Source organism: Struthio camelus, chromosome 13 (genome assembly GCF_040807025.1).
Source record: "Struthio camelus isolate bStrCam1 chromosome 13, bStrCam1.hap1, whole genome shotgun sequence".
Lineage (NCBI taxonomy): Eukaryota > Metazoa > Chordata > Aves > Struthioniformes > Struthionidae > Struthio > Struthio camelus.
Window position 1 is genome coordinate 8974637 of NC_090954.1, and position 72089 is coordinate 9046725.

At 43.8% G+C, this 72089-nt stretch overlaps 1 protein-coding gene across 2 annotated transcripts; it reads left to right on the top strand.

Annotated features, from left to right (window-relative positions):
• The first annotated feature begins 436 nt into the window (after window positions 1-436).
• Window positions 437-39639, top strand: NSG2 (neuronal vesicle trafficking associated 2). 2 transcript variants are annotated; one of them, XM_068959790.1, is made up of 5 exons: window positions 437-714; window positions 1168-1318; window positions 15545-15664; window positions 35940-36050; window positions 37610-39639. In XM_068959790.1, exons 2-5 carry the CDS (start codon window positions 1190-1192, stop codon window positions 37799-37801), a joined length of 552 nt encoding a protein of 183 aa, XP_068815891.1. In that variant the 5' UTR covers window positions 437-714; window positions 1168-1189; the 3' UTR covers window positions 37802-39639. The 2 variants fall into 2 exon arrangements, with proteins under 2 accessions (XP_068815891.1, XP_068815892.1); XM_068959791.1 differs by having other exon boundaries at window positions 502-714; window positions 1053-1318.
• Window positions 39640-72089: the final 32450 nt, after the last annotated feature.

The window sequence follows — 72089 nt, forward strand, 5'->3', positions numbered from 1 at the left end:
CTCCAGTGCAGCTGGACTAGCACCGGTGCAATATGTTCCTGCAGTGTCACAGCTGTCTGTGGCCCCGTGCAGCTGCACTGGTGCAGGTGCAGTATGTCCCTGCAGCGTCACAGCTGGCGCATGGCCCTATCTGGCCCGTGGCCCTGTGCAGGTGCAATATGTCCCTGCAGCGTCACAGCTAGTGTGTGGCCCTGCCCGGCCTGTGGCCCCGTGCAGCTGCCCTGGTGCCGGTGCAGCACGCTCCCGCGGCTTCCCGCGCGCCCCCGCCCCAGCGCAGCCCCGCCCCGGGCATCGCCTCCAGCCGGGCGCCCTCTCCGGCCCTTCCCGCGGGCGCGCGCCGCCGCTCGCGCTCGCGCTCCCGCCGCGCGGCCTGCAGGTGGCGCCGCGGCGCCGCGGCGGCGGCGGGGGGCGGCGGGGGCGCGCGGGGCGCGGGGCCGGAGCGGGCGGGCGCGCGCGCGCGCGGCGGGCGGCGGGCGGGAGCTGCTGCCGGCGCCCGCCCTCAGTCGCGCTGCGCGGAGCGAGCCGAGCGCCAGGGCGAAGCGCTGTCCCTTCAGCACCGCCCCGGCCTCCGCGGACACGGCCATAATAAGAGTAATAATAAAATTAAACCTAATAAAGAAAAATATATATTCATATATATAAAAGTCTCCCCTGCTCCGTGCCGCCCCGCCGCAGCGCCCGGCCGAGCCGCCGCCACTGACCGCGTGGTTTGCAGTAAGTAGGGGCGTTGGGGGCGGCGAGGGGACCCGCAAAAGGGGGGGCTCCCCCAAAATAGGGGCTGCCGGGGAGGGTTCCCCTAACGCCGGGGGTCTGCACGGAGTCGGGGGCCAGACGCACCGCAGCGCCCGCGGAGCCGCGTCGGGGGATACCCCGGTGCCGATTAATATTTGCGTCGGTGACGGTGGCCCCGCTCCGTAGCACGGTGTGTGCGGGGGGGAGAGGCTGCGCCCGGGCTCCCGGCGGGGCGTTGTAGGGGCTGTCTGAGGGTGTTCGCGCACGGCGCAGCAAAGCGTGTGCGAAGTTGCTCCCGATGCGGCACGCTTTGTCTCTAGAAACCCAGCCGTGAAAGCCCCAGTAACCGCCGTGCCGAGTCAACCCGAGCGACGTGAGGCAGAAATCCTCGTCTTCCCGCTGCCCTTGTGACACTGGTCGTCTTGCTGGTTTCAGGTCTGGACAGCAAGGTCCAAGAATGGTGAAGCTGGGGAGTAATTTGAACGACAAGAACAACAAACAACCATCGAGTGAAGATGGTTTTCAGACAGTTCCTCTGATCACCCCTTTGGAAGTAAATCACCTGCAGTTCCCGGCGCCGGAAAAGGTAAAACCGACATCAGATCACACTCATGCATGATTATGCACACATGCACCCCCCGCCCCTGCTTTTCACTGCCCGGCCGACTTGCTGCTCTCTGATAACGTGAACTGTGGCACGGCGGTTACCCAATGCATAAAAAGGGTTTACCTTTCTTAGTGTGTTTACTTGCTTTAACATAGCAAAGCAGCACACAACTGTCCTCTCAACCCTTTCCTCCCCCCTCAAAAAACCCAATACTCCTTCATAAGTATAGCAGGAAAAAGCTTAGTGTGCTTCTCTTATAAATGCTGGAGAAACTGAGGATAAGTTTGTAATGCATTATTATCGGTCAGATTAATTGCTGGCATTCAGAGTAATGTGATAACTCTACTGAAACAAGCAGCTATTTTAATTATCTCGATTGAGGTTTGTTTTCTTCTCCGTGGCTGTGCAAAGCTTATTTGGCTATTCCTGATGGTGACTTCTCAGAGAAGAGCGACCGCATTCTCCCATGCGATGGGAGGTGATGGAGCAATCCGTGGATTCATCCCCCATTGGCTTTGGGGAGGGGACAGCTTTCTCCCCTACCCAGTCAACACTCCCAGAACTGATTGCAGCACAAAACGTTCAGAAATGTGCATCAGTGATTGGCTGAGGTTTGGTGGCTGGAGCTTTTTAGATGCAATATGTACTATGAAATCTTTTGTCTATAGCTGTGCAGTGACGGTGCATATCAATATAACCTGGTGAGGACATGATGAGATCGTAAAATCTGTATGCCCCAGCAGTCCTTACAAAAACAAAGCCTATCTGCAGTGTAGTTCCCAGATACCACAGAGATGGAGCCAACTCACTTGAAAGTACAGACAGAATGATTACATCTCGCAGGATAATGGAATAATAATAAAATTTACACTGATGATTATTGAATGTATATCCTGTTTTTTACTGCAGGACAAAATGAAGTTTCTCTAAATACATTAGAAGAACATGATGATGGTTGTGATAAAACTCTCTAGATAGATAGACAAACTATGTTTATTTTACAACACAGCTCAGTCGACTGCCTTGCCCTTCTGGGAGCCAGAGCTATACCACAGGAGCTAGATCCATTTTCCATGTGTGCCATGGCAATCAGGAGCAACTTCGAAGCATTCAGGAGAGTTACACTTCTGTGAATTGTTGTAAGTGAGAGGATAAACTGGCCCTTATCTATAACTCTGATACATAAGATTAAGGAAAAATAACTCAGGCAAAGCAAGATGATTTATTAAAGAGCTCTGGGAGGCTCAAAGAAAATTATAGATGTGTAAAAGTAACTCATTTGATAATGGTACCAATAGCTTATTGAGATGGAGCTCATACACTCAGCATCACAGGATGTGAAATTTAAATGACTCATGTATCAGGTGAGACATGGAAAGCCTAACAAAAATCCTTTCAAACTAATAAAGTGATAGTGAGTGTTTTCATGACCGCCATGTTCCAATTGCCTGTTGGTGAACGCATGTTGGAGTGTGAGTCTGTGCTGATTTTTGTGTTTAAACATGCCTACATCAATAATGCCCATGTTGTTGAAGTACATTACCTTCATTAGCTTACATTACTGTCAGTGCATCTGCTGACATCAGTGTTTTTCTTTGCTGAAAGAGTGAGGTGTTTCTCCAGGAGCGATAAGCATGATTCAGAACTCATTCGAGTCGGTCATGTTGATGCCTATAGGCTTTGCTTCATCTCCTAAGCATAGTATGCCTAGAGTTGGTGGTGACGAAAAACCTGTTACAAAAAGAGAGGTCATTTATTATAAGACCAAAAGAATGCACATTTTTTTTCCTTTACTCTTTGTAGAACAAATTCTGTTGCGATGAAGTTCACCCTAGGTCAGTGGGCCTGCATAAAGAGTTGTTAACAATGAGTTGAGCCTCACGTAAAGAGCTTAGGTAAAGGTTAAGTGACGGGGGCAGTTTCGTCTTTGTGCTTAGTAGAGCAAAGCTAGTGACTTCAGTGAGACTGTGAGCCTGAGGAACAGCAGACATGGATTTCAAGTCTTCCAGGCTCTATTTTTGTTTGGATTTCCTCTGAAAGCAGGAGGCAGGATTAAAAAAAAAACTAAAAGCAATTTGAGTTTCTGTCTGTATAGAGGGTATTCCTAAAACCTGCCAGCTGTTGATTGTAGCTTCTGAGAGTGAGCACACACGCCAGCCTGCTTTCTGGTGTCTCTTGCATGGGATGCTGCACAAATCACTAGGTGTGCTCGTGGGGGCTCTGTGAAACGGCTCAGAAGGGCTTTGCTCTCCTGTTTTCTTCAGTGTAAATCCATTGCTGCTTGCTTGTAACCACAAGGAGGCAATGTCCCAGGCCTCCGTGCTCCTGTGACTGCAGATCAGCTGCTGTGCATCACATCTCGTTTCCACTGCAATAAAGAGCTGATGTGCCTTGTCCTTTAAATGAGGTCTAGGGAAAAAAAAATCTATAAAAATGTAAATAAATATATGTGTGTATATATCTCTATATGTCTCTCTCTATATCTATATGTATCTTCCCTTGTGAAATACTCACTTTTCTGGGGTTATTCTGACCAATGGAAGGTATCTTCATTTGATATATGGGGTGGTCTTAACCTGGATCTAACCTTGGGTCTAGGAGCCATCCAAGGTGCATCAAAACTGCAGAAAGGAGGTCCGACTGCTGCTTGGGTCTGTGTACTTGCTGTAACTTCAGTCTATCTATCTGGTACGTTAGCAGTAAAGGAGCTCTGTGTTTGGCTAGCGATTCGAGTGTATGCTAGATCTGTGCTGCTGCAACCGAGCTGCTATTGTTACCCATGTGCAATAATTCCTCCGGTGTACGTATGCCACACAGCAAAGGTTTGCAGGCTATGTTAATTTATAGGAACTTTTGTTTTTTCCAGCTGAGCCTCAGACACCTGTGTGCAAGTCAAAGACAAATAAATCTGCTGTTTGTAGCATACTTACATTTGCAGGTCCTTTAAAGTAACCCACAAAGCCCATGGAATCTACAGCTTGAGAACTGCTTTTCGGTTTGTTTTTTTAGGGCTTTAAATACCTATTTTTTCTTCATTTTAAGGAGTATATCTATATCTGGATCACTCAGAGAATAGCTCTGAGTGATTATCAGCATCAATTTGTACAGATGTTTCACTACAGCTTGATCTCTTTCAAAGTGTTTTCTGTGTCTGGCCCTGCTTTCAAAGCACGGATACAAAGAAAGACTGTCAAAATGAGGTTTTTTGCTCATGTGATATGGTATGTAATTCATGAAGACCATCTTTGTTCAGATACCTCCTTGATTATAAGAAATAGAAATTATAAGAAATCACTGTGGAGGGAGGAACCCCCCAACACATATTTTTTTAAAGCTAAACATAAACTTACTGGACGTCCTTTTTGGGGATGCTTCCCTAACAGACTTGGTCTTTGAAGTGCTGAGAGCTTGACAGCTCCCTCTGACTTCCACCTTGATGCTGCTGAAAAAATCCAGGCACTTGTTTGCATGCTAAGGCAGGAATTCAGGAGGCTTGAATTTGGAATTCGGCAACTGCTTTTTTTTTTTTTTTTAAATTCTTGGCCACTAGTCTAACTAGTTCTTTTCCCATCAAAATGGGGTATCTCCTACAAAGGTTCATGTTACTCCTGCAGCATCAACATTTTGGTCACTCTGTCAGCAGTTATATAGCTGCAAGGGAAGAAATGTACCCAGTATGGTAATTTCTCCCCTAGGGTCCTAAGCCTGCTGTGTATTTTGACTATCTTCAAGCATTTCCTTGGCTCCCCTCTTCTCCTCTTGGTGGGGGGGGGGGGGCATTTACAGAAGGCAAAGATACTCTTAAATCATTTGTGTGTGGCCTTTTTGCTGAAATCTACCCATGTAAGAGGAATAATAGCTATCACCACTGACAAGCCCTTGACCTTGCTTTTTATATCTCTATATTCCATTTCTTCTGTATTCAGAAAATGGAAAAAGGGGTCTCTTTCTTTTAGGGGCAGAAGGAAAAAGGCTAGCTGTTCGCTTGTTTTCCTAGGCATAGACAAAGTGCTTTGGACATAATCGTTAGGTGTCTGTGCAGTGATAATGCTAAAAGACATGCAGCTCTTCACAGACCATACTTTTACACTGAAATTGTAAATGAGACCAAGAATGGGGACCCCTTGGTGTCATAGGCTGGCTTCAGCATAGTCCAGCAGGAAATGCCTCTGTTCTCACAGTAAAAATCCTAATTTTACAGAACACAAAAGTGCATGGAAGCCATTGTCAGGGCTGAAAAAAACATCCGGCGTGTCTTTTGTGGGGAAAGCTGCAGAAGGCTTATCATGTGGTCCATTGTTCTTTATTTTGAATGCATCTGGAGGCTTGAGAAATAATTTGTCTGGTGACAAATTCCTGCCTCCTAACGCGAGAAGGAAAGAAAAGATAGATGTAACTGCTCTCTTCAAACGCTTTTCCCACCCCATGCTCCGGACTCTTGTCCTGTCTGGCTGCAACCCACTCTGAGCGGCCTGGGCCAATCTTTTATACAGAGTAATCAAGAGTTCCTGAAAATCCAGGGTGGGGGGGGTCCCTTGTGTTCGGAGCCTGTCCCTATGGGTTTCACAGAAAATAATGTTTTGTCCTAGCCAGCTGAGCTGGTGTAATTAATAGTAGGCTGAATGAGTGCTTTTGTACCTCGGGGACCACTTGCAGCTCTCTCCTGAAATACTGATGTCAGTCTGCCCTCTGCAATGCATAGCAGCACGCAGCAGCGCTAGCGAGCCCAAACGTGCAGTCGGCGCAGTGTGGAGCTGGTTTCGGGGTGCTGCTACGGGTGGGGAGGCCGGGGCAGCTCAGCCGCGTCCGCCGCCCCCCGCAAGCGGTTCCTGATCTGGCGCAGGTGCTGGCGTCCCTGTTCCTGCTCACCCTGTTGCGAGCTTTGGGGTTCAGTGTGAAGGGGTAAACGGCAAAGAGATGGGGCAGGGAATAGTAATTGTGGCAGCTGAAGGAGGGAAGAGTAAAAGGGAAGAGGCTGAAGCAAAAGGAAAGAAAGTATGAGTAAAAGGAGGGAAAAAAAGAGAGCATAGAAAACATGAAGGAACAGACAGGCTGTCCTTCCTTTTCTTGTCCTTCCCGTGCTTGGGAAATTCTGCCTAATCCCCACAAGTACCAAAGTCTGAGCCTGCCTCTCCTGTGACATTTGTCCTCCTTCTGCACCGTGCAAATCCGTTTGTCCTCTACATGTATGTTTGAATGTAAACACTGCCTCTGCTCATTAAGCTGTAATAAATATTTGCAGCAGCTCTCATTCTGGCAGTGCAGAGTTTCGGGGGGAGCCTTTCTGGTTTTGTTTGCACATGAGTTTGTCCCAGATGGCTCTACCTGAGGTTTGTGACAGCTCATGTTCTTGTTCTGCTGTAATCGCTGTCCTGCCAGTCGTCCCCTGGCACGCTGAGTACTTTGGCTTGCTTTCGATCCATTCACTGCAGGACTATGCTGCAATCCAAACGTGTGTTTGCAGCCTTCGCAGATGCCTGGGTAGCATTAAACTGCCTCATTTGCCTACAGATAACGTGTTGCTACGGTATTGTGGGCTGCAGCTCCTGAGTGTGGAAACTCTCAGGATTTGTGTAGCCAGTGTAGAAATTTTTCTCCTTAATTTCACTGCTATCTTTGTCTGAATTAGGTGGCTTAAAGCTAGCTCATGCCTCCCTGAGGTGAGCTCCATTGCCTCTCTTAAACCTGATTGTGGCTTCACTGCAATTCCTAAATCTGTATTCTGCGGAAGCAGCAGAAATGGGCACAGACAAGAAAGAGTGTGTTAGAGTATGGATATTTGGCCAAGCCTGTTGCAATCTGTTCTTTATTCTAACATGAAAACTGCAGGTGGAAGCTATCATTTCAGCAAGACTGTGGATTAAACCTCACCAGTTTCTTACCCGTCTATGCAATGAGACTGGACAAGATTCCTGACTACTGTAAATCAGTGTGGTTTAGATGAAATCAATGGAGCTCTGCTAATTTACCCTGACCAATTTACTATTGCTACTGCTGCGTGATTGATTCTTTTGTCTGCTTTGCGATATTCTTCCCTTACTGAACCTACTGAAGTCAATTTTTGTCATCCCTACGCAGTCTCCCATGGATTCCTGCTGGTTATGGTCACCTGGTGATTTGTAGGGAGACTAAGCTGAATAATTTTGCAAGCTCTTTTTGCACTTGCAAGCAATGTTTTTCCCCTCTCAGCTGCTTTCAGCTCCCAATGCAGCCTTTGCTTTCTGTACTCCCTTTCATCTGTGATGCCAGGGCTGATTACATTTGCTGTCTTTGTCCTTTCGTGATGTTCCTCGTGCCTGGAATATCCTCCTGGCACTGATTCAGGAGACCACTCTTTCTCTACCACTATCTGTGAAACTCATTTGTAGCAACAACATCCATTAGATGATTTGATCAGTTGGTATCCTTTGGATTTTTTTTTTTCTTCTGCTGCTTGGTATTTCAGGCATTTCATACAGTCAAGTAGTGACTAAGATGTCATGGGGACCATTACACACATCCCAGATACCAATCATTATTAATGTCTAGGAAGTCTGCATGCTGAGATGCATTCATCCAGTAGATACGGGAGCACAGCTGCAATTGCCTTAGGATGGGAGATAGTTGTAATTATTCGGGAAAGTTTTTAAAGACCTAATTGTTCAAAAATTTGGTAATCTGCAGGATGGTGATTTCCAGGTAGTCTCAGATTACTGGTCCTTCTAGTCCTGTTTCCAGCAGTAGCTGGTGCAGCACAGTCAGAAGGAGATGCTGCAGCAGGTATGGAACAGCTCTTGTCTGTGAATGTTTCATCTTGAGCCTGCATAGCAAGAGATTGTTTTAAGCCCTAAAACATGATTCTTTTTTTCAGCTCATTTTATGTACTCTTTTACTGCTAAGTATTATAACTTTGGTTACTGTTGGCAATATGCACATCTCATTTGCCCTTCGAAGCTGGCTGCGTGCAAGGCTTACAACCCATAGATAACTGGAGAATTTTGTGGGGGGGCAGGTGGGGAATTTTACCTATCCTTTGGCTTATGGCTTGTAAGCATAGACACCAACTCAGTCACAGCGGATTTAGTGACAAGACTGGGGGGGTGACAATTTTGCTATCATCAGTAACCTGGACAGTGGGCTACAGTTGGGACTTAGTCTAAGGACTTTTTTGGATACTGATGCCTAGTTGGGTTATCAAGACAGAGGAAACCACAGTGTCAGTGCCAGTGCCAGTGATTGGTTTATATTTTATTCTCTCTTTGCAAGGAATAAAGAAAGGAGTGTCTTTGGAAGCTGAGAGTGCCATTTTTATTTAAGTGAGCATGACTAACCCATATGGAAACTGATGGGTGTGCTACAACCATTTGGTGGGACTAGGAAGGCCAGCTTTGAACCTGGAAGAAACCTTTCTCCATGGTAGAGAAGCATATATTTTTTTCTCTTCTGTCAATCCAAAAGCCTCTGTGAGTGAGAGGCTCTTCATTATTAATAATCCTGGGAAGTTGTATTTTAAATTTTTATGGTCTGCACTTTGCAGCACCTGAACCACAATATATTACATGCACCATGGCAGTGAAGTGGGAATTACAGCAGGGCTGCATGTCCTTTTCCAAATGAATAATTTAAAATTTTCACAATGCCAGTTACGTTAAATATTATTACTCATTTCTTCAGGGAAAACCACAGAGCTCAAACGCAAATATAAAGTGGCAATAAATGATGTTACAATTAGCCAGACCGAGACAAGACTCAGAAATCATATCAGTTCATTTTCTGAAACACTTACTTCATCCTACTGCAGGAAAATCCTTTACAAGGTTCCGTGCTTAATGTGATATTTTTCCATTTGTCACATTTCACATCTGTGCTGCTCCTTCCCTCTGAGAGCAAATGCTTTTAATATAGTCCACTTGATTAGAAGCTTGCTTTTTCTTTCAGCATCCAAAATATCTAGATTTCTCAACACTCTCCTACTGTTTACTTTCCCAAGGTTGTTGATGATGGATTTCCTGCTGGTGTATACGGCCTCTGATCTGTTGTTTCTCACTTAAGCATACCTGTAATTTTCCAAGGCGTCATTACAGAAAAGGTGCCTGGTCCTGCATTCATTAAAGACCAGGAAGGGTTTCCTATTGATGCCAGTATTGTCATCAGCATTAAGCCTAGTATAATAAGCACATTTAGGTTTAGAACTTGATAAATGTGTTGGTAAACAGCATAGCTGGACAAAATCTTTCTTGTGTAGGTCAGTATGACAGATACGGCTTGTGTCCTATCACGTTTCTGTTTCTATAACTTTTGCAGTCCATTCTCTGTGGATCACCACTGAACTCTCACAGAAGAAGCCTTTAATGTGTGATTGGAATGAAGAATCAGAAAATGCGAGCAAGTGAACAGAAAGTTTAAACCTTTCAACACAAGGAAAGCGGGCTTACGTGTGCTAACCTGGAACGATTGAGGACAGCAGTTCTGCAGAGAGCTGCCACTTCCCACAGCAAATCTGATTCCTCCCCCCAGCCACACCGCATGCTCTAGTAGCCCCTAACTCCAAGAACGCTGTATTTCTGTGGAGAACGTGCTGCAGCTGCTATTACTGCCTTAGGTGCAGAGCTGAGAGGAAAAAATGAGAAAACATGGTGCACTATGAGTAGCAGTGAGCTCGGTCTCGCTTCCTCTCTTTCAAATTGCTGATGTGACTCAGGACATTACTAACCCTTATTAATGCCCCCCCCCCACCTTTTCTTCCTTTCCCCTCCCCTAGTCCCTCATCTATACTACAGGATGCTGGGTACGTGCTGGTTTGTTGTTGTCTTGCCAAAGAGCGCCACACGTGCCCCAAGCAATGGTATTATAACAGGCTGTGGGAAGGTGGTTGAGGCAAGGCTTAAGGTCTGCTCTGGCAAAGCACTTAAACGCACACTTAACTTCAAATATCTGACTAATCCTGCTGATGTTAGTAGGACTACTTACATGCTTAAGTGCTTTGATGTGGAATTTAATGAGTTCAAATGCTAGATAAGCTTAATTTTGGAGGAAGCTGTAAGGACTAGAAGTGTAGATTCTAGTAATATATCTTTTTGCTGGTCAGTGGAAGCCCTTTCCTCTCTTTAACAATTTTTGTATTCTTACAGTTTGTCTGCAAACTTTTTCTAGGAAGCAACTTTCAAGGAACAATTTTGCTTCAGATGTAAAGTGAAGAAAACCCTAAGTACTTTAGTGTTGTCCTATTTATTGCATCTGTCATAAACAACAGTCTCCCTGCGGTTGACAGGTAGGGAGTCTCTAGGAAACTGTGTGAAAACTTTAACAGCAGTTACAGCAGCAACATACATTTGCGGGGAGATTCCCCCTGAGCTGTTATTCATCTAGACTCTGTCCACCGAGTGGGCTTTAAAGGGCTGCAGACCGGCTGGCCTGAGCTGCCAGGGCAGCTGGTCTCTCTGGACAACACTATGCGTGAAGTGAGGCACAGGCGTAAGCCAGTGTAGGGTCAGGGCTGAGGTAAAGAAACAATAAGGCTGGCAAGTGTCCAAACATTTTTCAAAGGTATTCATGCAGCAATCACAAAGGCTCAGCTAATCCAGAAAAAGTTGGTGGGATAGTTCTTACTCTTTAATATTCAGTTGCTGGTGTGCAGCTTGCTTCATGAGATGAATAAGAACGGATTCTCTGCCCACAAAGTTTACAGCTGATCTGCACAAAAGCATGTTGACCTGCAAGTGCCAGACTCCTCCCGCCATGAGGCCTATCAGTTGAATCAAGTCTTAGGGAGTGTGCAGGAGGAGGTGAGGGCTCAAGGAGGCATCTGCTGAAAGGTCACGGGGAATGGACAGAACGGTACTGTTTCAGTAGGGATGGGGAGGGGGCCAGCTCTTCTATTTTGAAGAGTATTCAAGGGGCTACTTGCTTACTTAAGCACTTGTTTGGTTGTTTGCATTTATTTTCTGTATGCATGAGGCCAAAAAATACTAGAGGTATTGCAGTACTGCAAATTATGGAATTTACCTCCTTACAGCATTCCATTTCCACCATAACCACGTTGCAGAGAAGAAAATGAGGAGATGGGCATTTCTTTCACTTCAGTTTGCTTTTAATTTAAACCCACATAGGACCCCACTTCTTATACTCCCTTTCACCAGTCTCAGTGAAGAATAACTCTACCAAAGTCAGCAAGGCTGCGGTTTATAGTAAACGCCAGTAGCTCTCCAAGGATACCTGTCTTGGTGTGAGACGAATATACCTTGTTTGCATTCAAACAGTGGGATCCTGGTCTCTGATGGTGCCACTCTAGGGGTAGCCAGTGATAAATGAACTCTGATCAGTGCACTGACCGTGGAGTCAGTGGGGTTTTTATTACTGCACGGTCCAAAGCAATGTAGTTATAATTTCTGGTAGACTGTACTGCCAGGAATTATTTCTCAGTGACAAAATGGAAAGAAAAGGTGAAAAGGGGGTGATAGGAGGGTCCCACCCTAACAGCCTAAATCAGAAAACTGGCAAATGAAAACAGAACAATCAAAAAACAAAAGAACAAACAAAACTAATAATGCTAAAAAATATAGGGAAGAATTCTTCAGAATATTAGTTATTCCTTTAATCGTTCCTTTCCTAAGTTTGCACTCTGGATAATGCTGTGTGCTTTTACTAGCTCTCATTTAAACTTGCTGCAGAGACACTCACACCTGACGGAGGCATGGGAGGCTGCCAGCATCGGGGAGTGCTCCACTGAAATTGTATGTGTGTAGGTTGTCGTCTGACAGAGTTACTTCTGTTCTGGACACTGCTGAAGGAGGCCTCACTGGGATGGCCTCCCTAGCGCAGAAGGCACAAGCAGTTTACCAAATGCAGCTCAACTTCCAAAAGCCTTGGCAGATGGAGAAGAGGTGAACATTTCTGCAGCTCCATCCTCAGGCTTATTTATTTAAACAGTAGGTGACTGGGCAAGAGGTAGCTATTTTCTTCTAAATGTGCACCCAGTGCCCTCGGCAAAGTTGCGTTGTTATCATTGCTGCCACAGTACTGAATGTTACCCCCACTCTCCAAGCTTTCAGTTTTCTGTTTGCCCTCTGTCTTTTCATTCCTGTGTTCCTTTTTAAAGAGGAGACCTTTCTGACCGCTATGTCTTTCTTCTGCTGAGTAATTCCACCAGGTGTCTGACAAAGATACTTCTGGAGACCAGATATTTAGCTTTTTCGTTGCCAAATGAAATTTAGCAAAGGATACTTCTTGGCTACTGTACTAAAGCTTTTTGACACTACTGCAAATTTCTCTGTAAAACAGTAACCAGTAGGATAGCTATGGCTCCATGCATGCACAATTTCACTGCTGACACAGTCAGCAAATTGCGTTTCAAGTAGTTTCTGTGTTTGCTGGGGACCGAGGCTATTTATTTATTCACAGACATGATAAACATTGGTACCTTGTGAAGGGCTGCATGGGTTTATTTCCAGTTTCACACTGTACCCTTCTCTGTAGATAGCACAAGTCAAACTTTTCTACTTATTGGATATATGGTTGAATGTAAGAGTAAAAAATATCAGTAAGAAAACTAGGATCAATGACAAAGAGTGGAGGAAAAAATGTAAATTAAATATAGGAACAAGTAAGGCTTTTAATTCCTCCCCCCATCATGGTCCTTCATTAAAACCTAATGTCAGAGCATGTGGGAAAGCCTTCTTATGTATATTTAAAGAGTTTATCTACAACTAAGATCTGTATTAAACAGGAAGCAAGGATCTGGGAGAATTCAAAAAGATTAACTAAAAATAAATCAGACATTGCAGAGAGGGAGAGTGAACGCTGTGGCATGGCTTCAGCAGTGGTTTCTGCAATTAGATGGAGAAAGGTTCACAGCAGGAGTCTGCAGAGGAGAGCTGGGTACTGTGGCTGGTAGGTTTAAAAACAGAACATGAGTGCAGTTTCTGAACACTGGTTACCGGGTGTTAATGGCTGACACTGTAGGTTACTGTCCTGGGTTTACAAAAGGCCAGCAAGGAGATCGGAAAGCTCGGGTTCGACTGTGTACAGTCCTGAGTGCATTCGGCTCCTTTTGAGGCAGAAAATGAAGTTACTACTTGTTCATAAGTCAGAGCTAACTTGGGCCATTTTCTCCCGGCTGGAGGGAGAGCTTTGCCTTATGGATCCACAGCATGTTGGGCTGCGCTTCAGAGAATAGCAAGGATAGGTTTATCCCAAACCCGCTGAATCAACCTTGTCCCCATGCGCTGTATCCCAACATCTGTGCTGTGTCATCAGAAATCCTGAGTTCCAAAATGCTAATATAAGTATATTTGGGTGTCTATTTCTCCTCTCTCTTTCCCGAGCCATAACGTTGCAAGTGCTAATGTACTAAATAGTATGGAGGGGGATTTGCTGAAGGATGTAAATATTCATAGGTCTTCAATGATTTACGTTATAATCCAGAAAATTGACTTATAACTCCATGCTGATTTTCTTTCACTCTGATTTTCATATGCATTTAGTGTAGGATGATTAAATACCTGGAGCTCTCTTCGGTCCAAACCAGACTTTGTTTTCTTGATTTGGAAGTGTGTTCTTCAAAAGCTGGCAGCTCAACCTTGTACACCACTTCATAATCTTTTTCTACAATACTTCAAGACTTTACATATCTAAATAAGAGCTTTAGGATCACTCCTGTCACTCCCATATCAACCATACCCCACAGTAAGAGTATTTAACTTTCCCCTTCAAGGAAAGGGGACTTCACTATCAAGACTGACAACTGCATGGTCTTGCATGAGTGGGAGGCCAAAAAGCAGAAGAGTTGGCCTTAGAGTTGAGAGCTTCAATGCTCATTCTAGTCTCTTGTGCTTAACCTATCTAAACCTTACAGCCACACTAAATCACTATATGCCTTGTGAAACTTGGTCCTATTTCAGAAATCCTATTCAGGTACTGCTATGGTGTTCCCAGGGCTCTACGTATGGCTGAGAGCAGGAGTGGTCCAGGCCTCCCAGTCTGGACGGGTCTTCCATTCACTTTGATGTCCTTCAACAAATGCTTAAGTGTTTGCCAAACAAAGCCTATATTACCAGCCTCTAAATTTCTTGTAATGTGAAAAAGACAGAGGGCCTGTCTGCCTAGCTGTCACCCCTAGGTATGTGAGTGTAGCAGGGCTGGTAAGGGCATGAGCGAAAACGCGCAAGAGCAGTGGTAGCGCGCACTCACAACCACAACCCAGGCACTCTAGGGACTAGCTCCAGCTCTTGGCCAGCGTTGAATGTGGGGCCGTTTTGTCTTCTCTGGCATTTCCCAGCTAGATTAAGACAGTGCAGCTATGGTGGCATGCTCTCACGCTGTTATTTTGCTGTGTAGACTCAGGCATCTGACGTCTTTTAGGACTCTGAAGTTTCATGGAACAGCTATGATCTCCTCTGAAGAGTTTTTAGTCCAGCTGGCATTAGGTGTTACAGTTTTTTTGGTTGTGGTGGGTGGATTTTACCCAAAATATGTAAGCTAGTTCTGGGTTACAAATTAATTGAATGTAGATCGAAGATGCAGGTTTGGTAATTTGACTATAACCTCTTAAAAGCCACTTGCAGTTTCTTCTGATGGAATAAGCCGCTTTTCTTTTTTTTCTTTTTTTCTTTTTTCTTTTTTCTTTTTTTTTTAAATTTTTTCTCTCTTTTCTCTCTCCTCTTTTCTCTCTCCTCTTTTCTCTCTCCTCTCTTTTTCTTTTTTTTCTTTAATAAAATTAACAGGAACTGGATTAGTCTGCAATTGAAACAGATCTTCTGCAGAAAAGTCAAGGCAATAGTATGAGATTAATATTGATAATTTAGAGCCTGAATAAATGAGAGAACAAATGGCCTCAATTTACAGTGACTTCAGTGGAATTTCTTAGGACTGGACTTTTAATAAGTGAAGCTCTTTTTAAGGATTGACTGATAGTCTGCATGTTCTGCACATAGAATATGATATAAAAATTATATGCCTGATCCTAAACAAAAGTATCTGTTAAACGTTTTGTTGTCAGCTATTTGAAGACTCAATGATGTGATTAAACACACTATACTAGGTCTGTATACCTGCCTGTCTATTGATCTGTCTCTTTTAGCTCCCAAGAGTATCATGAATTTATATTAATTTATGGTTATAAGATAGTTGCATAGGTTCAGGGAAAGGTTAATATAGAAAAGCAGGGGCTTAGATAACAAAAACGTGCGTGCTTTGTGCAGAAACCTTAGAAGTGTTGATGTTTTCCAGGTAATTGTGAAAACAAGAACAGAATATCAGCCTGATCAGAAGAACAAAGGAAAACTCAGAGTGCCCAAAATTGCTGAATTCACAGTCAGTTTCACTGATGGTGTAACAGAAAGGCTAAAGGTAAGATATGGTTATTCTAGTACCTTATAATGCAAGTACCATTCATTTTAGGATAACTGAATCAAAGTGACAGTAAAGACATAACAAATTTAACTCTCCACCCATCACTAGGGTCAAAGAGAGGTTATCTGCATGAGTGTAAAGCTTTTTCTCTTCAGGCAGACATGAAAATACTCTCACAACTAGACCTACATTAGGATATGGTTGTCTTCTCTCAGGAGAAGTTGTGAAAATGTTTTCCAGCCCAAACTGAAAGTGAAAAAGGTTTGAATGTGAAATTTTTTTTTGTCTCAAATCATTTGTATTCATGAAAAAAATCAGTACAGATTGATGGAAACAATTTGTTTCAACATTTAAGAACTCTTTTGGTCTGTAGGAAACCAACACTTTTAATATTTAAAATGTTTTACTATTGTACAGTTTTAATATTACAGATGAAAAGTCATTTCAAACTAGATAACAGAAGAGATATGAGAGATACATGAGAGCATATCCTGTACTGCAGCAGTTTTAGTTGAAAGGAGGTAGAACTTTCTGAAGAAAAATGTTTCCTTTGACAATTTTCCACAAGTTGTACTCAAACGTGGGGAGCAACTCGTGAATTATTGAGTGTACCCAGTTCCTGCCTACTGCAACAAATTAGAATGGCTCAGTTCCTCCTAAAATCAGACTCCAAGCATGTAGCAGCTAGCATTTCCTCCTGAAGACATGATCCTCTTCCTGAACCACAGAGCATGTGAACGATAAAAAATGTAAGATTTGTTTTCACATTCCCAAAGTCAAAGAAAATATCACTAATTTAAATAAAAAGTGTAGACGGATTCAATAGGGAAAAAGACTTTTAAGAGGTTGAATCTAGTGCCTGGAAAATAGTCCTGACCCTTGAATAGCTAGGATTGGGCTTGTAAATTTTGCAGAAGAGTATATGATATTTTCTTGGAAATTCAGCAGGAATTAACTCAAGGAACTGAATAGTGTCTTATTCTGTCCAGTTATTCTTATTTTTGCTTAGAAACTAGAAGAAACAGTTTTCTTCTAAATTAATAGAAAATAATTATAATAAACATTTCTATCACTTTCAAAACTGTAACATGATCCAGGAAAAAGTATTAACATTCATCTTTGATAAACTTCAAGATGAGACTTGTTCAGCTTATTGAAAGGAGAAATTTTAAGCTACTGTCTTCTGAAGCACTACACAATGGCACTGTTTTCTGTTTTTCCAGAAATTCACTGACATATATTTAACTAGGGTAATTCTGTTGCTTCAATCCAGGCTATTTAAATCCATGATTTATTTTAACATGTGAATAAATGTTTATAGCTTCTGTTTTTTTTTTTTTTTCCAGCAGGCATAACATGTTTCAATGTAAAGTACTTACTGGGGCTTCTCACGCTGTTCATTTTGACTGAATTCTTCATTGATCTGTTCTTCATAGATCTTATAAGAACTGTTGCATAGTTCTTATTTGCAACCAATAGTAAAGCTCCATAGGTACCACTAGTAAGGGAAATGCTGATTTAGCCACAGCTAGGAAACCACACTCTTGGAAACTACAACAGGCACTTTGCAATGTGAACAACATATAAATCGGACCCAGACATGATATACCGGAGAAATAGCAGTAAAATCTATAGTTTCCTGGAAGTGATATTTTGGGCCAGTGACCCTTAATAAATGGCGTTATTGTTGATATTGTAAGTAACAGTGCATCACTGGGTGTTCAAAATTTAATGCTGCAGCCCTGAACAGTGATAACATCAGCGCAAGACCAAGCTTTAATCCCATTCAAGGATCTGGCCCTGTTATTTAAAAAAGCAGCCAAGAACACCTCATCCTTACCCACTGTGCACATTGGAGGCCCATTAGTTAAAAGTGTCGCTCATGCACTGCAATAGGTAAATCTCATTTCATCTACTTCTGCTATGGAGTATCTTATTTTTTCCAACTGCTCAACCCCCCAGCTTGCTTTTGCATTCAAACTCCTCTTTTTGAAGTATCCTTTTTTTTTCCCTCTCCCCTTCATCTTTTTGGTTTAGCTCTTCTGTTGCTTGCACTCGTGGAGGCCAAGGGCAGCCGGCGCAGGGAAGCAGGGGGCCCTAGCGGCGCTCCCAGCACGGACACCCGTCACGTGTTCCCCTTCGCAGCACGGTGGAGGTTGCTGTGGGAGCTGTGTCTCTTCCTGTGCAGCCTGGCGGCATGACAGTTTCATTTTTTAAAGCTATTTCCTTTCCCTAAAGTCCATATGATTTTCATTCTCTGCTCTTCAATGCCAACTTATTAATCACTCAGCCTCTTGCCTAATGCCGGATAAGACTCTAAGCCTCTCCCTGCCTGCTTTTCATAAGGCTTCCATGTATCGTATTAAGTTTGTAGTATTATTTCCTGACCAAAATGAGCTGAGATAATAGGTAATATTTCATTACCTTTTGTACTCTCTTTTTTTTATTGCACCACATTTTTACGCTGGTGCGTATTTTTAGTGACGTTATTAAAAATACTGCCCTCTGGTTATAAACAGGCCTATTATCTGGTACTGATGAAATTATTTTACATTAGTTTTTTGTAAGAGCAAATCATAGTAAATGCTTAACTTTTATTATCTCAATTTGGCTATACCTTTAAAAACTTTTTTTTTTCTTTAAAAGACAGTATAAATGAGATCATCATATTTTCTGTTGCTGGCTGGTTGCTTTGTATAGCTTTCCAGTAAGTGGTGCATTGGAAATATCATCCACATGCTCTTGCTAATGCACTGATTAAAATTAAAGTATTCATATATACTTCAGCAGCTTGTTGGTAGTTGTACAGTGGAAGAAGCAAGTGAGTCATCTCATTGATTTCTGCAAGATAAATGATGAACGCCAAAGGTCCGTCCAAATGTAGGTGCACTGATATGTGTCTCAGTGTCTTGTACCTGAATGCTGGGGAAGGAGACAGGACAATAAGAGCGTATGAAGAAGTAGCCAAGAGTGTGCTATTGCACTGCTTGGAGTCTCAGAGAGTCTTAGAGAACATGCAGTAGGTTGTCTTGTATTTTATTTTTCATCAAAAAGCTGAAATTATCCTCAATTCAGACAAACAGAGCGAAGTGAATCTCCATCGTTAATTAGTTTGTGTAGGGAAAAATGCTGCTGGTACTGCATATTTATGACTGTGCTCCCCACTTACCAATAAGCTCTTCGGAGTGGTTTTTCACATTCCTATATCAATCTGGGAAGCACTTTTCTTTCCTCTCACTTTCTGGTCATTTGCTTTGGGAATGTTCTCAGGGGAGAAGGATTTTTTCTCACTAAATTCTTGTTTTTTTCTGAATCACGTAGCTGCATTATAAAGAATAGCGGAAATCTTTTCTCTGGGGGAAATTTTGGGACCTTATGAACGTGGCAGTCAAATCCATGGATGCCCTTTATTTTGCCTTTTGGGTGTCTTTTATTGAAGAGGCTAATAAATTTTCCACTTTCTAGCATGACCATGCCAAAGCCAGAATCTAACCTTATGCATGCATATTTTTCATCCATCCAGAACAGTACAGATCTGAGCTCTTTAATTATCGTAAAGAAGAGACTGTCCCTAGGCAATGGTTCTTATTTCACACTACTTCTTCCGGGAATTTTAGATAGCTTCTGCAACATGTCACATCCCCTAATAGATGAGATTATGATTCTCTATAGCTCAGCACACAGTGTCCTGGAAGTCTGATCAATTAGGCTTATTCTTCAGCTGGATGAGTCACCCCATATATACTTTATAACAAATGTTTAAATAGTTGTGTGTGGATGGGTTACAAGAAGATGATGTTAAAACAGCATTATGGTTGAGCCGTCCATACATAAGAAATTTCTTTCATCGCTTTACTCCTCCACGGAGAAGCAATGACAACACTTTTCTAAGCTGATTGGCAGTGATTATAGACCTTGTCCCTTCCAAACTGTTTATGCCTTTGGAGAGTGTGCCTCTAGGAAGTTTTTAAACCTCAAAGACCTCATTTTGTATCAATAATGTATACCAAGGTCTATCAGTTTGGAAGTGAACGGTGTCTGGTGTTTGCTTTCCATTTTGCTTGTTTTCAAAGTAGTGCATTTGACCATGCTTTGTCATCCAGTGGTGATACATCGGTGTAGTAGAAAGCGTGTGCAAATGTGATGGATGACTCCATCCAGCTATGCTGTTCCTTTCTGGAACAGCAGATCTAAGCCCATATATTTGAGGCAGGGCTTACTGTTTCTTTTGCCGATGATAGCCTATGTTATAGCTTTTGAGAACAATCTCTGATATGTAAGTATCATCATTCCTATGAGTTTCTACCTTTAGTTCTTTCCATCAGCGCTGAAATGAGATCAAATACTCTTTTGCTTTTCTTGCAGGTTATCCATTGACTCAAAAGTCTTATTACTTCTATAGGACAAGGTTTCCAGTGACTCCTTTTGTCTCTTTTCCTTGCAATGTATTCAACTAGTCCAGATAACATAGAAGCCAGCCAGAAGCTTTTATGAGGTGAAGAGTGGGCTTGAAGGCAAGCTTAAGCCTTCTACCCGCTTTCTTGACTGCGACTTAGCTGGAGCTTGGGTTCAAGACATCAGCACCCTGCATGAGAAGAAACAAGCAGGAGAACAGGACAATAGCTGCTGATGGATTTTGTGCTTGACCCAGTCAGACTTCATGAACAGGAGTGTAGGTAGTCCTGTGCTAGTCCTGGGTTTGCCCAGATTTTTCCATTTCCCTTAGACTCCACTGGAGCCTGGGCTGGAGAGGCCTTTTAGCACAGGCTTCGTTAGAGTTTGTAACATGGGAAGTGAGGCTGAATCTACATGTAGCTGCCAGTCAGTTACTCGTTTTGCGCAAGTTGCACTCTTTATTACACTGTGAGTTCACTGCACGTCCAGTTTGACCACTGTTATCACTAAATGCTCTAAGAACTATTCGTTACTGCCCTTTCAGGGATACAGTGATTTAATGAAACAGCTGTCTGATAGTTACCTCCCACAGTTACCTGACCTCGCCAGTCTTTCACAGTTCTTTCCTTTTCATGGATTATTTTCTTAAGAAAGCTAAAGCTACCAGTCTCTTGGAGTTGCAATAATTAAACCATGTACATGTCTGTAGCAGAACAAGTTGGGAGTGGGTGCATGGGCAAGAAATTGAGACGTTTAAGAAGACATTTTCTCGTGAGCGATTTATCTAGCTGGAAAAATCAGTTGTAAGTATTGATCACTGCTTCACTGAACAAGACTGGGAACTTCACTCTTTTTGCTGTAACGTGGCAAGATTCATTTTCAGAGTCACTGGCTGTGTAATCCATTCCTGTTGAGTATGCAATGACAAAAGATTTCTTATCACTAGATCAACCCTCCCTCCTCTCCCTCCACCCCCAAAACTGCTCTAATATATGCAGTTCCAGTATCCAGTGGATGTAATGATTCAACGCACTTTTCATCAGGTTCTTAAAATGTAGTGGAACCCGTTCAAATGTCTCTGTTATCGAAATACTCATACTGAAACAATTAATTTCCTCTGACCTAATGCGAAAGACATAGAACAAACTCTGTCTCCAGCCACACCCTACAAAACAGACTGTGATGCAATAATTGTTCATTATCAAAAACAAGCTTGTATCTGAAATATTTGGCTCCTAATTAGGAAAGACACTTTTCTTTTTTTCTTTTTTTTTTTTTTCCCCGCTGGGTCAGGGCCAGGGCCTAATTTCCTGTTTATAGCAGCTTTTCTGAAATGGAAGATGTTTTACTTGTTTGCACCAGTAGAATTTGACCCATCAAATCCCCACGGCCTTTAGCTAGATCTTGCAGTGGGAGGATCCTCATGTGACAGGCATCAGCCTTTGGAGAGAAGGGAAGGTCCTCGGCTTGTATGCCTGTGGAAGAAAATGGGAAGTTTTACTGTTCAGCAGAGGCAGATCTTGATCACTGTTGTGTCTGTAGGTAAGATCTGCTGACACATAAGCAGAAGTATCTTGCACACTGTGGTGCAGAGAATTGCTGCGTGGCCTCTAGAGACATGCTGCCAAATGACTGCACCTTGAGCATAGCTTGGAGAAATACCTAATTTCCCTGAATGCATAAATTTATCTACCTGTCCATCCTGCCCTCATTTTTAAGGGGCACCTCACCAGCACAGCTGGGCGGGTGGTCACTCTGCTGCACCCCCCCAGGCTATGGCATTCCCATATTTCTGTGCCCCCCTAACACTTTTCCCTCGCTCCCTTCCATGCTGTGGTTCCCACAAGCTTTTCTATAGGATGTTCTGCTTTCACCTGTAGGGTATTGCTTTATGCTGATAGCTCCCCCTCTGACCTGTGAAGGAATGAATGCCTAGAAGATGATCTGGGGCATTTCACTGTGCTCGTTCAATAGATAAATAAAATTAGAGGATCCTTTAATTGTTAGGTTACCACAGGGCAGGAGTAACTCGTAGAGAAGGGGTCCTCTGAGTGTGAGCAGAACAATTTTCCTTACCGCTTTTTAATACTAACAATAACAATGTTACCCTGGCAACTGCCACATCACATCAGTTATCTCCAAGATGCAGAGTGGCTGCTGAAAGATCCCATTACACTGACTAATGCGAGTGGTGCTCGAGGGAGGGAACACGCTCTAATACACAGAGATTCTTCTCACTTTGCTGATAATTGCTAATGTGGCTGAGATGTTGTTTCCAGGCTGCACGCTGCACAACACGCTGATGGGCTGTGTCATCCAGCAAAGCAAAGGGAAAAGTGGAGGAAAATTGGAAAGGTGGCAGGCACGAGGGAGCACAGAAGCAGTGGCAGTAGTGTTCAGGCGTCTTTGTGTCCCTCCTGGCACCAGCACAGGGCAGGTGTAGAAGTTTCCTATTGGGTCATGCATTCAAAGAAGGTCTTGGGTACATTTCAGTACAAGGATGTCGCTTAGTCTCCAGGGATTGATTTGGATGCTTATTCCCTCCTTTTGGGAGTATTCAACTATCATTAGGAAATCTCCTTTCCTAGTGATCTCGGATTCCCTTATACTCTATCTGTGGTGCCTCAGGCAGTTGCATTATTCTGTCCTTCTGGTATATTCCTATGGGAGGGATGTCAGGCAGCCCTCACTGCACCTGAGTCTTCTCCAGGGAGTGATCAAGTGGCTTGTCTCTGGAGCTCAAGCTGTGGGTCATCTTTGGAGGTTGGTAGTAAGATTTATTTTCCACTGCAGTGTGGAGGGTCATGGTGCCTTCACCCAGACGAATCCAGCACCTTGCCTTCCCTGGCCTCTGGTCTACTTGCATCTGGCGCAAACTAGTGCCTGCATGGATTCAGGCTGCTCTTACTCCTGTTGTGCTGTGTATGGAAGGAAATGAGAAATGTTGCTCATCATCCTTCTGCTGGAGCTCAGCAATCACTCTTCTTCTCTTCCTTTTGTGGCAGTAATGGGAACAGCAGAGGATAGGTCATATGTGTCCCAGTCAGTCTCATAGCTTGCAAAGAGATAGATTGATGGTGCCATTTGTGCACATCAGTGACAATTCTGAGCTGGAAGGTGAGCTGAGCATGGATTTGTGGCTCAGCCACTGAAAAAGAGAGAGTTCCGACAGCCTCCCTAGATATGGTGCAATAAACTCTGCCAGCTTTCCATTCCCCTATCTGTGTAAAAGTCTAAGGTTTTTCTGATAGTTTCCAGCTAATACCTGGTTCTCTGGCACAGATTAGGTCCAAAGGTCAAGCCACAAAGACTTTCCATGCCTAAAATATGCAAAAGGCAAGTACATTTTGATTTAATTTGGATGCTATGTAGACTGCATTGGGGATCACCTAGCGAAGAAAAGGAAAAAAAATATAGCTTTTATATTAAATGGATCATTCTTAAAGTATATTCACGTTTTATATCCTTTTCATACATGCAAACACACGCAGATACACTCTCTCTCTCTTTTGCCAAACCGAACAAAATAGCTCAAATGTATTTTATTTTTGTCACCTGTGTGCACTGACATAATAATCAACCAAAGAAATTTGTCCAGGGACTGTTTTTTTATTTTAATTGATTTTTAGAAGGAAGAATGTTAATTGTCATGCAGAAAATTCAAGTCATAGAGACTATTCACATGAGTAAGGGTTTGTGGGGTAAACTTGCTAAATCTGAATTCTCTAAACCACGATATACTGGAGAAGGAAAGGCATTATAGACCAGAAACCTCAACTGACCCTTTGCTGTATTGTCACAATTGGAACCAAGAGCTTGGATAACATTTTCATAAGGGACTGGATGGAGATACCCTGTACACTAATTAATTAGAAAATATAATTGCAATTTCCATTTAGTTTGATTGATTTCTTACACTCTATCTTTGTCTTCAATAACACAATATCGTTAAGTTTCCTTCTGATATCCCTGTTCTCCCCTTCCCCAATAAACCCTGTTTGCCGGGTAATTTTCTTGTCAGCATTTGAGGTCAGTGAAATGTGCTTAAAGCTAGTTTGGATAACATAGCAAAAGGGACCTAATGGGATGGAGGGGGAAGAGATTTCAGCAGATTGAAGCCAAGGCAAAGTTTATCGACTGTTGTGAAGTGCATTTTGAGTGTTGCAGCCAAACCACAGAATGCTAAAAAAAGATATCAGGGAAGTGAAGTGCTTCACTTTTTTTTCCTTTCTTGCTTTTTTCTTTTTCTCCCTCCTCCCTGTAATGTTTAATTTCTCTATTTATAAAGCAGCACAGGCTGTTGATTGAGTGTTAAACAGACCTGAGCTCCCTCCTGTTGATACTTGCAGACGTGTTAAGCCTGTTGGGCCAGATTGACAGCTAATGGAACTGGCCTCATGCCTTTGAAGGCATCATAATCAGCAAGATTATTCATTTTAGTCACTTGTTTTAAAAATAGTAGCTTTTTAAAGTCATTTGCAGGAATAAAACTTCACGTTTCTAATTTAAAATGGAAAGGCTTTGAATTCATAGGTTACCCAGAACACTGCGCTGGCTAAATCCCAATGTGTCCTTATGTGAAGCACCCACATAATAACTATAGTCTTTTTAGGAGAAATGGTTATACTGGACCATGAATACTGCCATATTATTAGCTTCATTTCCTAACCCATGATGGCAGGCATGGAGGTTGAAATACATGTGAATATGTTGACCTTCTTGAAGGATCAAACTTCCAATTGATTTTTTTTTTCTTTTTTTAAGCTGTGGGTGCATGGAGCAAAGGTGTTTTAATATGTGCAAGCTTGACCTTAGATTTCACTTTATCTAAAAAGTCCGTGGGACTGGGAAGAGGTCAGGGAAAAGTTATCTCGTATCCTGACATATAAACAGCTTAATCATTCTGGGCATCTTCTGATGTGATGGATGATGAGGAATATGGTAGTGTCACATGTAAAATTGCAATGTAAAAAAGTAATTGGAGGGGCAGATAAACAGGAAAATATGCCTGCAGAGACATCATTTTGTGCATTAAGCCGGTACATCAATACTTGAGTCTGAAGGTTTTGCTTCAAAAATTGCCCTGCATACGAAAGAAGTTAACTTTATAATGCCTCAGCATTTCCTTCGAACCGATCAGATCCTCAGCTGTGAGTTGGAAGCTGTGCTTAGGTGGCTTTGCACACATGGGTCATCAGAAGGCCAAGCTTTAGGAGACTTAGGTGCTTACAGTTTTGGATGGATCTTGCTGGAGGGTCTGTGACTGTCAGTGGAGAGCAAATGGTGGAGCTGGGTCTGAGTGTCTTGTGGCAGGTCTCACAGGAAGCTGGTGGTGAAACAAAGAACATGACCTGCATTCCCCAAGTCTGTTGGCCATGTGCTTATCACTGGACCCATTCTTACCAGAAGTTTCTAATACTTTGCCAGTCTTAGGGAAATAGGAAAAAGGAAGATTTTGCATGTAAGAAACTTTTCACAGGTTGAGTTCTGGCAGGTAAAGGGTAGGCAAAGAGACATTTTATTGGACTTTATCTCTTATTCCCATCTATGCATTTAAAAAGGGTTCTTGATAAGCTGAGGCATCCATTGAAATGTCCCATGTGCAATGAACGGAGGAAATGTCACAGCCAAGACGTTGCACAATGTAGTTAGAAACTGCAGCATATCATTGATGAAGGGTTAGCTGTGGAGGTGATATGTCTGTCCACCACAATCCCACTATTTGAAAAACCATCTCAAATTAGTGATCTGGAAGGAAGTCTCTTCCAACATGCTGTACTTAGGTTTTCCAAAAGCTTGTTCCTGAAATGGTGCGCCAGGTGTAATTGGGACCATGGTTTTGGGAAGAAAAGCACTGTTACAAATAGTATTCCAGAGTCGCTCCACTTCTTGTTTGTTTGTTTCTTTCTTTCTGTCTTTTCTTTTTAAGGCAATAGAGTCACAGAAATGAGGAGGGAGGACTTGTGGTGGTTGAAAAACGAAAAAAAAAATCCTTGTAGGAGGAGAGGAAAAAATCCTTTTAATCACCTATATGCTCTGCCAAAAAAAGCAGTGTATTTGTTTGGTGTTTCTAGAAGCGATACTATAGCATCTCAATACACCAGCTTACGCTGAGCATAAGGGACTGTCCTGGACCTTGCTATAAGAAGGGGTTTATACTTTAACAGTCAGAGCTCAAAAGTGGAGTTTGTTTGTGCTTGTGCAGCTTGCTCCTGAGGAAGCAAGTCATCCAGTCTTCTGCACAGATGACATAGTTTAAATAATCAGCTTCTGCATGTCACATGTAACATGGCACATATTTGAAAACGTTTGTTGTTAGCAGGCCAAAAACGGCTGTTTGGTCTGTCCTCCAGTGAACTTTTATGAAGGTACTAGAGAAAAGATTTCTTACAGCACTAAATGCCAGAAAAGAAGAGAAAACAAAGCAAAACAAACAGAGCTTTTTATTTATCTAAGTGGAAATTCTCTAATGTTCAACAGTCAAAGCACTCTCATTGGAAGTAGCATTTTCGAACTTCCATAAGGAATGGAGGTTTGTAAACTGAGCCATGAATTTTCCATTCCAGGGTTTTGACTTGGCACAGAAAGACGTCATGCAGACCGCAGCTGGCACCAGGCACAGTTAAAAAGATCTGAGGCTATTAGTGCCTAAGCAGCCACTAGAAATTATATTACATGATGGAGACTGGCTAATATAATTGAGCCAGCTAGTTATTGTGCACATAATTTAATTATTTGACAAATTGCTTAGAAACGTGGTGTTCTTGTTCCACGCTCCTGCTGCACTCACAGCACTACACTCACAGTGTTACAAGGCACAGAGCAGAGGAATTGCTGGTGGGTACCTAGTCATTTCAGCAGATAGGTACTTCTTTTTAGATTTGTGAATGTGGGGAAGCGGTGGAGCGGCATATTCACAGAAGGATAAGAGCCAAAGGGGACATGGCTGACACAATAAACTGGCTCAAAGATATCTCATGCTGCTTCACATGGGTACCTTTGGGACTTTAGGGGACTGGGAGAGAACAACCCTCTATTTTTCATGTCTCTACCCTGCAAGTCCTTTGGACTTTGATTCCTGAGCTATGTGAGCTGAAGGGATCCCATGAAATAGTGGAGCAGGTGAGACGTTTCCCCACTCCAAGACTATACCCTCCTCATGGACGCTATTAAGTGCTCTTAGAAGCCAAGAAGAGAATTGGGGCCAAATTGTTTTATAGTTATGAATTTGAAGATAAGAGCAAAAAAATCCTTAAGCCTCGTGTAATAAGCCATGTAGCACAGAGGAGTATTTTCCATAGCTCTGAAGACTTAGGTTCGTGACTGAGGACATTCCCCTCTTACAAAGCTTCTCTTATAGGCTGCTTAAGAATCTGGAAACCATCTGAATATAGCTGCGCTGTAATGATGAAAGACAAATCCTACATCTTCCTGAAGCTAATACGAAAACTCGAGTATGCCACTATTTTTCAGCTAGCCTGATCCTCCCTTACAAAATTAAACAGGTTAAATTGTTTTCAAAAATAAGCCAAACCGGCTACTTATTACAGAAAGACGACTCTAAATCAGGAGTGAAATGCCGTTTTCTAGGAAGTACAGCCAGATCAGTTTTTACCAGCAGAGCAGATCAGGCTATATAAGAGGGCAGTGCAGCACGCACTTTCTTTGGGTGAGTCTGAGCAGTGGGGCAGCTATGCTCAAGAGTATATTTCTGAGTCCTTTTCCCCCAATCAGTCCCAGTGACCTGCCAACCTATGGCTCCCTCTCTGCCTACATGCCTAAGTTTTCTTACATTAGCAACCCCGATGCATATGCAACACTAATTCAGATGGTGGGGTGGTTCACACTTGGATTTCATCCTGACATATGGGTGGGAGGCAGCCAGGATATACAGGAGGATCTGGGAAGTGCTCCTGAGTCTTTCAGTTTAGCTGTAGCTGTCATGTCCAGATTTGATATTGTCAATTTTAACATCTAATTGTCAGCTTGAAGAAGTTATGGGATGAATGGAATCCTCTTGAACTTGTAGTGAGCTGCTGCCCTTACAGCTGAAACCTTTCTACTGAGCAGCAGGACCTCTGGGACTGGCCGTGTAGCAAATTGATTAATGATTTTGTGTTTTTTCTTCTTGTATGCAAGTTAACAGCATTGTCAATGGATTGATAGGTTTCCAAGTGGAATGATATTAGCCTAAACTATGGAAAAAGCCTGTCATTCATTGGTGTCATACCCTCCTGTGAAAATAATCTTAATGGAAATTCTGTGACTTTTGTTTAATACTGAATTTTCCCTCATTCAGAGTCTTTCTTCTTCTATGAAGGGAAAATAAAAAACAACAGAATTTCTTATGGCTGAATACTCTATAAAAGGTCACAAAATTTCCCAGTACCTAGCAATGTTGAATGTATCTTGGAAAACCAAACCTTACATCTGTGGTAGCTTTGTCTCCTGACAAACTGGAATGCAGAGAGAGCATCAGAATATAGTGCAGGAATGGGCAGAGGCATCTGGCTTCTGAGATCCCTTATTCCCACCACAGCTGCTAAGATTAGGAAAACTGTGCAGAATTTTCTGGGGACTTTTCCATGGTAAATGATCTTTACCCAGGAATCAAACTCTGATCTCCTTCATGGTAGCGCACAACTCTGTATGCTCTGAGCACGTTAAGTCTTCTCTAGGTGCTGCTTGTTGGGGGCTAATTCTTCTGTAGACAGCAGTGTTTTCCCTGACTGCAACACCTTCCTGGCTGTACTCATATCTTGAGCATGTATGAGCATATATATTGAGTGCTCTGAGCAGTGGAAAAGGTGTCCAGAGTCAAACACTTGTTCGCCAGGGTTAGAAAAAGAGCTTGCTTGATAGATATATAAGAAATCCCTGCACAAGAAGAGTTGTATGAATGTAGGAAGGATTTTCTGCACTATTTTCTTCAGATGGATTGATGGAGATCACGTTACCTGTGTTATGAGAATTGCCCCACTTACTTAGGCAGCAAATGGGTGGTTTTAGACTCATGGGAACCTGGGGCCTGTGCCTGGTCCACAAATAGCAAGCGGTTCTGGCTGAGCCCCCCAGCTGGACAGACTGCAGCTGTTCCCCCAAAGACAGGGCAGCAATCTTCCAAGCGAATTTTAGAGAGCAGATAATAAGGCTACTGCCTGATTTTGAGCAGTGATGGCACTGAGTTTTAGCATTGGAGTGCTAGGATTATGGTGCCATGTCAGACTAACTGGCCATCTCAGCTGGAAACCCATTTTACTGACCCAGCGCCAAATGTGTCAGAGGAGTATGCGCCAAAGCCCAGAACGGACATTTCATACCCCTGTAAAGCCACCCGGGCGTACGGGAGGTGCCTAATTACCACTGATTTCAGTGTCCTAAAGGGCACCCAGACACCTGCTTGCCTTTGTGGATCTGGGTCTAAATGACTGGTCTATGCCTTCAAATAGGAGAACTCACTGGAGGAAGGCAAGGGTTGCCCCTTTTATTTTATTGAATCCTAGTTTAAGCCATGTAGAGGCTCTTCATATGAGTGTCTACTGCTTTTAGAATCTTACTGAGCTCCTTCTGCTAACAGTATTGTATAGTGTAAATTTGCTAGATTAATTGTGTTTAATTTCATAGTTTAATTGTGTTTGCGGTTAGGAAAAAATCCCTTGCTTCTTTAAAAGGTGTTGTTTCACAGTTTTGTCAGACATCATCTTCTGTGTTCTGCTGCGAGTTAGCTTGCATTTGAGTGCCCATGTTATTTTTCCTATCTGATTTTTTTTTTACCATTTTTATGCTGAGTCCTCACAGTATGCTCCACCATCAGCAGAGCCGGTGAACAAAACATAAAAGTGGAATGACAAGCCCTGACACCAGAGCCATGATTATAAGTTATGTTCCTCCCGCTGGTAATGCAAGTAATATGTGGCTTAAGTTGAAAAAAACCACACCCCCACAACTCACCAACATGGGCTGGATGCAGAATGCTAATGGAGAGCAGTCTGCATCCAGTTCCCACTGGGGAAAAAAAATATTTGTCAACTCAGTTCAAACAGTGCATAAATTTGAGGGAAATGCCATCTGCTGACAGACTCTTCCCCCACCTACACTGCTTGAAAAATGTTCCTTATGAGTATCTGCTCTGTGCAGTAGTATTCCTACCAAACTCAGTTCAGGATCTGCTTTTCTCATCTTCCTTTTTTTCCAGGTATTTCCAGAGAGTTGAGATTACCCAGGGCTCTTAGGCACTCAACTACCTCATTGATTTGTGTGACAGTCCGTACCAGCCCAAAGGCCAGTGTGTGTCAGCATTCATTGCAGACTCAATAGCTCAGCAGGTTGTCAGTACTGTTGTCAGATCCCCATGTGCAAGTCAAAGCCCATAAGGCTCAATTTTCAGAGGGACCAGGCACTCCCAGGTCCTGCTGACTTCCATGGGGAGTAGAGGGTGCACGTCCTCTCTGAAAACTAAGGTCAAGACACAGAAAAATCTTGCCAGGGAAAACATAAGGAATAAAAATGTGAAACGTTGAAATGGAAGTGGCTGTTAAAGGAGCGCCCTGCTGTTTGGATGTGGCGTTGTTCTGTTGTTTGCTTTTAAATAAGATTTCTCACTGTACCTAGAGAGGGACAAAGGCAATTTTTGACAGAGAAAAAAAAAAAATCACGGGCAGCCATTTGACTCAAACACAGTTAGAAGGCTGTTTGGACAGATACTACATGAAAGTCAGGTTAACAGGAACACAATTGCAATTAGATATCATCTCGCTGGAGGAAAACCTAAGGGTATCTTATGTCCTGTTGCTTTATGAGGATATGTCTGTTTTTATCCTTGCTATTGGGAAAATGCAGCATGCACTTCATCTATGGGAAAGGTGGGGAGGAACCAAGCCAGGTGTGCTGTTGTTGATGGGAAGCTGACATAATCTTTCATTGATGTAAAGAACCTTAGATCAAACCTTTTTCCGTGTTTTGTGGTAGTAGGGGAATTTTTAGTATGGTAGCAATATTCTCTTTTCTTCATTCCGGCAGACGCCCCCTTTTATGTGAAACTCTGGGCACTATATACGGCCTTGGGGATGGGGAGGGCAAAAAAAACCCCTTCATTTACCCAGTAGAGCAGTCACACATGACAGATTCATGCCTGCAGCACTCCTAGATTTTATCTGCTCAGTAAATTTTATTTCCCCTCTGTGAATGTTTATATTGCTTAGAGACTGCCAAGGTTCATGTTATTCATAAAAAAAAGTGGAGGTTTATTAGGTATTGCAGCTCTGTGATTCTTTGGTGTTTGAATGTTAATGAAGCTTTGTATTCTCTAGAATAGCTAGACAGGTGGATCTTAGCTCTGGCTTGGCAAAATAGCCGGGGGTGGATTTTTCTTCCCTTTCCTCTGGGTTTTTAACATCTTACATGACATTTCATCCTAGAGCAATTTCACACTATGTATCATCATGTGTAATATTGTGTCACGCTGTAATAGTGCAAGTGCATGAAACGGCAGGAGGGAGGTGAGAATGGGCTCAATTACACCCAGGAGGGAGGAGAAGGCTCAGGAGAGGGACCTGCTCCTGGGAGGTAATGAAATGGGTGTCAGCACTTTTGCTGGAGCAGAGCACCGGAGCAGAGCAGCAGAGCAGAGGGGAATTTATTATCTTTAGGGACTTGGTGGGCAGACGAGAAAAGGAACCAGTCCTGCCCCTTTACTAATGGTCGTTTCCATAGGTGGTGCATGTACATGGGATTTAACAATACAAGGGAAATTCATTCTAGCCCCAAACAGCTCAGTTCTTTCTTTCTTAAAGGATAAAGGGAGAACTTGACCACTTCAGCTAGCTCAGAGTGAGAAGAGTTGAAGGCGACTTTGGTGGCCATCTTACGGAAGGCAGACAAGGAAATCATTCAGGGTGAGAGAGATATCTATCCCTCAGTCCAGGGGCTATTATCCTTTCATGTTCTCTTCTCTAGGCACAGTCGGCCCTGAGGGAGCCCTCTGGGGTGGAGGAAACTGATGCAGAAGGGAGAAAAGAAAAAAATAGATGCTAGGGAAGCAGGAGTAATGTGTGCAGCGGGTGTGTGTGCCTGCATGTGGGTGGCTTTAGCCAGCCCTGGTGAGGAAGGTTGTATTTACTAAAAATGGCTAGGGGACAAGCAGCTTCTTGGTTTACAGAAACAAGAGGCGCTTTCTGTCTGAGTGTCATTCTATGCATTCCCGGATAGTATTCAGTGTAATTTCAGTGCCATTTGTTTCTCCCTTTTCCCTAAGGCCTGGTTTGTTCCTTCAGGTTAATCCAAGTGAGATTTCTTCATTCACCGTACATTGTAATAAAGGCAGAACAGCCATACCAGAAAGCTGAGTGGTTCTTGTTTTCTGAATTTCTGGCCAGGATTGCTCTCTGAACATTGGTTTCAGTAGAGCAACATACTCGTCTTGCTTTAGTGCCTTCAAACTAACTCTGAAGGGGACTTGTGGCATTGTCATCTTTGTGACACTACTGAGATTGTTATCAGAGGAGGTGCCAGGCCTAGCACACTCTTATTTTAATTGAGGAAGAGTTGATGGCCATTTATTCTACAAGGGAAAATACTTTTCCATGTTGGCTTGTCAGAGCTGAGTTGTGATGGATCATACTTGAAAGTGGTCTTCTTCCCTGGTCTTCTATTGGAAAAGTAGACAGTACTGGCATACTTCATCCAGGAGGTCGCTCCTTTTGACTATCTTTTTTTTTTTTTTTTTTAAGTAAGTGACGTTTTTGCATTTTTTCAGGTGTAATCTAACTTCTTTTGGGGGCAGAAACCATGGCAAATTCTCTTTCCAACTGAGGCATCTTCCTTTTCAGCAGTATAGAAGGGGAGATTGCTTCCTCGGGTTGGGAACCTGAAATATTTCCATTCAAATTTGCATGCAAATCTACATTGCTAGAGAAGTGGAGCACCTATTTTCTTGGTCAGACTAGTGAAATCATACAACTGTACCGCCTGTCTGCCATCTAGCTTTTAAGTGCACTAGGATTCTCTTACACATGTCCTTTGATGAAATCCAGCAGTACGTGCTTTTCTGTCTGAAGCTACCTTTTGCTTAATTGGCCCCCTTTGCAGCAGGCTCTGCAGAGGAGGTTAATGTCAATAATTATGCTAAAACGAGGGTCGGGGCTTCAGTGAACTATTCATCTCTGGGAAAGCCCATTAGCCCCAATCTTCTTATCTTTTTACAGGTTATTCTAAAACATTCTGACTTAACAATGAACTTATGAATCTCTCCTGCCAGACATAATCTCCATACCTCTCTATTTCCTGAATTTTGAAACGGATGCATTGGGTCAGATTTACCAGTGGATATAGAGTTAACTTCACTCTTTCGTTTCCTCTTCCTAAAACAGCCACCAAAACTGTAGCTCTGGGTGTTTCAGCATTGCAGGTGGCATTGCCAGGACTACTTTAGCTTCTGTCAGTAATAGTCCCAACGCTCTATGTGCTTAGGAATACATCTCACCAGGCAGCACATCTTTCTACAGGATTGATGAGAGTGAGAAGTCTCTTCTTGCATTGCAAGCAATTACAGCGGCCTCTGAGTCTGTGCAGGGATTCCATGTCATATAGGTTCTGAGAACTACAGCTGCTACAATGACCAAAGCAGAGAATCAGAGAAAAATTCAATGGTAATCAACATTAAGCATTTATTATATCTTTACTGATACACTACTAATATTACATAATATTATTGTTATATTAATATTATTAATAATATTATATTGATGAATTCTGAGATATGCCCAACTTGCCTTTCATAAGCTGCTGTTCGCTGTCTGATATACTGGAGGAATTACCTCTGTATTTCCCGAATTTCTGCCATGACCAATCTCCTACATATTTTGGTGAAGGACCTGCTGTTACCTTTACCTGCTGTTGAATTTCCTTAGACACCCGTACAAGAAAATAAAGATGATTACAACATAACTGTAACAACAAAAGGGTGGCTGAACAAATAGCTGGATAACTAGATAGAGCTAAAAAATTTGTATTTTTTCCTTGCTAGGGCAGTAAGCAATAATGACTGCCTTTAATACAAGTAGATGCAGCCCTGAGACTAGGGGTGGGTTTTTTTGTCTGGAGGATCGTTCATGAGGGTGAGCACATCCCTGGGTTGCATGGTGTGGCTGCATGCAACATGTTTGCAAGCACGGGCTGTTAGCTGAGGGCAAGTGTGCACTACCTGCCTACCACTAAGGTTCTCGGCTGAGGGGTCTCAGTGTGACCAGTGGTTGGGGAGAACTTGCAGCCCAGGAGTGGGCTCCTGGTGCCCTGGTGGGAAAGTGGAACTCAGGAGCAAACAGATGGAGATGGGGGCAAGTAAAATCCCTCATTAATCGCTATCCCTAGAGTAAACTCACACCTGACCTCGTCCTTTTGCTATAGGAATTTCATTAATTTAAGCTCCCACACTGGCTCACAGAGCACAAGAACATTGCAGTCTCTTCCCAATGCAGGCAAACACCCTGCAAAATGGATGCTGCTGATGCCCAGTCCCAGCAAGCCAAAGGCAGCTGGGGAACTGCTGCTGCTATCTGCCCATGCTGTTGCCCATGCAACAATTTTAAATGTTTCCTCTGTTGCTGTTCTTGCCTCGTTATTTCAGTAAGTGAGTTCATTTGATTATGAACTCCAGTTTGCATGGTAGCACTGGAGGGGATTCCACTATTTTTTATGCCGATCCGGATCAGTGTGAGACAGCAGCCTTGACAGAATGGGTTGTTGTAATTTAGGCAATACAAGTACAGAGCGTTCTGCCCTGCATTTGCTGAATACCAGTTGGGACCAAGACAGATTTGGGGAAGGGGAGGAGGGAGGTGGAGCTGATGCTGACCCAGATGTTTGAACTAAAACATGCACCCTAGTGGAACTTCTCTGATAGAGTGATTACGAACTTGAACCTCTCCCTAGGTGAACAACAGTGCATTTGGGACTCTTGCTCATTCCTTTGCGAGCTCAGCTCAAAATCAGGGATCAGGGACTTAGTCCAAACATTTCAATGAGGCCAACAAGTTCGTTTAATGGATACCCGGATGGCTTTTAGAGAAGGGAGCTGCAGTAAAGAAACAAAACAGTTCAGCAATGGGAACAGCAGCTCGGGAATGGGGAGAGGAGGAATATTGGGGCCCTAAAATCTTATTGTGTCGGGTGTCTCCAGCAATGGGATCTGGGAGGCTTGCAGAGACAACGGCCATGCCTGCAGCCTGCCTGCTCTTGGAACTACTGCGGGATGTGCTTGCTGGCCTTTGTCAATAGTTGTGGTAGTCTCCTTTTACAGCTTTGATAAATAGAGAAGGATTCCCTCTCTCCCGCCCTCCCTTTTGCAAGCGACTTGAGGCAGGATTTAAACTTTAGCATCACCCAGAAAGCACAAAGGGACATGTGTTACAAAGGCTTTATTCTTCGTACTTGCTCACCTACCTCTGCTGTCAGAAAACCAGGAACTCATCAAGGCTATAAGGCAGCCTTATCTGCACAGTTTGGACCATGCATGTTGACTCTGGGTGGCTGCTGGTTGATCCTGCTGGGCTAGCAGACGATGCTTTCTGTTGAACAGCTGAGAGCATGGGAACACAAAGCCTCTGAGAACACCAAATGCCTTAGCAAAACACAAATTTGCAAGGCGTAAAACACAAGAATATGCACTACTGAAAGTCTAAGGGGGGCAGAGGAGGAAACATTGTCAGAATTCAGGGCTATTGAATGTAGCATTCATTCAATTACCATGCTTAGTTAAGTACTGCACAGTAGAGTGAAGACTGCAGTCTGTTAGGATGGATGTTACTGTAAGTCATTTAATTATGAGGTTGCTCATATGCCATTTTAACATATGTAGAGTAATGTTATCCCTCTTTTGTAGGTCACTATTCTCATAAGTCTGGCTCTTGCATTCCTTGCCTGCATAGTGTTTCTTGTGGTATACAAAGCTTTTACTTACGACCACAGTTGCCCAGATGGATTTGTTTATAAGGTAAGAAACTTCAGAAGGATGAATTGCCTGAGATAATGATAGACTCTAATTGACTACATGGTTACAGTCTAGTCTGCTTTTTTGACCAGGCCAAACAGAAGATTTGGCAAGAATGTGTTGAAATGGGAAAAGTGTTATGGGAAATGTGGAATTGCATCTGCCTCTGTCAGCTACTGTTACATTGTAATTGTTGGGATTAGCATTTGGTGAACGCTGCAGACAGATGTTCAGGATCAATCCCTCACATTTGTGAATGGATTTATTGCAGCTGGAATCCTGCTTTTGCTTCCCACACATTCAAGTGACTGAGGTTTACTGGCATACGTTTTAATGCAAAGCAAACTCCCTGAGTGCTGGCACATGCATCCATTGTGAAAGAAATCCAAATTTACCCACATAGTACACTTTTTGAGGTGCTTTTCAGCCTCCATTAGGAAGAAAACCATGTAACTTAATTGCTTAAACCTTTCTATCTGGTGAGTTTATATCAAATATCCACAAAGAATGTTTTGCCTGGTCTATTGACATTTAAAAGAAAAAAGCTTGCAAAATAGTTTACTGACTGCTGAGAATAAACTCCTAAACTCACAGGAGTCTTGACTACATGGGGGTAGTCTGTGAGCTGAAAAATAGAGTAAGCAAGCGTGTTGGTGTATTAGTCATTGTGTATTATTCTCTTAGGTTATATAAAAGTGGAGTTGGGACTGAATCATGAATTTCAGAATCAGATCTAAACCTGAACTTCTGAAAAGATTAAAGATTTTGGACTCAGATTTTGGCTAGTCACATTGAATTGGGAGTTAAGTTATCTCACAGTTTAATCGTAATCGCTCCTGAGGCCCTTTGTGGCCTTGGTGCTACTTTGACTCTGGTCCAACGTTTGTTACTATTTGATTGCTCTTTTATAGCTATTGCAAAATGAATTGTTTTATCTGTGCAGTTCTTAGCATACAAGTGTCCAGACTGGCAGAGAGGAGACTCATTGCCAGTGTCTGCACAGACAAGAAGCTCTGAAAAGCACTAGCCAGTTGAGCTACACTTCCTACCATCACCTCTCAAGGTGGTCATCCTACAGGTCAGAGATAACACACTGTAACAGAGCAGCATGTAAGAAGCTTACTCTGCCTCTGCCTGTCCTCTACCTGTCTGAGGATTAATTCTGGACTTCACTCCACAGAGCTTGCAATCCAGCACGTAATAGGAGCAGCCCATTATGCCCTGCTAGGACTCCAGCAAGGGGCCTTAATCTCTGCATGCCAGTAATGTACTGAACTAGGCAGACCTTCATTTTACAATCCCCCTTTCCAATCCATGAACGAATCAGCCTGCAATCAGGGTTGCCAATAGCAACAGATTTGGAAGGCAGCTGACCCAGTCTTATCAGAGAAGCTTGTGCATTCCCATAGCGGATGAAAAGCGGTAGGGTTTGCACAGACAGGCTTACTGCAGCAGACCTGAGTCAAACTTCATCCTTGCAAACTACTGACATTGAGATTTTCAGAATGACCTGGGCCTGAGGGGACCTCTATTTACTTTTCTTGCTCTCTCCCTCTTTCTAGCATAAGCGGTGCATCCCGGCCTCCCTGGATGCATACTACTCAGCACAGGATTCAAACTCCCGGGGCAGATTCTACACTGTCATCAGCCACTACAGCATGGCTAAGCAAACCAGCTCCCGGTCTGTATCTCCCTGGCTTTCTTCAGGATCGGTAAACCACGAAGCCAAGGCTGCCAAGACAGAAGGTCATTAAAGTTAACGAGTGGTGATGGGAAAGCGGGAGGGTGGGGAAACAACACCATGTCTATACTGCATTGCTCTAGTTGAGAGAGGGCGCTGTGCTAACAGCATGACAAGAATAAATAAAATCCAAGTTCAGGAGTCATCTTAATGGATATTTCTTTTTGTGCATTGTTCTCGTTGATTTGTAACTGAGTCCAGCTCTTGTACAAAGGCATGTTTGATGTTGATTGTACCTTACGATGTAAAAATATTTTTAAATCATTGCTTAACTATTTGTTAGAAAAAGAAATTAAAAAACAAAAAAAGCAAATTAGATAAACAGCCAGAGAGGATAAAAGCAGCAAAGAGAATCCCACAAAGTTGTATCATTGCTGGAAAGTTGTGACATAGGTGTAACATGCAATGAAAGAATAGTTGAGAGAGGGGGTAGGTAGAACCTCTTACAAACCACATTGAAGTGTTGTTTAGCTTGCCAAAATGGGGTGGGGAGAGGAGCATTTTGCTGCAAATTGAATCCAGTATCAGTGTTCATTTGCTGATGGAGAAATACATGCCTCCCCTCCTCCCTCAAACACGCGCACATGCGCGCGCGCGCACACACGCACACATACACACCCACCCACCCACACCCACCCACCCCCCACCCCATGCCTAGAGGCCTAAGTAAATCCAGAACAATCTAGGCATTCGTAACGAGCCATCACTGTGCTGCTGATCTTGGGTGAGTTCTGCCGATCAAGTCCTGCTTAGTATTTGGATATGGCACAGGGTGGGAGCAGAAGGACGCCACCATAGTGAAATTGTGAATACACTTCCCAGCATGGGGTTGGAAGACAGGAGATCAGGGCTTTACTTCTGCTTCTGGCACGGCTTTCCTGTAAGACCTTTGGCATGTTACATGTCTTCATTCTTTGGGACCTGCATACTGAGGGTCACCACGAGACAAAGAAATCTCTTGATGAAACGAGGTGCCTCTCAAATGTGGTGGTAGCATGTCAACTGTATTAAGCCTCTAACTTCTCAGCTCCTAATTTTCTCCTCACCTATCAAATGAGGATGCTCCTCCTCCCCTCCTTCAGCTTCAGATACTTTAGTGTTTAATGTCATTCAAAGTAGATGGAGAGGGAGGCTATAGCAAAGTTTTTAGAGTACAAGGTCTCATTGAATCTTTGCCTGCAAACACAAACCAGACTGCAAGCTTAGTCCAGTCCTGGACACCATAAAACATCCACTCTCCATAGACGGCATGTGTAACTAGTGCAGACTGGTGGGAGCTATAGTGCTCGGTCAAAAAGGGATTCTCTTTCCCGGAGCTGCTGCTTGGCCCATTGCTGCAAGCTGGTTCTGTTCCTTGGTCTGGCAGGCAGTGTGAGTGACTGAGCAGCAGGAGCAGATGCATGTGGAGGGCAAGGCCACGTTTTACTAAGGCTGCTTGTTCAGCTTTGTCACTAGACTGGGATGGAAATTAGGAACCGACCCCTTCCTCCCCTACATTGGGCAGTTTTGTCCTCCATTTTGCATACATAGACACTAGAGAGTGTAAATGAGGGCAGAACTCCTCAGTCCTAACAGGCATCATGGTAAATAACTGTATAGTGTAGCTAAAAATGTAGTGCCAAATGCCATTGTCTGACTTCCTATCCTTCCTTCCTCTTCCACCTGTAAATTCATTTTTCACTCAAAATGTACAAACCGCTCCCTCCACCAGAAATCAAAACTCCAGCAAACCACTGAACAGTTTATAATTTTGTGGTGTATTTTTTGTCAGTAGGTAGCAGAGACTGAAGTATTTTTGGTGTAATTCTTGAACTTTTCTGACGGGATAAAATAAAGCTAGATGTGAATGAGCGTCTCGGTGGCTCTGGCAGGTTTTTTTGGTCTGGCTCTGCTGTGTGCTGTGAAGTGATGGATGGAGATGTTTGTATACCTGTAGCTGCTGAGTGCGGATGCTCCTTTGCATGGGAACTGAGATGACTGTAGCTTTAAGGAGGCATTTGCAGAACTTTTTATTTGCCCCTTGGATCACTGCAAGTTTATTCCCTGTACTCCTCCCTGTTTTTCAATAGAAAATATAAAATTAGTACTTAAAAACAAGCTGATCTTCAAAGCAAACAGAGCATGCATTATGCTGTCTGCCCAGAACTGCTGGGCTCGTTACTCTGTTAATTACACAGAAGCCTGTTTTTCTTTTCCCCCATGTTCTAACATAAAAAAATAACTTTTCTCCAGCCTGCATCATAATGGCATGAGTATTTTGCCCTATTCCTATCAGAGACCTTATGGAAATGAAGCACTGCGATAGGGGTGACAGAAAAGAAATGTGATGGTTGCAAAAGTTACTCTCTGCGAGGCCTTGTGAAGCAGATCACGTCTCAGGACTGTCCTGTGACCTTGCATAAGGACCGGGCAGGGCCTGTTAGCTTCAAGCAACGTCAGTCCTTTCTCCAACGTTTTCTCAGACGCAGTGATGTAACAGCTGAAAATAAGGGCTAACACTTTCTGTCGGTGATTCCTGCCTCTCCTGAGGGACCTCCCCTGCCATTTTAAGGCCAGTGACTGATAGAAACGTTGGCTGCCAGCAGTGTCCTTTGCCAGCTCCCCCTGACGCATGTGCTCACATGCGCAGGAGCAGGCTCAGTGCAAGGGTTTGTTGCAAAATGAATGCTGCAGGGAAATACAGCTAACAAACTAAGAGCCTGGATCTGGCTCCTGCTCAATTTTAAAAAAGTTTAGATCTGTATCCAAACTCTGTAGCTTGCTTTCTAATGAAACCACAACTATATTCATCTCGTGCTGTTCAGAAAGTAGGCTGTGTTTCCTCAAATCCTTCAGCTCTTTGAAAGGGAATGATACCCTTGCATTAAATTGGCGCATTCCCAAAGGCTAAAGAATGTTTTATAAAAGCCTTTGGGTAGCTTCCCTTCAAAGAAAAAGTATTCAGAGTTGCAAAATTGAGCTACTGTAAAAGAGAAACCACAGTGGTGTTAGAGGTCACCACCAAGTACTTGTGAAATGCATTAAAAAAGATTCAGTGCGCTTTGCAAAATTGAGTCACGGGATAATTTGACCATGGTATTTCTATTACCACTCTCCCAGTAATACAGTAATACCCTAACTGTATGTTTACTTAAGGAAAAAAAAAAGGGAGGAATCAAATCATTTGTATGGAAAGGTTCTAGCTATTATTAGATAAGTGACTCAGTGGGGATAGCCATTTCTTTTTAATAAAGGAAAGAGCAAACTCTATATGGAGCAGAATGGAGAAAAAAAGGGCCCAAGGAAGACTCACGGGAAAGCAAAAGAAACCAGACAGCCCAGCTTTGACTAAAAGTTCCATTACTGTGAATGTTATTAGTATGATTTTTATACAAGCTGCTTTAGAGCCTCCAAGACCAGCCGCATATTTTAATCACAGCAAGAGAGAGAGAGAGACTACATTGAAACTGTAGCGTATCTTCCTCTTACTTCAATCTTTAAAAGCCTCTTCAAGGCTGATCTTATATTTTCAGCGCTGAATAAAGTAGCTTATTTGGTGATATATCATCTCATCCTGACTGTTGTTTCTCTGTGAAGGCTAAAGCTCCGGACTATCTCTTCAGAATAGTGTTTTAGCAAGCTAACACCTGGGCGAGGACTAAGTCTCAAGCTCCTAATGGTACTAGTTAAGTGCCCTCCCCGTGCTCCTTCCGACATTTATTTGGAGGCCAGATAAAGTCAGCTGCTACGTCTTCATCTCTGAGACTGACCCTAAGGGTCTGTGGTGCTGTGCTTCTGCATACCTTTGGGCTTTCCTCGCCATTACACTAGATTGTTGCTGTGGGCTCAGTTCCTCAGAACGGGTCTTCTCTGTTTTCCCTGGTGTTGGCTAGTTCTGGCGCATAGGACAGGCTAGCATATGGTAGATTACTGGTTTGGTGGAGAAATTTTGAACCCTGCACCAAATATGTGGGGTTTTGGCCCCTGGAGCTGAAAGAGTTAGTTTATTTTCTGGAACGTTAGTGTAGGAGATGTGTGCCTGGTTTGTTTGTCATATCTGGAGTGGCGCAAGTGAATGAATGAGACCTATCAGCACATGAATGATGTCATCTGAATCGCACACAATCGCATCCTGACAATGCACCATTTCTCTTTTAATAACTGGCAATCAATGGATGCAGAACATGTGGAAAAAAAATAGCACGACTAAAGGTGTGGGGATGCCATGATGGGAACTCAGCTGCCTCTCAGCATAAGTTCGGGAAGGGAAGGAAGCAATTGTGGCTGTTTAAGCCTCAGAAGGCTTGAGAACAAGAGAAAAAGAGATACTACTAGCCAAGTCATATACGTAAGCATTGCTTTTCTGTTCTAACCTAGTGACCCTAAAGCACTATATCCTGCTTGACTAATACAGCCTGGCTTGTTTTGGAAAGGCTGCCCATTGTTGCTACAAACATCTGCCGACTGCAGGGTGCCCAAAGGGAATAGCTCCACCAGTCATTCCAGTCTTTTTGGACTCCCTGAAAAAACAGTGCAAGAAAGAAAGATGCTAAAGGTAAGGCCTAGTTGCAGGGGAGGAAGGGGCACGGTCTGCAAAAGCAGTAGTATCATTTGAGGGCCTGACTGACTCTTGGAGGTGATTTCATGCTTTGGATCCATGCTAGAAAGGCAGCTCAAGGTGCTGTCAGTACTCTGTTACAAGATCAGAAAAGGAACAGTCCATGTCCCTCTGCATGTGATTCTTTTTTCCTTTAGCCTTCTCCTCTATGCTTGCCAGCTGTTTTGGGTTTGTAATAATACCTCAAGTGATAAGTGTAAGGGTCATGCACTGAACTGTCTACAATCACATTTTATACGATTAGTCAGGGTTTTTTTAAAAGCACCCTAATTATTACAGTCAAAACGGATTAAGCTATTGCTCTAATAGATTTTCAGTTCCTGTAAAATAGGCCACAGAAAATGACTTAGAGGAGGGGTGGGAGCGGAGGGAAGGCTCTTCCCTGCTGTCCCTTTTGCCTTGCACGCTTTTTTAAAACACCATGCAGTGTCAGTGGTATTAAAGGGTTCCCACTCAGGGCGTTATACGACTTCCCAGCAAAGTCAGAGGTCTCTGGTACTCAGGTCACCTTCTGGCCTGGACCGGTGTCTTTCTGAGGCACTGGTGCCCCCCACAACACACACCCGTGGGCATTTGACAGGGTGTTTGCAGGCAAGTTAAGGTAAAGTCCTTCTGATTGAGAATATTACTTGGGAGGGTGGCTGAGAGTCATTTGATGGGTTGTGGGTGGCTACATCATGGAAAATAATCCATGGCAAGTTGAGGTAGAGGAAAGCAATAATGCAATGGCATTATGCCTGAACTGCTCAGCACTGGGAAAACACTGGACAGGATTAATGCCGAAGAGGCTTCTGTTCTGCAGTAGGCAGAATATGAACGTTTGAAGCAGAGCAAGAGGAAATGGTAAAGCCTCTTACGGCAGGTTATACAGTTCATCTTTGTGTTGCCAGTGCCCTGCTCTGCTCTGACACACCGGGATTGCCATAGTAAGAGCTAGAGCCCTTTTTAGCATCCCAAGCTGCCGCTGTAGAAGTGCATCGCATCCTTGGTCTGCAGGCAGCTGGCTGCTGCCTGCACAGAGGGCCCTGCTCTGCAGCTGGCAAACCTCCCTTAGCGCACGCTTGGGGAGTCTGAACAAGGCACCCCCTGGTTTCCCTCGCTGATAAAACAAAGTGTGAGCAACACTGGTGTGAGCAATAATGAAAACGCTGAAAACTGAGGCAGCCATTAATAAAATGGATTTACACCGCTCAGTCCGTAGAGTTTTAGACAAACTGAGCACTCGGACTTCCCTGTGGAAATCAGTGATTGATGATAACGTTATTACTTACCTCTTCCATGCTCCCCATCTGCATGGGCTATGGTTGAATGCTGGCTTTCTCGAGCTGCAAATGGTCAAGGAAAGTCTAGCACTTTGCAGTTCCTGCGGTTAAAACCAGCAGAGTTCATGCTACGTGGGATTGTGATGTTACAGCAGGCCCGGCTCGCCCTCAGAGACAGAAGATCACGAGCTCTGGTTCTGGATGTGCTTCAGTTTTGTGCAAGCTCCCTTGGGACCAAGTCTGTCCGGAGCGGGCTGGCTGCGGTGCTGTGCCAGCAGGTGCTTTGCCAGCACCATCTCCGTGCTGCAGGAGCGCTCAGCTGCTGGTGGCCACTGGACAACCCGAATGCCTGAGGTCCCAAGCACTTGTGGTCATGTCTCTTCTTGGCAAGCTGCTTTGCAGCCCTATGGCTGAACCCTGCTCTTCTGGCCATCGGCCAGTTCAGGTAATTAACTCACCCCATCACTCAAATGGAAACAGCACTGCAGCCCCACAGAGTTTTCTGCTAAACAGTCGCTTGCTCTCCACTCCTCCAGTTGTGGCTACATTTCAATGGTGGGCAAATTGATTTCTGCATATATTTTGTATGGCAGGTTATTACAATTGCTCTTCAGGATCCTTTGGGATAAAAGGCTATTATAGAAATGAAAGCTCATTAACAATAAATATAAAGGGTCAAAACGCCCCATAAAAATGTATTAGAAACAGATTCTAGTTTGGAAATGTAAATATAGCATTTGGCAGAGTTCCGGACTGGCTAGTCTTGTGAGCAAGATGGCTTAATCCACTGGGAAGATGTGCGTATTTTTACAGCAGCAAGGAGAATTACTGTGTGAATTGCTGAGTTTTGGATCCCTGAAAAAACAACGCACCTCCCTCCACTCAAAAAAGAAAAAAGGCAAAACAAAAATCAGTTTTGGAGAAAGGGCTGTGATAAGGTAATTTCTTCTACCAAAAATGGAATATTTTGTAGTAATTTGGAGCATCCTTAGAAACTTACTTATAAATGTTTAAAAAATAAAAAATAAAAGTGAAGAGTACTTAAGCAGTGAAAAACCTCATATGTTATCAGAATCGTTTTGATAAAGTCATAAATGAAAGTGACATTGAACGTGGCTTTTTCCACTGAAAAAGAGACCCACCAACCTCCCCAGCACTTTTCCTTACAAGGACCTCGAGCAAACTACACCTGCCACACACAGAGCGGGGCCAACAGGCCCACATCACGCCAGTTTATGGATGCCCATGCCCTGCTCTCTGTGCACAGCTTATTCCTGGTGCCATTTTGTTTTACAAAGCCTCAGCTTTTATTGTAAAGTCACAATTGCTTCCATACTCTTACAGCAACAGAGGGCACCTAGGCCCTTTGCAAGGAGGATGCAAGCAAGCCCATAGGGCCGTGGTCTGGAGATACGGCCCGCTCCTTGCATCTAAGCGGCACAGCATTTTAAACACAGCCTCGCTAGCTGTTGAATGACCAAGGAAAATGCCTAAGGACACGTTGCAGCTTTGCACGGTCTCATATGAGTAGCACTTTGGTCTGATGCTGCAAGAACGGGTGTTCTTGCACCATTTTTCTGGAACCATTTTTCTCAATCTGATCCTAGGGCTGAAGGTCTAGAAGAGGAAAAAGGCATGAGAGAAGTGGGTTTATAATTTTTGCTGGGGAGATGGCAGTGTCAGCAGGCAAGGGGTGCCCGCGGGGCTCCGGTGACGCCATTCAGCACCAGCTGGTTTGGGTTCGAGCTCATGGAGGTGTCACACTCATTTAACCTTTGAAGATGTAGCACCCCCTCCTTGCTCCAAGTTATCCTTTGAGAAGACATTTCCCTGATCTTTTTGATCAATTGGCATAATCAGTAAGACTTTAAGGTGAATAATTAGCATGCCAAATACTTTGGCTCACACAAATGATATTAATCTGTGCACGTTCCACACCCGGGCAATTACCCCAGCTTGGAACTTGCACCGTTATCGGCTTACTGCTGTGTCTTGACCTTGCTTAAAAAAAGGACACTGAAGCGTCACAAAAAAGAGACTTGTCACTTTAACCTCTCCAAACTAAACAAACAAAGGTGTGTGTGTGTGGGGGGGGGGAATCTATTCTGTTTCTGATTCAGCACCGTGACTTTGTTGCTTTTCTCCTGCCACGTTCAATTTGGGCAGCACAGTGGTGACTGTCTATAAAAAAGGGATGACTGGCCCCCCTCTTCAGCCTTTTATTTCCAGGAATATTTTGGCATGTACACAAGGGAGAAGCTGTTGATTTTCACACAGAACCATACTAATAACGTGCCTGACGGAGGGAGAGAGAGCAAGGGCAGGACGGTATGGAAGGGAGGGGGAAACAAAACACTCAGGTCCCTACAGCAGCTGATTTTTAGCAGACATCAGTGGTTTCTTTTGTGAGAAGTTTATTGTGAGGCCCATTAAAAATGCAGCAAGACTGTGAGTGTTTGAGTGCTCCACCAGCATGACGGAAAAAGGTGGAGGATGGCCTCCTGTTTTGGAGGGAATATAAAAGGGCAGCTGGTTTGGCTGCTGACTGATAACTACTGATGTTCGTGTGTGGGTGCGGGTCTGTGTGCTGCATGCATGCACGTGTCTGTCCATCTGCACACACACACACACACGGACACACAGGAGCATGCCCCGCAAAACCCGCGCGCATCAAGATGGAGAAACGCTGGTGAACCACAAGCACATTTTAAAGAAAATAGCTCTTCCACTACTATTATTATTATTTTAAGGGATACATAGCCCTAATCTACCTGCTAGGACTAATTCTGATTCAGTGGGGGTTTACTGCTATTAAAATGCCATAGCTCTTAAGGCAATGGGCCTTATACTGCTTTTTTGTGGGCCCTATATATGGAGTTATTGCTACAGAGAGGAAAACCTGAAGGTCCCAGGTGAACACAGTGTTTCACTGCTACGGCCTCTGCAAACGCGCTGCTTTAAGAGAGCAGGAGGAAGGAACAGTAACTGTGCAGAGAGGAGACGTTACCTGCCCAAGCGTTGACAAGCTCCTCGATTTTGAGCGATTGCTGACTTTGCCTTGGACTGGGAGTAGAGCAAAGGCAAGAGCCTGAGTGGCAGATTGAGGCAGTTAGCAGTCCTGTCGCAGCTGAAATGTGGAGACGTTTTTCAAGCGATTAGCTCAGAGGTTTTGCAGATATCAAAAGGAAAGTGGAGGGAAACCCCCCCCCTTGCAAAGACTTGACGCACTGGGACCCCCCAGCCCAGGCCAGGCATGTTGAAACTCCAGACCCCTGGCCGCATCCAGCATGACCCCAGCAGTACCTTCGCCCTGCTGCAGAAATGCAACGGTTTTAACTTTTTTTTTTTAATTTTTTTTTGAAATCCTACAGAATAGAGGCTCTCTCCAACGGGACATAAAGCTGCGGCTTCTTGTATTTATGTCCTTATGGCCTTGTTAATGAACAGGGGTTAATAGGCTTGGTCCAAACATGCTCAACCTGAAGCAGACCAGAGGGACAGCAGTGCTGGGGGCATCTCTGCTCGCCTCCCTCCGCTCCCTCGGCAGCGGAGGCAAGATCCTGCTTTCTCTAAGGGTGCAACCAACGGGATTTCCCCAGGGAGTCTCCAAGAGGCTTTGTTTTCTCTAGTCCTTTTCTCTGTCAAATGGCAGTCAGTGCAGTGGTCAAGTACCATAAGGAGAAAATAAACTCTGCAGAAACAATAAGCCCCACGTTCCTGAGCTCACATGCTGTCTCTGGGCAAGCAGTGAAATGAAATGTCAGTTTAGAAAGCAATGAGTATCCAGGAATATCTTCCTTGGCCATCACCCTCCAGCACTGTCTAATGTTTCACCTGATTAAAATATACAGAACAATTTTCTGTAACAATTTGCCCTCATTTATTAAGATAAATAAGTGAATAGCACCGGATGAGATGGAGCCACCCGCTAATTAATTGGTTTGGAGTTGCAGGGAATTGTTTTAGCAGGTTACAGCCTAACGATGCATTGTTAACCATCAAGAGTATATAACACAGGTAATTCAGCACACAGTCCATCCTCAATTTGATGACACCTGTGCAATATAATTTCAGAAAACTCAGTCAAAAACATAAGGTAAAAAATTGGGAAACATTTCCCCCCACAGTAGTGCTGTGTCCCAAGCCCAGAGATGGCTGTCCCCAGGACTCACCCGGCTGCACTCCGGCCTTGTAACCAGCGCTCTGGCAGCGACAGTCCCAGCCCCAGCACCTTGCATGTGCCTGCCTCAGTCTCCCTAGGGCAAGGGACCAATGAACCATCTTGGGCTTAGGAAGGAGGATGAATTCCTGTTAGTAAAACACGCATGGAAGACTGAAACACTAGTAGAGACTGATGAGAGCTTTGTATCATGTTGGCGAATGCTTGTGTGGGGCAACAAGGAATGGCAGAATCAGAGGCTTATCATAGGCTATGAATCATAGGTTAGGAAGCATCACATAACCTACAGAGGAACAGCAAAGTCCTCCAAAAGTTAAGATCATATATAAGTTTCTGCACAAACATAGTGTAGAATAGAATAGATAAATAAAATATTTCCCTAAAACTGACTTCTCCTGGATGTTAAACCAGTCCATCATGAAGTTTTCCCTTTGTTTTCATAGATTCATCTACTTCAGACTGTTTTATTTATGTGTGAGGGCATGAGATCTTTTGCTAAGAGCACATGACAAGCAGCAGGTGGGATCCAGGCACAACAGGATGGAGGCAACAAGCTGTGAAAGGAGTATATGGGGCAACCACAGGCAAGTTTGTGCTGGATTATCACAGAAGGTTTGCACACTTGTGGGCAGCTTGTGCTCAGGGAGACCTCATGTTACCCAAAGACCAGCAGCAGAGGTGAGCCATGCCCAAGCCGTCACGTGCCACCTGCGCAGAGAGCAGTCTTGAAATAACATCACCGGCTCCTGGGGGGCACTGGTAGCTTTTCATCTCCCCGCTGGAAGTCAGGCTGCATACAGGAACTCCTCCGTACTTGCAGTAACTATTCACTTCACCTTTGTTCCATAGTTTATTTTATCCCTTCTGTCTGAGTGCAAGTGAAAAAGTCTTTATTAGAGATGTGTCACCGTCGGCTGAAAGGCAGCGCAGGGAGCGCTTGCAAAGCTCCTCTCTAGCTCCCATGGTGCAGACAGGCTGGAAGTGCTGCCTGTATCACGGAGTCATAGACCTGCCTGGAAAAGTGTGCAGGGGTGCGTGTGCATGCTCCTGGACCACCACCAAGGGATGAACTGCACTGCCTCATTGAACAAGCGTGCACGATCCAGCTGATTCAATCAATTCTCCCCCCTTCCCTTTAAAGGCTGTGTGTCTATGAAGAAAGTCACTGTAAACTGCTAAGACTGCACAGTCCTGTATTACCTAATTCAATCTCAAATCCCATCACGGGCTTCCCGTAATCGAGCCTTCAGGGAGAGCTGTGTAAACAAAGCCCACAGCCCCGTGGTGGAAGAAAGTCTGTTCAGAGAATATGAATGACAACTTCAGCTAAGTGTATTGAAATCTGCCTCTATCCTGCCACAGATAGTAACATTATTCCTGGAGGAGGTCTTTAAAAATTGACATAAGACAGTGAAACGCAGGAGAGCGGTGGTAGTGGAAAGTTTATGGGATAGAGAAAGAAGGAACACGATTGGAAAACAAGCAGGGCAGTATACAGAGCTTTACATTTCAGCAATAAATAATCCGGTGCTTGCTGACAAACGGACTTAGAAAAAATTATGGAGCAGAGACACAGTCTGAAAGCAGTGGCTGTCAGCAGAGCCCCCACGCCGAGAGCTGCAGCGCCTCTGGAAGGGGCAGGATTAGGCTCTCCCCAGGCAGGGAGAAAACTAACAATTATTAAAGTCGTGGCCCACAAAACAGACAATTTAAGAAACTGTGTCCTACCTGACTGCTTGCCTTTATTTTGACGCTGTTCAGGACTTTATTTCCTATGTCGTCTGGGCCCAGCTCTCAAGACTGAGCACTTAAACGGGGGAGACCCACTTGCACAGTTCAAGCTTTGAGCTTCCAATGATACAAGTGAGGCTACTGCACACCATAGCGCGTTGCCAGCCTACCCGAGGCTGTCCTGAATTTTATCCAGCGAGGAGAGACCTGCACAGCATTGAGGCTTTGCAGGCATTCAGCTCCGCTAGGTGCACGTGCCCGACGGCACAGCCACGGCAGAGCGGTCGCTAGCCGGGGCCTGGGCAGCTGAGCCTTTGGGGCAGTGGTCCGGGCCAGCTGTGTTTGCCCTTCACCGAAGGGCTGCCCTTGGCCATTTCTCTCTTCCTCTTGCCTCTATTCTGCCTTTAGAAAGGGGTTTGTCCTTTGTGCTCGTTGCCTTCAAAACTGGGCTTGCGTTAACCCGGTACAAATTGCCCACATCACAGATTCGAGGCAGGGATCGGAACGAAGAACGCATAGCGAGACCGAGAGATCGGTAACTCCGACCCGTGCCATCCGGGCGCGAGGAAGCGGATGTCTGGGCCTTGCCAGGAACGCTGGCATTTTCACAGCCTTTGGCGATGCGGCTCTTTACATCAGAAGGCTTGCTTGCCCCCATGAGAATACAGACATTGACATTTTAGCTTTTTTTATTTTTTTTAATTAGTGAACGGCAGTGGTGCTCTTCCTATTCGGACCTGCAAAGGCACAAGTTGTTCCTGCAGTGTGGACGGTGCGGTGCATTGGAGAGACACCAGCTTAGTGACTGGTGTGTATTTAAAATCAGATGACACAAATAAGCTCTTGAAGCACACTAAGACAGCAGCAAGGCTGCTTTTATCTGGGAGGTATCATCTGCTGTGAGTAATTCCACCGCTCACAGGAGCAAGAGCCTCTCTGTAATCACTTGTGCAGGGACTAAACAAGACAACCTAATTACTTTCAGAGAAAGCATTTTGCAGCACATAATTGGGTAGAAAGATGAGAGAAAGTTTGTTGTTGTGGGTAGGCTGCTGGTCTGGGATCTCTGATTACCTCTGCCTGTGAAGTATTTTGTGCAGGGGAGCTGCACGCTGTGAGAGATAAAAACCATCACGGCAATTTTACAGAAATTGTCTGATGCCACATTCGTTATTGTTTGCTGAAGGAACAACCTCTTGAGTTTAGGGGGAAGGGTAGGGGCTGGTGGTGGTGTGAGGAATTGTTGCTTATTGCTTTCCCGGGCTGCAGGACCCCTTTGCAGCGTGCTGGTATGAGCTCTGTGCATCCAGTGCAGTGCGGGTGGGCGCAGGAGGCCTGCGGCTGGCAGAGGGTCCGTCTCAGCCTCTTCAAGCGGCCGTAACGTATGTCAGCAGGCTGCGAGCAGGTGATATAAAATTCCAATTTGAATTCTCATCTCCAGACTGTTTGAAAACCATTAAATTCAGCTTCCACTGGAAAGAAGAGCATTGCAATTGAGATGAAATGGTTCTTCTGTGTTTTTCATTCTGCTTTTTTCTCCCTAGCTACTGAATGGTGTCATTTGCTTCAGTAGAAATCACTTCTATGCTGCCATCTCCTTGTTTCTAAAGTCTGTTCTTTATTGCCTTTTCCTGTATTAGGACTTTGTAATGACACAAGGAACACAAGGCAAATGGCATGTTTCAAAATGAAACGGACATCCTGCCAGTCACTGACTCCTTCAGACATGTGGAAATGAGAAAAAGCACAAATTCAGAATCTGTAGCTGATACAAAACACCTTTCCTGCAGGGTAAAGTGGCCCAGAGAGGTGTGGAGCATGTGAACGTGGGGGTGCCTGCTGAGCATCTTGCATGCTCTAGTCAAGGATTTCACCTAATGCTGGATTTAAAGGCAAAATTTTTTCCTTTTTTTGGATGAGGCATGACATAAGTCTTTGAGGCTGCAGTTTGTGGCCCTCATAGGTTGCCACTGATTACCAAGGGTCCTCTGCCCAGGCAGGCCGGCTGCTGCACTGCTTTAGTTTGGAGAGCTGGGGAGGGCTGGAGTCCCAGTGCTCTGCGCACAGTAAAAAGCCAAAGGAGAGGATATCTCTCAATGCATGGTCCTGTCCACTTAGACACCTAGCCTTGCTAGGAATGCCACCACCAGCCACAAGAACAAGTCTTGCCTCCATAACTGAAAATCACTTTCGAAAAAAAAAAAAAACTATTTCACATCAACTGGAAAGCCTGGCTGGAAAGAGAGTTAGTGAAGTCTAGGGAAGCTTTCATCACTGCTGTAAGACAATGAATGGTGAGGTGTGTTAATAGTTCACTGCTCAGGCTGCATGTTCCTCTGAGATAACAGGAGACATATAGGCATTATTGGATTAATCAGTGTAATGAGTCTGTACTATAAAAAGGACCAGGTACTATATAACTCAGAACAACCGTGAGCACCTGCTGACAAATGGCTCTGTTCAGAAATAAGAGGATGTTACTGTCTGATCCCCTTAATATAGGGCATGCCAAGACTATCAAATTTATTCCAAACTAATCCTACCTCAGAACTGTCAGAATGGTAAACGGGTGGGTGGTGAGTGCTGAGGCATGTAGACAGGAGCGAAGTGTTGGTGCCCAGGGCTCTTAGGAGACAGTTCATATACACAGCCCATCAGCTGGCTTTGTGCTTCTACTTTGTAATTTGAATGTAGTCCTGGGGAGTTTTCTTGCCCAGGTTGAAGGGCAAAGCCAACTGAGATTAGCAGTTTGCTGCCTTGCGGTTTGTAGAGAAACAGGCCAGATCATCTGAAACACTTGGCTCCCACTCTCCCACCCTTGTGGCTGCCTTGGGAAGATGTTCATTTCCACTTTTGAATATGGGATCGCTTTGGGTAGTTTTACTGGAACAGTAACTTGGAAGAAACAGCCCATAATAGTGGCATTCTTCACTTCCAGAAAACCCTCTAGGTTTCCAGGCTATTATCTCACAGCCCTTCAGAGGTCAGAAGCAGGTGTCAAGATTTTCAGAATAACTTAACATGCACGGTGAGGCCTGAATCTGCAGGGAAACTGAATTCTTTGGAAAATCCATCCCTGTAGCTCCATCAGAGCGGAAAGGGGAACATCTTTGCCTTGCGAGGAGCTATCGCTCACTCTCGCTGTGGAGGGCCCCTGCATCGGGGAGCGTTAGCATGGGGTAGGTTCTTGGACCTGTTGGAATCAACAGCAGCTCTCTCATTGACTGAAAAGCCTGTATTTTTACTTAAGTAACTTTCAGATATAGAATGACTATTTTAAGGTAATTTCAGGTGTTTCAGATGCTTTTCTCTGAATCCTGTATGATGCCAAGAAACTTTGCTTTAGGCATTAGAAATAAACAGCATCAAGGATATATTTTTAGCTTTCTAAAACATTTTTCAAACTGTTTTTGGTAACACATTTGCCACACACAATATTTACGACTGAGTAGAGTGGCTTAAGGGAATTTTCAGCTTGTTCTAGGAATAGTCGGAGTGATTTTCTCCAAGCTTCACCACTACCGAATAATATACTCATCTCAAATTACAAGGAGACAGTTTCTTGTCTCACCCTTGTATTGCTCTTCAAAGTTATCTGTCTAAACACAGGTACAATTCTCTGTATATACTAGAGAAACTAAGGACCATGCCAATTCATACCAATGGAAGATCTGGACGTCTGTTTTTTAATAATTCACACCACTGATTTTTTAGCTTGTCTGTATTCCTGCAATCACCTGCAGGTTTTGCAAATTACAATGTAAACTCAAATAGCTGCTTCACTGGACTGCACTGAGATCTGTTTTTCTCATACAGTTCTATTGTCTCTCTCCTTGAAGGTCTGTTTATGCCAGCTATAACTCTCTTCAATAGTCTCGTCCATTTTCTGCAATTTTCCTACTCAGGAGTTAAGCAAACTAGAAGAAAATGATTTAATTTAGTGAGGTGTAGAATAAAGAACAACTATTTCTATTACTCATCAACATATTTTATTCTCTGCTCTCAGCACCTACATTTTGTCAAAATATCGATGTGAGGTACCAGAGTAAACACTTTTATCCCACATTAATTGCACTAATGTTCAAGATTAAATCTCAGACATTCCAAAGATAAAGTATAATTACAGAAACCCTGATGAAGCCTGAAGTATGATACATTTCCTCTGACCTTGGTCTCTCAGCTATGGGAGACTATGGGAGTCTGACACTGAACTTCATCTCCCAGATGAAGCAGGCAACGTGGCCTTCTCTTCCTGAGCTCTGCTACCATGACAAACAGGGTGTCCAGACCCAGCCTTTGTATGTGAGGCCATCGTACTGGGAAAAAAATCCTTCTTCTTTTATTATGAACATCTCATTTTTTAGCCTGAAAGTTCCTAAAGCTTGTGATGAAGAACGTGTGTGTGGGGAGGAGGCGGTGGAGGGAAGTACAAAGTCGGAGGAGGATTTGAAAATGGAGGCTGTTTCTTTGACACTATCCTTTTCATATGATCATTTCCCTCTTTCCAGGCAGGGAAAGTTTAGCACTTCCACCCACCCCCAGAGCGGGTTTAGGAATGAGAGAAAGACTTTTTGCTGTTGCCTTTGTTCTGACTAGTTCTGCTGTGTGGAGACTGATATCAGTGTTAACGTCCCCCAGCTGTTAATCAAAATAATATACAGGATATTAAAGAGCATTTGTGCTGCTCTTAACTACAGGAGGCTCCAAACACACTTGGACTGCTGTCTCTCCCAATTAGACTCAGCTGCAGCTCCAGGCATGTTTCCATCCCAGCTTAGTCAACCGATGCAAAGGGGTGGCAGGGCCATGGTCTGTGCTGTGACCAGGGTGCAGGAGAGAAGTGGCGAAGGCATCTGTGCAGCATGAACGCCCTTGGTCGCCTTGATGGCTTGCCAAAGACAATAAGACAAAGGCAACTTTCCTGTGGCCTCAGAGCTAGGCAAAGACACTGGCTAGACGTGGCCTTGTCTATGGAGGCTATACTGCAGCCCATCGATACGTGGTGAAACCACTCCAAGAAAAGGCAGTAGGGGAGGGTTTTGCACATACTGCTACAATGATATTACATTTGGAGAGAAAAAGATATGTGCCTTTAATTCTTCAAATGGTATAGGTCAAGTTTAGATGTTCACTATAGATGACCAAATTCCTCCATCATGTGCAGCTGTGGAAATACCAGAAAGCCAGAAAAATGCAAAAAATAAACATGATTACTATTTGCACTGCAGTAGCAGCTGGGCCTGTTTCCTCTGATCCCAGACACGCATGCAGCCTCACCCGACAGAAGGGATGGAGGTAGGAGGACCTCTGCCCAACTTAGAGACCAGAGTGAAGGAGGCCCAGCAAATTTAAATGGCCTGGACATAGTTATGAACAGAGATGATATGTAGGAGAGAGGGGAACTGAATAGAAATCCCACCACTGAATCATAGTCCCAGGAGCGTGCTACTGCAAACACTGGGTACCAAAAACTAAACAGAAGGTCCATGGGTAACTCCAACCCCAGGCAGAGTCAAGCTGAGCTGACCCACAGAGTCCTAGCTTTGGCTTTTGGTGGCCTTGCAGGACAAGGGGACTTATTCTTTTCATAGTGAATGAGGTAGGTGTACAATATACCTATTTATTAAGGCAGTTTATGGCAAAAGCCTGCCATTCTTACACAAAACACAAATAATTTAACAGAGTCCCTTTCAAAATAAGTGCACAATGGGAAGCCCTGATCCTCAAAGCACTTGGCTGATATTTATAATCCAGACAAAGGATACACAGCCACTGTGCTTTTGTTTACAGATTAGATGTTCGCGCACCTTGCATAGGCTGCTAAATGTGGCTTTGAGGATAAGGCTGTAGTAAATTGTACCAGCCAGCAAAATACGAATTGCTGAGCATGGCTTTTCAAGATATTGAAACAGTAAATCTAGTAGCTAGGCTAGAAGAAAAGGAAATTACTATGAATGTGCAGTGTGGTAACATTCCTGGCAGTGTGAGATCCTCCAGTGGCAGTTTTCCTGACCTATCCTGTTTTCAGTTTGTGACACTCCCATGACATAACCATACAGATGTATTTGTCATCAGTGACTGACCTTTACTTTCCACTAGCACAATCCTTTCACATGCTTTCCTCCAAATCTTAGGCACTGCCACCGATACAGCTCTCAGAAGAGCCCACTAGATTCAGTTGCTCAGTTGTGTGGTGTGATACCTCTTTCATGAGATCCCAGGCCTGTGTGAATAATTGCTATGATTTTTAGATTTCTCATCTTTTTTTAAATTGTGCTTACCAAGTCATATTATTGCTGTATTGATGTGTACATTTTTTTTGTTTCCAACCAAACACATCCACAGTGAAGTGAGTCCACAGTGAAGCACTATCATACCTTATATTTATGCTGACTTTGCCAGGACTTTTAGGAAATATTTTAAGAGTAGCAATGAATGAGAAATTCCACTATTCTTATCTTCTTATTTCTCTGTCATATTTGCAGGCTTATACTGGAACATGCAGCTCATACTGGCAGAGTGTCCAATGCTCAATCCTGCCACCATTGTCATATCGTGCTTTATACCTATGTATGCCTAACTTTGTACATCCTCTTGCAATACATCTAATACACCCTAGAGCTGCATATTCTGTATTACATATTCACTACGTTTTATCGTATCTTTTGCACATTGGTGCAGACACGACTATATTTCTATTTTTAGTCCATCTTTAACAAGAATCTTATTTACCAAATTTTTAATGTGGTCTTTTCAAAGAAAACTGTCTCCATATTGTTCATTTTTTCACTCTTGAATTATGTATTTCTTGCCATTGTCTGTCTAAAGACTGCATCTCAATTTTAATGTAATCCTCATTTGTCTTTGATACTAGAAGATCACTCAATCCATTGTCAGTCTCTCATATAGTTTACCACCATTTTATACTCCTGTTCTGCAACATCCTCGCATCCTTTTCTCTGACCTTATCATCAGCATAAGGCATATCTTCATGTAACTTAATGTCTGTGACTTTAAATATCGCTCATTTCTTGATAATCCTTTTGTCCACCTTGTCCAGATTACTATTGCATCTGAATACCATATATTACTGGATGACAGATGTTTATTCCCTTGTCTATACTATGTGTGTGGAGCTTGACTTAAGAGTTTAAGTAATGTCCCAGTATCCTTCTTCTTGAAGAATTACCTTTTACTTCACATTTTTTTTCCTTCTGAAGAGCTTCTAAATGATTGTAGGAGTCAATTCTATCAGTGTCTCTTATTATCCCATTAACTGGTCCTGTCCGCTGTGACATTTGTGAAAGTCTTATAGTATCTTAGAATATCCATGCTTGTTTGACCTCAATACTGTTCCTACACGTCTTAGAAAAAAAAAAGAAAATCTCTGCAGTTTTAACCGTAAAACTCGTATCAGTCCTTCAATTCTGGATTCAGTTTTACAAGAAATGCTGAAGAGGCCACTCTGCTTTTCATATTAAATAGTTTTTCATCGTATGTATCAGCACCGAACCTAGCATTTAACTTAGTACTAGTATTGTTGTCATGAATGTTGCTGTAATTGTTATTTCCAGCAAGGAAAGTCAAGAGAAAACCTACCCATTTCTATTCTCGGTATTATTTAACTCTCATTTGATGAGAAACCATTACTATGGTAATGGCATCAAGAGTGATATAATACGGCAAGGAGCCACCAAGGAGAAGAAAACATACATATGCAACGATAGCTTAGTGGTGAGAACAAGAAGCAGGTCCTCATCTGATGCAACTGCCTGCCCTGCCAGTAACGTTGTTGCTGCGGGAGAGGGTGGGATAGGATCCAACCAGCCACAGTGGGTCACACCAAACCCCCAGCTTGATTCTGGCAGCAGCTAACAGCAGCTGCCTTGGGAAAAACGGTGAGAAGCAAGGTGGGTATTGCATTTCCCTATCTGAGCATAGCGGTAACAAATTTGCACAGCTTTAAGAAGCTGGTTTCTTTCATTGGATGTCTCTCTGGAAACCAACTTTGCCTGATAATTGTGATTGGCAATGACTACTCCTCACAGGGGATAGTACTAGCAAGTTCCACTTATCAAGGGTATATTTAGGCAGTGCCATATTATTAAAGTGGTGCTCACCTAGTGGTGCAAACACTGTCTCTGTTCCTTTGGTGCCTTTGTGATGTCCCTCTCCTGCAGCATCCAGATGTTGCACCAGAAACCCAAAGAGCAGAAAACCTGAAAACTCAGACAAAATGAGCTGCCCAGCCCAAACACTTAGCCGTGGAGATTTCATGGACGTGTTTTTGAAAGCATAAGACATAAGAAGAAATGATAGCTTAGTCTGATTCCCATTTCTAATCCCCCTTTCCTCTTTAATTTAAAGGTTTCTCTTCCCATGGCTTAAATACAGTGACTTTTTAAAGGTGTCCTCTTCTACACTCAGAAAAACCCTACAGTGCATTTTTACCTCTGTGCCTTAACTGAACATATATTTAAGCCAGTGATTAATCTAATTCCTTGTTCAAATGAGGAGATGGAGCTGGATGCAACTGCTGTCTGGGCTGGAGGGAGCAGAGGATGGAGGAGGGAGCTGGACGGGGCACAGTGCCTGCTAATGAGGGGATTGCAGTAACTTTCGGTTTTCTCCAATTCACCCTTATACAGTATCTGATGAGTGGATTCCCATGTCCACCTCCTGCAGCAAGGATTTTGCGAGAGCCCATCACTGCAGTTTATAAATGGCTCTGAGAGCCTCATAGGAAAGGTATCCTGGTTGCACAAAATAACGTTATTACTCAGAGGTGTGGGGACTGTTTCCCAGTTGCAAGGGAAGGGAATAAGAGGGGTAAGCACAAGCCAATATAGTGGCTATCCTGGGGAAGCTTATTGTAAGACCCTACAGAGCGTGGTACTCAGAGCAAAGCCCTATGTCACTAACCAGCGTGGTGCTTCGTGGAGGGTCACCTCGCACCAAAACTCAGGTCACTGCCCCGCAGTCTGGAGAGCAGTGTGGGAGCAGCAGTAGGAGATAGCAACCCTGCAGAGGGGCACTGCACAGGCAGCTCTGAGGCTGGAGGAAAGCTGATTGCTTTCCTCTGCCTCAGACAGACACCACAAAAAGACCGATTTGCTTGCTTTGGCAGGACTGGGAAGAGAGATGCTCAGGAGGAAGAATACAGCGCCAGCCTCCCCTAAGGCAGGGGCCTCAAAAACCTCTCTCCGTTATGCATTTCCCCCATCTGGATGAGTACAACCAGAAGAGAAAACCGAAGTGGTAAAGACGGCAGTGATAATAATGTGATAACCCTGCAGCTACTGAGCCTTGTAAGGATTTCAGGAACACTGAGGAGACGTTACCATGGAGATCATGGGAGCATCCCAGCCAAATCTGGTATTTCACAGAACAATGCACCCACAGTGAGAGACAATTTGGGACTCCGGTTAAACAGACACACGTGGTAAAGGAGGGAAGGAAAGGGAAAGGAAGGAAAGGAAGGGGAGTAAGGCAATGAGCGGCAGCAGGCCTAAGGTCGTGCACAAATCTGGGATGGTAAAAAGCTTCCTTTCTGGCAGGACACTGCCTTCCTCATTGAGTAGCAGCTTTTCCTAATGCAACCCTGGAGTTGTCTCCCATCTTCCTCTTAGCCAGGCTGTGCAATCGCTTAAAGCATCTGAACAGCATAGCTGACAACGCTAATCACTACGGATATGATTATTTTCACCACATGTTCAAAACGGTTGTATTCACTCACCTGGAATGATATTTTTCCTGCAAGGTCATTTCAGTTTGGCTGTATTGGCTGTACAGCCATCGACGGATGCTGGAATTGCAACCCAATGCTGTTGCCTTGAACGTGGGAGCCCTTGCTACTTGCAAAAGCAAAAAGTTTTGGAAGGTAGCAAGAAAAAAAGTTTTGGAAGGTAGTAAGAAATCTGACTTGGCTGAAGAAAAGCACACTGTAGCATGAGGTTCAGGGGATGGGAAAGTGAGTGCCTCTAGTCAACTGGTATTTTTACTCTGCAAAGATGAAAGATATTATATAAGTGAAGAAAGCTCAAATCTGTCTCTGAAATGTTTGTTGCAATACCTTCTCACCTGCATTTCAATGATTCCATCCATTACAGAAATATCACTCATTCAAAACCTCCTCTTGCTTATGACAATTCCTCCGGGTCAGGAAGAAGCAGGATGATCTTTCACAGCCTCAGTTCAGTTATTACATGCTGTTCAGCCCTTCAGAGCCAAGCACCAGAACTGTCCTTACAGAGGGAACATCAAAATTAAGCACAGTGCTTGGAACACAAAAAGAAAAATGTAAACCATTCCCCTGCAACTTTCAGGATGGTTAAAGATGAGAGCATGCATTTCTCTAATGGGCCTCTTTGATCATTTGCTTCACACACTGTCTCATCCTGCAAAGAAAGAGCTGAATGCATCCTGCTACGAACGGAGGACCTTACAGTCCCAGTGCAGAGCTGAGGACACTCAACATCACACAGAATGAGGTCCCCCCTACTAATTTGATCCTGACAAAGAATTCTTGTGGCGAAATAGCCCTGTAGAGCTTTGCATGCAACAAGGTAATTAACAGATCATAGGACCGCTTGGGACATTAAAGACTCAGAGTACCAAATGGACCAAAGGGCTGTAAATTCTGCTAAGGCTAACACAACTCAGACGCATTAAAATAAGAGGTGAAAGAAGAGAAAGAAATAGAGTTTAGAGTTTTTTGCACAATAGCTCTGAGCTACTGCTTTTTTCTACCATCAGAAATCTTATTAACCTACAAGTGATTTTTGTGGGTTTTTTTTTTCATCCTCCTCCCTCCTTTTTTGATTGCTTGGTTTTCATCACATCCAAATGACTCTGAGATGTATGACTTCCAAGAAAGCTTTTGAAGTAGTTCATAAATGCAGTGGAAAATAGTTGTAAACAGTAATTGAAAAAGGTAAGAAGAAAGCATTGTGTGGCTTTTTTAAAGGCATTGTTCACTAGGAGATCAAATGCATATTCAGCTTATTTTGCGTGAAGGAATTTAGGAGGGGGAGGGAAGTCTTTGTCCTGCCTTTTTAGGTTGCAAGCCCTGGGATGCAGGCTCTGGTTCTTATTATGTGTGCATAGAGTGCTGAGCAGAATGAAGCACTCATTGGCTTTCCCAGCCTAATCACCATAATTTCAGTTAAAAAAGTGGAAAAGCAGTTGGCTGAAGTCTCAGCCTACAGAAGAACCCAGCCTGGCTGGATCAGAGAAGGCAGTCGTTCAGTCTAAGGAGTCTGAGGGATTTTGCAGTGTCCAAGCAGCTGGTGGATGATGTTCTCCACCGCATGGGGACCCCAAAGCAGCACAGCTGCCTGCTGCTGCTGGGAGCGCTAGGCAGCGAGTGTGCTAGCCTGTCCCTGACAAGGCCTGTGACAGCAAACATGAGCTCATGGCTTGGGTCTATTTGTCACCCAGTTCCCATTAAGCCTTGAATTTAACTCCAGCTTCCCACAAATGGAGACTCCTGCCCTCCATTCATCTTCTTCAGCTTGTCCCCTGCTTCCTGTCCCTCGCTTTGCTGCCTCTTTCCACTGTATTTCCCTCTTCTCTCTTCCTCACAGTAAGACTGTGGGAAATGTGAAATTACCCAGAGCATTTGCAGTTTGCAGGCCACCGTTGCACAAAAGTAGCATTTAGGTCACTCAGATGCCATGAACTGCTGGCAGCTGTTAAGGAGATATTTTGCAGTGACATATTACAGAAATGTCAGGCCAAAAGAAGCTTTAAAATGAATGATTTAAAGGGGTTAAAGGAGTTTCTCAAAGGAGATCTCCAGCAGCTATAGACCCAAGTCATGAAGCACCAATCCTGTTCAAGACTCAAATTTCAGTTTTTCCGAGTTCTGATTTAACCCCTTTTCAGGGACTAATGGCTCTACTCATTTTCCAGCACGAGCCCTTACTTGGTGTCTCCAATAAAAGCTAGCTGGCTGCAGAGTTACAGAAAGTCTCAGAAGACTTTAGGAGGAGATACATGGAACTACGTGCTTGTTGTTTATGTTGCAGTAACACTGAAGAGATCCAGCTAAATTTTTTGTTGCTAGCTACTTTGTGCATATGTAATTTGATATAACAGAGTAGGGACAGAGAAAAGGTATTCTGGCTATTCCCCATCACTAAGATGGGGAACTCAAGCCTAAAGAGATGCAGCAGCTTCAAAACCTAGAGTGAGAGGAGAATTTTTGGGATAGAGGAGAGCTAAAGGTAAATCTCCTGGGTCCCTGCTCAGGGATTTCAGTCTATCATCCTGAACACACGCTCAAGGCAGGTGAGGTACTCACAGTGAAACTCGTGTCTTGTGGGATCTCCCTTATGTTTCCAGGGAGATTGAAGAGGGCTGCTCTAAAACTTGTAAATCTGTAGGTAAAGTAGGAAGTCATTAGCCAGGACTGAATAGCTAGTATCCATCAGACTCTACAGGCCAAATTTGGCCAAGTGTCCTTAGACTGCTGTCACTAGTATTTGATCTTGGCTGAAGAAAAAAATCCCTTCTCCATAATCTCTTCATTTAGGCTGACGAATTACTATTTTTGGCAAAAAAAAAATATTTTGCAGCTTTTCCTCAGAATACACTTCCTCCTTGCAACCCCAGAACTGCTGCTGCCTGAGTGGTCTTCACATGTTCACTCTTAAGTCTGGAGGCGTGAAGAATAGCTGCAAGGGCAAACAGATCATGGAGGAAATTGTTTTCCTTTCCTGACATCTCTATTTTCTCATAAGAGGCTCAGGCAACTTGGTACATTCACTGAGGACATCTGTTTGCATGAAATACTACAGCACACACCTGTCTCCCGGCATGCGTGGGTGTGCAGGTGTCATGTGGCGTTAGATTTGCTCAGCCATTAGCGGTGCATTTTGTCTTCTCCCTGGGGACAAGCTATAGCTTTTTTCCTGTTAGAACATGCTGGAGACTTGGGGCTAGATTTTTTTTTTTCTCCTGATGTTGATCAAAACAGTTTTACTGTTGTCAGTGGAGTTGTTTTTATTGGTAACGGGTCAGAATCTGATACTACATATCTTCCAAAAACAGGACATGGAAGAAAGGTCAATTGACAGAAGAACAAGCAATGCTATTAAAAAAAAAAACCCAACAAACAAACAAACAAACCCACCCCAGAAATCTTAGCTCTTGCCTTGTTATTGGCTTTCCAGTGATGCTGCTGTGTATTGGGCCTTCATGCTACAGAACTGAACTGGAAATGCATTTTTAATCTGATAAATAATCTAATGTTCCAATTTCCTTCTGCAGAGTGAAAATCATTAAGACTTTTACATTCATTTCTAAATGAACATCCCTCTTTGGCTTTTCTAAATCTCCTATCGCTGTAGTGCCAAGATGCCAACATAAATAATCCTTTCTCCGTAGCATCTTCATGAGACTTCAAACATTCAAGGAAAAAAAGAAAATAAACCTAGTTATTGTCTGAATAATCACTCGTCTATTGATGGAGACAAGTATGCTCATTTTTCTTGCTCTCTGGTGATTAGATTATGATAAACTGTGACATTTAGTGATAAACTTGATATGGTCGGTTACATACAGCTTAAAAAAGGGGCTATCCAATTATTCCTTCATGTGCTCGTAGAATGCATTAACCACCTGTGAAAGATATTGCAGTGGTTATGAAACAAACTGAGCACCCTCATCTATAAGCTGCTGTGACAAATGTGAAGGTCACATATGTCCCCTGGCCCATGGATGTCGGTTTTGTTCTCTCCTTTTGTTTTCCCATGTTGGCAACAACACCTGAAACCAGGTGATACATAATGGTAATGAAGGAGGTGCATTGATGGAGTACAGAGTGAATGCAGAAAGAGCCAGTACCAAACTGGGAATGCCAGAGAAAGCTGGTTTCACATGGTATGCTAAACTTGACGGAGTCTCAGAGCTAAACAGCACCTCAAACCGCGGCTTGGAAAGAGTTCATTAATGGATCCCCAAAACAAATGCTGCGAGTGGATCCTTTCTTTAGTCAAATCTGAAGCAGGGACTTGCAGTCACTACTTTCGACCAGAAACAAAGAAAATTTGTCCATTTTTTGTCATTTATGCTCATGTAAAGCTTGAGGTGAGGATCTCTGGACATAAGCTGCACAATGATCAAAATCAAAGCAATGCCACTGTGAGAAATGAATGTCTCTGAATCAAATACACTGGATTATCTGCATCCAAACAAACATCAGCAAAGCAGCTGGAATCCAACCTCCTTCATTTGGGGATGGTCCTAGGCTGATCCAGGGTTTTCTTTCATGGCTACCTATCACTCGATGTTAACTGTTTGCAGTCTTAAACTTAAAGACAGCTGAAACTCCTGTCCAAAGTCAGTGAGAACTTTTTTAGCCTGGTGCAGGTAGAAACGAACCGTAGTGGAAGAACCGAGCATAACACCTTAAAATATAACACCAGACCTCACTCCAGAATGCATGTAGTTCAGCTAGTGGTATCTGAACAGGCACATCTCATGGCATTATGTATGGGGTTTAGCTCTTGGGGACAACAGTCAGGCCCCTATTGCAACCAGCGGTTGCAAGGCTCTTGAAGCCCTCATTCCTCTTGTAGGCATCGGCACAACATCCAAATAAGAGCGATGAGTATCTTTTGGAAAGCAGCTGCTAAAGTCATATTGGATCAATGGTTGCTAGCCTGCCTGCACTGCAATATTTGGAGCTGGTTGTTTACACTGACTCCCTTATCGCTTTTTCAGTCATTGGTCCTCCATCCCTCTGGACTTGCTATCTGACTCATTTTGAGCACCTAACCAGAAAGTCCTCTGCCAAAGATATCAGATTGCTATCGGTCTCTTTCTGTAGGGAATGGTTAGTGCTGCAGGCACCCATAGTTAACAACTAGAAGGGCCAGAGACCTGCCTTGACTGGTTGTGCTTCCTCCCATGTAATCCTTTGTCCCAAGGCTAGGTAACCAAAGAACGCAGATGTAATGAACCAGCAAACAGCTGTTGTGACTCCAGCAGTACTCCCTTGCCATCAGTACTCCCTTGCCATTTCCATCCTCTGCAGCTGTACATCCCATTAAAGAAATTGCCCAGCAATCCACACATCCCACACATCAAGAGATGCTCTACCCTGGCAGTGCTTTTCCTGTTGTGCAAAAAGAATCTCATAGGCTGCCGTGAGATACCATCAAAGACCACCCAGCTCCTCTCCAACAGCAAAAATTCATTGGGCAACTTTACCTACACCCCTTACATTACACATCCACCCCCTCATGGTGTGACTGACAGATTGTCACTGTTGACACAAAGTCACAGGATGCTATTTCTTAGCAGCTATGGAAAGGTGACTCCAAAGCCTCGGGAATGGAAGGAAGGTGCCCCCGGACACGACTTTCTGTTTTACGTAGAGAATTTCATCTTGACAACATAGGTCCTCTGACAGAGCAGCTATCCAGTGATGGGAGACGCTTGCAAGCTGTCTGGCACTTCTCTGTCCCACTGATAGGTCCTTCTTATTTCCTGACTGTTCTTGTTCACCAACGCCCAGGTCACCTGTATCATCAGGAGTCTTCTGTCGTGAAACTGATTGTTTAGAATGCAACAGTATCTTGGCAGAAACAATAAGGCATCTGGGCCAGCCAATGAGTTAAACCATCCAAGCAGGGTGAAGCGTATTATTTTCAATGAGGAAACAAATCAGCAAGTCCCTGAGGGAGCAAGGTATGGCATAGACTCTCAAGAAGGCATGTAATTAAATTCTTGGCCTCGGACTGGTCAGGTTTAGAGTAACATTTTCCTCTGTCCTTTCGTTTCTCCTTGCCCTGGGCCAAAGAGTCTGTCTGGGAGTTTGTCTGCCTGGATTGGAGCTTTGAGATGGAAGTGTGGGACAATCTGGGCGGAGATATGGGGCTTTTGTGCAACAGTTCCTTATTCCGTTGTATTTGCTGGTTTCCTGATTGTGTTTTGGTTAAGATGCACCCAGACACGAAGGTCCCCAGTTCTGCACTGCAGTGTCTGCGCCTGGATGCCCTGCTATGTCGCTGCTCCCTCTCTTCTTCTTTTCTGCAGGCAGCTCAGTGCCTGCAGCATTGCAGTCTGCTGAGCTGCAGGGGTCTTTGACTAATAACTGAATATACGCAGCTCCCTTGCTGTTTTACCACCTGTATTCCCTAGCCTTCAGCTTAGCAACTGGAAGATCATATATTATCCTCTGTCTACAGAGAACTGTCTCTGCTCTTGCTCATGCCTCTGCTAACTTGAGATTTGCTCCATTTCTAAGCTCCCAAAACATGCATTGCTTTCAGCTGTCTGAAGTCTGCACATCCTCTCACCACGCTGTACTTCTCCGTGGTGGATCTCACAGTGCGCATGGCATACGCTCAGTTTTACCTGCAGTTTCCAGGAATTGTCTTCTCCTCTGGGATAGCAGGTAAGGGCTGATAATCAACATGGGCTGGACCTCTCACAAATAAAGCTGTTGCCTTTTGGGTTTTCATATTAGCCAGAGGAGTCAAACCCCAGTGCGAAGCCAGACTATCGCTCCCAGTCGTAGATGGGAGAAGCAGCAGGGAAATGCCCCTGCCAGCAGGGCAGGGAGGTGCGAAGGATTTGAGAATTTATTTTCCTCCTAACTTCAGTAACTCTTTCTGGCATTGCAGTCTCATGGTAATAAGAGTCAATAGCAGGTGCACATACTGTGGATGAGGATTATCCTGAAGCTCAACAGTTCCCTGCAGTGAAGGATTGCTGAGCAGCAAGGTGCGTGATAGCGCAGAATATATCTAGGACCATTATAAGGCATTTTGTTGCTCTAGGATAAGTGTTTCTTTCCTCTCCTGCCCCCCACTGCAATCAGCCTCTTACAAAGGCAGTCGCTTCTCTCCGTACTCAAGTTTAACACCTGCGGGGACTGCACCTAAAACTGCTGTTAAGCTCATTTGGGGTCGCACTAAGAGCGCAGAGCTAGTCTCTCAGCTGATAGGTGTTTGCCTCTCTACTCCTTCCTTGCTGTAACCCTGAATATGCCATCCTTGCACCTTCCACTACTCTCCAGCACATGCTACCCTGGAAATGTAATTTCACAGAAGGCATAAGAACTGTGTTACTATATTTACTGTCCATGCACTTCAGGCTTGCACATATGACGTACACTCCTGCTTTGCGGTGCGGCACAAGCTCTAGCACAGACCACAACCACATGTCACACAGCTTGCTTTCGTCCTATCAGATGAGATTTTTAACATCCATCTTGAGTCAGCTCAAGAGCTGAACAAGAGCTACACAGGCAGGAACAGCACACAGCACACAGCACTCAGTGCTCCCTGTACAGAGCATGGGAAAGGTACCAAAGCACGCGTACCTCACCTGCTAATGCTGACTAGACCTGGGGTGACTGAGCGTGGTACCTCGACATCTTACACCTTAGAGGGATAGGATGCTGTGAGTGTGACTTCTGGGGTTAGAGCTCTGATTTTATTTGCATTCATCTTGCAGGACCAGAGCATGAAGGTGAAACGAAAAGAATAGACCTAGTTTGTTTGTACCTCCCCAAAACCCAGCTATGACCATGACGACGACGACAATGATGATTACTACTACTACTAAACATTTCCATTTGCAGACCAGGAAAACATGAAGTAGGCTGTAGAGTACAAGTAATTTGTTTTGACTCTCCAGAATATTAACTCATGTTGAAGACAGTGGTATGGTGTCTCTGATTTTTATTTCCAGAGCTTTGAGGGGGTTAGGTTTTTTTGGCCTGTGCTGCTTTTATTTTCACTTCAGCTATTTTTGAATTCTCCCCTTTTGCCTCTGCAATTAAATAGCTAACTTTTTATTCCTCCTTACAGCTCTGTATTTCTTCTATTTGTCTTACTTTATTTTTCCCTTTACTTTCTCTTTTCAGATTCCTCTCTTTTGTTACCTTTCCACCCACCTTCTTTTCCCAAAAAGGCACCCTGCCCTCCAGCACCTGGCTGTAAACTCAGATTTGCACTTCAGACAGAAAACCAGCAAGCCACTTAAGCCTGTATAGAATTATGTTTATGATCAAGTGCTTCCCTTAAGAATAACAAGTTTAAGTGCTTAAGTTCTTTCCGGAATCAGAACTGCCATGTGAAGCAACAATGAGCTGGACCTGCTTCAGCCATTTTCCTGGGAATGCTGCTTTTCTCTCTTGCCACTTTAGTTTTAAGGCAGCTAGGGTATAAATAATCAATATCCCTGTAGAAGAGGCTGAGTAGTAGAGCCATAACAGCCTCCTGCCAGGTCCAACAGCCTAGTGAGGCACAGCATGGGTAATTCAGAGCTTATAGCACACCAAGAAGCTGGTAACAACTTTACTGAACCTCAATAGCAACACTTTCCAGGGATCTTAATTTGGCTGCCAGCGTATGGGAAATAAATAGCTGATACACAGTAATGTACCAAGTTTCCAGGCCATTGTCCAAGAAACTATACACTAAGCTTCTAGAAACAATGATTTATCCCACTGGGTTTGTTAATTATAAGATGAATGGGCAACCAGAAACACATTATCAAGAAAAAAAAGAAACCAGCGCTGCGTGATCATGTGTTTCCTAAATTTATTCTATAACATTCTTAAAGTTACTCAGAGCAACATATCTTTGATTTTTGGACGTTTATGGATCTTTTTCCAGCCTAAGCCCCAGGAAATGACTTAAGCACATGCCTAACATTAAACTCAAGAGGAGTTTCACTGACATCATCTGGGTTTCTTGTGTATATGCACCAAAGACTATCAAGTTTCATTGGCCTGACAGCTGCACTAATTTAGGTAATTCCTTAGCACCTAGGCACCACATATAACCAGATTATAGGATTACATTCTCAACTGTGTGTTTGTACATGCGCAGCTGTGAATTCTCCCTTCAGAGCCAGCTAGAGATACATGCAAATAAGACCCAGAGACTTGAGGTTCCACAGACTTCCACTGGCAAGCAAAGGTAGCTTTTTTTTTTGTTCATTGAGGCTTTTGCATTGGAAACATCTACTTGCAATTAAAGTTTTATTTTAGTGGTGGCCCACAGCATGCCCTCTGGCAGTACATAAAAATGGTAGTGGAAGAACAAGAAAGATTTGTTTGGGGATGTATTTATGTTAGCGATTTAGAGAAGGAGTTAAGATGTCAAAGAGAAAATACTAGCAACTACAATGGATAGGCTGCTCTAAGTAATGCTCTGCAGAACGAACTCCAAACTCAGCAACACCTGAAAGTCTAGGCCAAAGGCTTAATGATGATATTTAGCTCTTCAGAGCATGGCAGCAACCACTGGGAATACACATAGGCTTAATAATTGAGACATTGACACTCGTATTTTCCATCTGTTCAGAACTGTCACACAGACGCTATTTCAGATCCTACCCGTGGCTAAAGCAGAAAGATATATGTGCAGAAATATGCAGAGAAGCAAATTCACAGCAAGTGTGTTCAGATCAGAGAAATATGTGAAGAGTGTTTAAGAGGAGGTGCAATTCTGCATAGACATTAATGTTGTAGCTTTAGACAGCTTGCCAGAATGACCTCCAAAGGGCAGTGAAAGAGATGACAATGCGCTGTTGGCTTCCAAGCTTCAGCTTACCATTGTTCATCTTCTAAGTCTCTCACCTGGTTGTCACTGGTAATATTTCACAGCAATGCCAATGATTATATAAAGCAACGGTGGAGGGACACCTCCAATTTCCTAATTGAAATATCTCTTGTAGTGTTGCACTGGACTCAGATTACAGGTTTTAAAATGTATTTATGACAGCATCCAAAGAACCTCCTAACTGGAGAGGAGCCTGTCTGAAAAAGCCGTATTCACACATTGTGAGCTCACGGTCCTCCAGCTGGGCTGAAGACTTTCTCATTACGTTGACTGTTGCTAGCTTTTTAAGTAGTGTCATGTAGGATTATCTGTGGAATAGGTCAGATGGTTGCTGGTTAGACCACGTATATGGTGTCAGTAAAGGGTTTGACAAGTTTTAGATTATTTCAGAAACTGCAGTGTGTTGAGCTTTGTTAGCTGTCTTGGGAATAGAAGCTCTCTCACTGCACCAAGAGGAATAGCTTTTTACGTACCCTTAGATCACGTCACACATTTAACCTTGGATTACCCAGATGTAGGAATATGTAGTGTTTGATGACTTGGTGTTGCTTACAATGAGAACAGAAAAGGAGAGAATTTTGCAAAGATCTCACAGGGGAAAAGAAGAAAAAGCACCTACCAGTCCTTGAGCCTGTACAAGGAAACAGAACATAAAATATCAGGCATTAGCTCCCATCACATCGCAAAGCTCAGAACCACCCTGTAGGACACGGGCTCCGGCTGCGATCTGTCATAACTTCCACCGCACTAAATCAGCCATTGCACCGCTGCTGCAAATAACACCAGCGTCAGGGCCCACAGCAAGATCTGTTCTGCTTCAGGCAGAGGCAAGCCAAGGCAAAGCGAGGACTTTCCAGGGCGTGACAGCTGCCCCAGGAGATGGGATCCCTGTGGGGACTGTGCTGAGACTCTGCATTTCTACAGCATCCTTCATCTGTCACTGCTAAGGTGCTTTGTCCACTTTATTAGTTGACCAGTTAATTAAGTCACAGGGCACCAGCTATGTGTTTTCTATGATTCCCAGGAAAAATGAGGTACAGCACCACTGGATGCTCTGCTGCCCATCGCTCCTCACCACTGGGGCAGCCCTCCCCGTCGCGTGCTCTGTAACTGGGCTCTTAATTTTGCCTCATAAGCACAAACAGTCATTGATTTAATTTGATAAAAGGCTCATTAGCTTTCCAGCTCCATTCCTCTGCCTCTGCCAGAGGTTGCTGGTCCCTCTGCTATAATGTGGCCCCGTGAAGAAGCTCGAGCTGAGGTGGGGAGGAGCCCTGGGGGATCTCTCTGTGCCGGTTTTGGGGGTGCTTGGGCAGCTCCCGTGGCCCCCAGGAAGGTGTTCCCTCCTCTGCCTCGTCCCTGAGCAGCGCCTGCTCGCCGCGAAGAGGTGTAACGCCTGGCAGGGAGCTGGGCAAGCGGGAACAAGCTGCCGGGGGAAGAGAAATAGGAATCTCTTAAAACGGCCATAAAAAGGGACACGCAATTATAATTTGTGAAAGTGATAAGCAGTCCCTATTTAATAGCTCTACTAAGATATCTTGGAGGATATCTCTTATCCACATATCTCAGACTTTATTCCGTTCCTTTTATTATTCAGATTCTTTTTGAATTCAGTGCCAAGAGCACCTTGGCACCTTGGAGGACTTGTAATATTTTGATTTATCACCAAACTGCCTTGGAAATTTGCTTCAATTAAGAAGGCAGAAGACAGATTCTTTGCCACATTTTTGTTTTTATTTAATAGAGGGCAGGAGAAAAAGGGGAGAGAGGAACTGGGACACTTCAGTTCTTCCGGTGGCTCTAAGATTCTCCGGGAAAATCAGGTGGCATTTTTTGGGAGATTCAACCGATATTATGATGTTCAGTTAAACTTATTGAGGAGAAGAAAAGGAGACAATTTAATCGCAGTTTGTCAGCTCCTACATAGGGACAACATTTGATACAAGATGATCCTTTATTCTAACAGACAAAGGCATTAATTTGCTGGAAGTTGAATTCAGCAAAGATTAAATTAGAAATAAAGTGTTCTTGTTGTTTTTTTAGCAGCAAGGGCACTTTACTCTTGGAATAAGTGATCAAGGGAGCCAGGAAATCCTTTATCATTTGCTATCTTTAAACCAAGGTTGGGTAAAATGACGTGCCCTATTCCCACAGTGGTTCAGATTTATGTTCAGCAATGTCCATGTGGTTGCTATATGTGCCCTGTGACTAGCCACCATAAGCAGTTTGGGGTTGCCTCCTTGGTGTTAGGCAGAGCCCCTGTGCAACAGGCCCCCGGGGTGACAGGATTCTGTGCTGCTCCCACAGTGCCAACAGGTAAGTCACCATCCCTTGTTCATGGTACAGAAAACTTTCACAGATCACAAATTGCAGAGGTCTGCACACAAACCATGGGTGAGACCCAGCACCTGTGTTATACAGGGGATTAAAGCAGATGATTTTAACAGCCCCACAACTGAGCGAGAACAACTGGGACTTCTGCAGCATGGTGGTGGAAATGGGATGATCTGCATCCACCTAGTAATATATTTCTAAAGTCCATGTTGCAAGGTTTTAAATTATCTAAGCATCCATAAGGTGCACCACTACAAATCCCTTCTTACTCTGTATTCATGCAGTGGCTGAGCATCTCCGATGTATGAGGAATTAAGCCGGCACTTGAGTCAGTTCCCTGTGAACCACAGGAGCCAGGGTATGTGCTGAGACTGCGGTGACATGTCTGGGACAGGGTTCAGTAACAGAGGGGATATGTCCTGCCCCACGGGTGCCACTTAGCCTCCCAGCAGTGCTTTGCAGGCTGGAAGGATGAGGTAGGTTTGACCCATCCCACACAGAAATTGAATTATTCCAGCTTTGACTGAAAAGATGCTATTTTTTTGCGCTATGGATTCATGGACTATCTTCAACACAAACGTTGATTTTTAAGGAAGTCAAGAAGAAAGTGC

Bases quoted from the DNA above. Each gene is read 5' to 3' on its own strand.
- NSG2 (XM_068959790.1), top strand. From the start codon at position 1,190: ATGGTGAAGCTGGGGAGTAATTTGAACGACAAGAACAACAAACAACCA. The intron at 15,665-35,939 runs GTAAGATATGGT...CCTCTTTTGTAG, and splicing joins GTGTAACAGAAAGGCTAAAG to GTCACTATTCTCATAAGTCT. The intron at 36,051-37,609 runs GTAAGAAACTTC...CCCTCTTTCTAG, and splicing joins CAGATGGATTTGTTTATAAG to CATAAGCGGTGCATCCCGGC.